Raw genomic sequence first — 69,717 nt, forward strand, 5'->3', positions numbered from 1 at the left:
TTGGTTCACACGCCGTTTGAGCCAGGCCGCTGCAGGCCTAAGCCATCCGCACACGGGCAGGTGTGCGACCAGTCGTCCACACCACGCAAACACGGCGCGACGCGTCACAAGAGCCGGCGGCGCGCCCACCGGGTCGTTCCGCACCCATCGCAGTTCTCTGCCCTCTGCCTGGACGCGCAGGCCCAGCAGCCGGGCCCCGCTGGTCGCCCGCTCCGGAGGCTTACAGTCTAGCCCAAACTCCGCGAAGTGGGCCACCACACGCTCTGCACTGAGCACATCTTCATTTACGAGATCATCCACGTATGGAAGGACAGCACGCTGTACGTCCTGGTTCGGGTCATGCTCCAGCGCGGACCGCACAACGGCCTTCATCACCAGACGGGCGATGTTCAGGCCGAAACCCAAGCGCGTCAAACAAAACCGCTGGCCCCGAATCATCACAGTCTAGAACGGCCAGAGCCGCTCATCTACATGCACCTGCAGGTACGCACGCTTGAGATCTACCACCGCCACGTTTGCACCGTGGCGGCGCCATCTCCGGAGCTGATCAGCACACACGTCAGTGTCGGCTGTGTGGGCCGTCACAAAACCGTTGAGCTCGCGGTAGTCCATCGCCGGGCGTACCTTGGATTTGTTGCACTGCTGCACGGCCTTCAGCGGTACCAGCCCCCTCGCCGTCCCATGGCGACCCTCATCATACGGCACCAGCCAACCCTGTGCGAGCCACGCGTCCAACTCGGCATCATACTCGCGATGAGCGGCTGGCGGCACAGCATACTGGGCGACAGTGTTCGTCAAACACTCCAGTCCCACGCCGTCCGACCATTTCCAAGCAACAGTCCACCTCCACCCCGCCGCGTCGAAGCACACGCTGAAATCCGGGGCATCCACACTCAGTGACACACGACACGCGACCCCACAAAAGCGAACCTCAGACGGGGACAGTACGGTACACCCCCCAGCGCCGAGACGCCTGCCACCCCGAGGACCATGTCCACCCCCAGCGGCCGCTTCCCCACCACCACCGTCTCGAGCGAGGCGCGACGGTCCGTCGGCACCTCCACAACCACACTGCCGACCCCGCAGCACCTCAGCTAACTTCCACTGATGGTAGTCACTCGCACCTGCCGCGGCGTCCACCGCGCGCAGAAGGGAGCGTAGATGATGTTTTCTGTGCTGCCGGTGTCAATCAGGGCGTTGCACTCCCGGTCATCCACCGGCTCCGTTTCCCGGTCGCAGCTGGCACCTCGCCGCGATGTGATTGAGCCCTCCGCAAGCCCAGCAGCGCAGGTGACGCAGGGCGCGTGGCGGTTGACTGTGCGGCGACACACGGCGCTGGCCGGGGGATGACGCCGCGGCCATCGCGGCACTCCTGCCGCCGAGACCCGTTCATCACTGAGAACGGCACGAGCACGAGCCAGGACGGTGGTCAGGTCCAATCTTTCAGCCTTTGAGCCGGCGCAGATGGTCTGGCGGACGGCGGACGGCAGCCCCGAGACGAACGTGCAGGCCAGCGTGCGATTCGGCGGTCCAACAAACAGGGCCGCCAGCCGCCGGAGGTCGGCCAGAAACACGTGAGCCGCCCCACCCGGCATCAGTCGTCGAATGCCGAATACCTCGTAGGCGGCGTACTGATCAAGGGCAAACGCGAGGTATAGTGCGCCCCGCACAGCCTCCAGGGAGCAGCGGTCGGTTACCGGCAACTGCGACGAGACGTGGAACGCGCCGCCGGCGAGGCGCAGAGGTGTGACCGACTCGGCGGCCACCCCCTTCAGCTGGCACAGCAGCTCCGCACGCGTCATCCAGCTCACGACATCACCGGTCCCGTCGTACTCGGGGATGAGGCGAGCATCAAATGTAGGTGCTGCGGCTGCCGGCTGGTGAGTGGCGGCAGCCGGCGTCGGAGCAAAAGTAGTCGCTTGTTGACTAAATGTCGGCGCCACCCTGCTGGTCATCACGGGCACTTGCACAGACGGGTCCGGAACACCCGTCACCATAATGCCGAAACAGCTTGTATTTGAATTACGAGTCGAATACTAAATGCTACGGCATAGTAAGACGGTACAATCAAACGTTACAGAATCGACAGGACTAGGCAGCCGACCCTCGTCCGCATCCCTCCGCGCCACGCAGCCGGCCGCCTCCGCCGCCGTCAACGCTGGCAACAATCCATCTCGTGCTGAGCAGCTCGTGCGGCTCTCGTTCCTCTACGCGCCGGGCGCCTCCGTCCCACGCGGCCGTTCAATACAGGGCCCTAAATTCAAACACTAAGATCCAATATATATGGCCCCGAACAATCCAATGTGGCCGAAGCGGCGAACAGATGGGATCCCCGACAGGTGCGTAGGGCCCTCCATTCAGATAGGAAGTACTGGAGGGCCCCTGGATATCCGAGTGTGCCCGATCAGGTTAGCAGATGGGGCCCCGGCAAGAGCGTACGGCCTTCCGTTTACTAATTTGAAATACTCATGACACGGTGTAGAGGGCCCCAAGTAATCGCATGCGCTAGATCAGGTTAGCAGGTAGGGCCCCCGAAAAGAGTGGTGGTCCCTCCATTTAAAAAGGAAGCGCCCAAAACCAGATGTAGAGGTCCCCCACGATCGAATGGACCCGAGCACCTTATCAGAAGGGGCCCGGGCAGGAGCGTAAGGCCCTCCATTCAAATAAGAAGTACCCAAAACCGGGTGCGGAGGGCCCCGAAAGACGGAGTGTACCCCAGCAGGTTACCAAATGAACTCGATAGGAGCAGGTGGCCCTAAATCCAAACACCAGGAAACAATGTGCAGGGCCCCGAGCAATCCAGTATGGCCGAAGAGGCGAACAGAGGGGGGCCCCGACAAGTGCGTAGGGCCCATTCCAACAGCACGTGCCCAAGGCCCAATGTGTAGGGCCCCGAACGATCGAATGTGCCCGAGCAGGTTATCAGATAGGCCTCCCCACAAGAGCGTAGAGCCCCCCATTCAGAAAAGAAGTACCCAAGACCCAGTGTGGAGGGTCCCCGGACAACTGAGTGTGCCCAAGCAGACCATCAGATGGGCCCCCAACAAGTGTAAGACCCTAAGCAAGTGACAGAGAACTGTAAACGCCCTAGATCAATGTAGGCGCCCATGAGCATATCGCAAGTGTGTCGGTAGGTTAACCGAGACCCACGTAAACGGTCCCTAAGCAACCGAGAATACCCCGGCAGTTTAAGATGTGGGGCCCCGGCTATAGCCCCAGAGCCTTTCTGGCGAATGGAAAGAATCCGTGGAAGGGCCGTGATTGGCAAGAGTGCCCCGACACACTCACAGGAAGGGCCGTAACAACAGCGCAGGGCCCTCCGAGCAAATGCAAAGAAATGAAGGGCAGCGTGGAATGCTTCTTAACCATTGAAATGATCCTGCAATTGGGCATATAGGTCCTCAGAAACAGCATGAGGTCCCTAGATAGTGTAATAGGGCTTAAAATATCCAGTTCACAGCTTTTCCAATCATTAAATGATATTATGGACTTCTCATTGACCCTTCACTTTTGCTTACAACTTTTTGGTCGCCTGGAAGTCCAGAAGTACTCAGTTTTGTTGCGTTTTGCGTTAAAAAAAAACTCCACCTGTTCGGCCGGCTATGGCCCCCTCGAAGCCAATGAGCCCCTTCGGAGTCCAAGAGGGGGCATGTCCCCGTGCCCCCCCCCCCTTCTGGATCCGCCCCTGGTGCGAATGAGCGTGACGGATAAAGTTCGTTTCACAAAAGTGCGTACGCAAAAGTTCGCAGGCATTGACCGGGTAGTGATAAGTCGGTGACGATGACCTTCGTATGCGCTTAAGATCAAGAAGGCCTTTATACGAGCGCAAATGTTCGGTCAGGGATAAGGCTTGTACGACAAAAGCACGTACGTAAAAGTTTGCATGCTAATGTTTGATATAAGCGGACAAGGTTCGTTGGCAAGTGATCGTCGCAGATAAAGGCAGTTGTACACGAAATGTATTCACTTTAGGACTTTGCAGCAAACATCAGACAAAAAATAAGGCCACTTTTAACTATAAGTATATCTTGAAGAGGAAAAGCTGCTGCAATGTAATTTCTTTGTTCAGTAAACAAGCTCCTCAATACGTCCTTTTCTATTACGTCATCGTACGCTGCACAACATTGATTGAGAGTCAACTGACGGCTGTTGTATCTGCAAATCGTGCTCCCGAGGACCGGATATGATTGAATAGACAATTAGATTTTTATTGCCTTGATTGCCGCATGATCAATGGAATGGCAGGATTTGGATGACTTTATTATGGCGTCATGGATGCCTAGGTGACCTTGAAATAGTGTCGCCGAAAAATATGCACACCTTCGCGGGCGTGTAGCTCAGAAGCTGGAGGAATTTATATCTTAAAATTTCCAGGACTGTGAACATCACCGGATGATCCTCAAGATGACTTTTTCAGTTTGAAACCCGATACATATGTGGAACACTCCCAATAATAAAATTGCATATGCAAAAATCTATGCCAGTGTCTATTGAAAGAGCTCAAAGTTCGCAAGCGGATGTTCATTAAAGAGAAAGTTTGAAAAAGTACGTACACAAAATTTCATGAGCAGATAAGCCAGCGTACGTTCCAATGTCCTCACTCTTCTGTTCTTGGTGCGGCGTTTCGGCTGAATCGTCGCGGCGGGTAATCACCTCCCGCCAACCGGGAGCGGGAATGGGGACAGGGAGGGGCGGTGCACAGCAAAGATCACATGGCAGGTCAAAAATCAGAACTAGCGTAGCTCTTCATGCCGTGAAATTAAACGCCCTCCGACGACCCGCAAGCGGACCCGAATCAATGGGTGTAATGCAAAATGACTGGTATGGAACGGAACGGATGTCTAAAAATACCTCAAGAACATGCCCACTGCAGATAAGCTGTCATGATTGTTGCGCCCCCTACCCTTTCTGCACCCTGACGACGCCTCAGTCAACACCGCCGAGCGCGCCACTGACGTTAGCTGACGACGCCGGCGGTATTCAGCCGTGGCTGTGGAATACGGCGGGTAGACAGGCGAGTGACGCCTGGTTAGCTGACGACGCCGGCGGTATTCAGCCGTGCCTGTGGAATACGGCGGGTAGACAGGCGAGTGACGCCTAGTTAGCTGACGACGCCGGCGGTACTCAGCCGCGCCTGTGGAATACGGCGGGTAGACAGGCGAGTGACGCCTGGTTAGCTGACGACGCCGGCGGCATTCAGCCGCGCCTGTGGAATACAGCGGGTAGACAGGCGAGTGACGCCTGGTATATGGTCAATTATCAACACTAACCTGCGGTCCTGAGAGAAATATGCCCCGCCGTACCTGCCTTGATGCAACTTCTTTGATTATGACATCGTTTATACCCGACCCAACATTGCCCGAGGCTATAAATTTTACACAGCTCGCCGAATGGAGTACGGATATTGCAGTCCATTTCTACACCTTATATCGTCCTACGGCGGCCAAGCTTTTAAACGATGTTTGATGAGCAGTAAGGTGAATAATTGTTACCCGGGTGGTCGACCTGTCCTGCGACACTGCACGGTTGTCCTTCATGCGTTCATTCCAAGCGCTGGTCTTGACCCTACCCCTCTTCTCAATATTTTTTTTCTGGCCTGGCCACAAATGTGAACCTTTAAGCTTTTCATCTTTGGCTAGCGACCAGCGGTCAGCCAGCAGGAATTTTCGTTTTAGGGATCGAACATGTCAGTTTTGTTTGTACCGGAGTCTGTGGGAGGGATACAGGCCGCGGGCCCTCCGGCCCCGGGCGGCGCCGATCGCTCTTGATTGTCAGATGTCCGGCTACAGTCTGCGATGCCCTCCCACCACTCGCGGCGGGTGCTGCTTTTCTTGGTAGTCTTTTATTAGACGTTCCATGTAGTCGGAGGATAGCTTCATGTCTCGTTTTGTGGTGTCCTCTGTGACAAGAACGCTGCGGAAGTGAATACTTCCAGGCACCCCAAAGCAGTGATTTTGTAGGCCATCCCGATGCCTAGGCTCTGGAAAATGGCCCATGATGCAGACCCTACACAGCGTGTTCCAGCTTCATAGTGCGTCTCCTGCCGGCCCCAAGATTGGCACCAAACCCTTTGCAGTTGCGGTGCACCTCCATCCTGAGCCTAGCAAATGCCTTCCGCCGAGCGTGTTGTTGTTTTGCCTTTCGGTCACCTCGCCGCTTACGAATGCCACGAGAGCGAGCCCATGGCAGAATAAGCAATGGTGACGGCTATAGACCTTCATAGCCACCTCGGTTTCTTTCAGGTCAATATGGCGGAGTATGCTCAGATCCCTGTTACGCCTGATGTCTTTTGGCGCCGCATCTTAGACCACAGTGTAGGTGGCCACTCCCTAACGTGGAAAAGGCTTACATACACTGCATGTTGCCTCAGGTTCTCACATCTCGGGAAGGATGATGCCCAGGGTGACAATCGGTGAACCAAACGACATTTTGATGGCGTAAATCATGGTCTGTTCACCATGCTTTAAGGCCAGCGTCTGACTTGGAGATGACTTGCGTCCCCATCCCGCAAACGGGTCTCCTGGCCCATTCTGTCGACATGGAGTGCGGCCTATGGGCCGTGTTTGAGTCCACGTCGGGAGACTGCTGGTTGTTAGAAGGCGACAGGATGGGAACGGACGTCAAGGACTATGAGAAAATGCCCACTGAATACGCGACGTTCCGGTCAGGTGTTTAAAATGTTCCGACTGACGTGCCCGAAGGAAGTAGCAAGCAAGGCAGTTTTCGAAAACAGTGCGACAGGTAGCGTGAATGGCATGGTTTCCGAAAACCAAAGCCATTTGGGTGTTTGCGACTTGAAGTCTAGACCTAAAAATCAGCTCACCACATCACAATATCGCAGCAACTTGCTTATCCCCTTGGCGATATCGGGCGGCCGGTTTGTGAACCACACTTCGCAACGACCGGCCAAGTGATCTTAACTGATACCCCACGAAGTATTGGCGGCATAACCCCGTCTCCCACCCCACCTCCTTCGACGACAAAACCTCCTCTCAGAAAACAATTTGTGTGCAACCGCGCAAGCCCACTCGCATTTCACGATCCCACAAGTTGGCTTACTGACCTTCCCTACGCCTACCAAAGCCAAACATTACAGCGTTCTCTACGCCGGCCGTGCCGCCACAGCTCGGCCTCAAACCGCCCGGGCACCTGAGAATATCAGGGACACAGGTCCGGTCGACCGCCGCCACATGTTCTCACGCGACAGGACGAACAGGCCAGCTCCAGACCGCCAGGACACCGGTCTCCCAGCATCGTGTCACCGCAGAAGCCATCCATCCCTTTGTGGTTAGCAGGCGGCCGCCCAGAAGCCATGACGGCACGTCCGGCCGAAGTGGTGTGCTTTACAACCAGCGGTGCGGTCGGCCGCTCGAGGCGCGCCGGCCCGTCGCGCGGTCCCCGAGCCTGGCCGGGCGCCGGCGCTGTCAGAGCAGCCACCAGCCACCCTGCTGAGGACGCCCTGCGCGCCACACACACTCCGCAAACAGAGGAGATGCACAACAGTGTATTGACCCACAGAAACACCAGGATCTGATTAAATGCCTTTCCGAGAAAAAGGAAAATGCCGCGACAGAAGAAGTGAGCCTCTCGAACGCCCATGGCTCGAAGTCGTCGCCTCTCCCCACCCATCCATTCATCTGCCAGTGATTTCACTCATGCCTTCACAGAAAATTGGGATAAATATTTCCAGCGTATTAAAAATAAAACAGCTTTAGGCCTAACGGAGCGACCGTTGACATTACTAAACCACTGGTGGCGCCATCACTGCTGACGAGCTGTTGTCGAAGCTCAACATAGCGCATGGCCACTAGATGTCATCGATGTCGATGTCATCGTGCTCCTCGGCCTGCGGCGCCGCCGTGGAGGCGGCCGGCGGCGGAGCCTTCTTCTCCTCCTTAATCTCACGCGCGCGGTCGTCGTAGGTGATCTGGAAAGCGAAGAACAGCATTCAGCCCAACATGGATCATTGGACATGCAAATCACGCTTCACGAGATCACACAACTAATGTGAACACATCACGGTTTTGCGACAGGATAAGGAGTGAAAACACGTGACATGCAGCAACGGCATGCGCTGTCTTGTTGCAGCTTCCTGCCATGCAGGTGGTCCGTACCTCGACGTCGTCGTCCTCCTCGGTATCGGAGTCGGACTCCTCCTCCGCCTCGCGCAGCCAGTTGATGAACTTCTCGGCCTTGGCGTGGATCTCCTCGCTGACTTCTTTGCTGACATACTTCTTGCTGGGCTTCTTACCCCATTCCAGCAGCACCTCCTCGTCCAGGATGTCCAGGTCGTAGAGCTTCTGTAGGACGAAAGCGAGTGGCGTCGGCGGGTCCGAACGGCCGAGAGGAGTCACAGCCCTGGGACTGAGATGATCAGCAGGTCCACAAGGCCGATAATTGGCGCCAGAGCCGGGCCGCGGAGAGCGGACACGGCAAGACTAAGCGCAGATCAGAGACCAAGAGGCAAAGAGCAGCCGGACTCGCTGCGGAACCGGAGCCATCGACGGACGGAGGCCGGGCAAGGCGAGGCGAGGCAGGGCGCGACGAGGCGAGGGGAGGGGAGGGCGAGGCGAGGCGAGGCGAGGCGAGGAGAGCCGGGACCGAGCAAGCGGCGCCGGTACATCCGCTCCGGCCGAGGGCGCACACCTGGGCGGCGCAGACAAGGGCCGCCGTCCGGCCGGCTCCCACAGACAGGGCTTCACGGCGCCGACAGATGACGCCATAGCTATAACACGGCGCGGCCGTGGAGCAGCCCATCACGCCTCGCAGCCCCCAGGCCAACAGGCTCGAGACCAGCCACCGACCGAACAAAGGGGTACGCCGGACCGATGACGCAGAGCTGTCGGCGTCCCGCGTCGGCTGGGTATCCTCTCACAAGTGTCTCTGGCTGTTGCAGCCTCACACGTTGAGACAGGGGCGGCAGGATGGGGCGGCGCTCGTACCTTCAGGATGTGCGGCACCTTGGGCATCAGCTGGTCCTTGTAGAGGTTGATGACCTGCTCCAGACCGCCGACCAGGTACTTCTGCGCCCGTTTGTTGTCGTGCGTGAATCTGGAACGGGCGTACACGCGTCGTTACCGGCTGGCCCCAACCAAACCCGCCAGAAGCCACCAACCACAGCCAAACATCGCTTCCATGATTGCGGGAGCCAGCCCAGGAGTCCCTTTGGGAGCAGCGTACCATTGGCAGCCTACCGCCAGTCACGCGCCGGCCCCAGACATACCAAGGCTCCGCCCTGGCTGGTCTGGACAACAGTTGGTGGACCGCCTGGGCAGTAAGACGTGGTGTAACGCAAATGTGCGGAGGTTACTTGATCAGGATGCGGTGTCACGTGTGTGGTGTTTACTTGATCCGCGCGGTGCCATGTGTGTGGTGTTCACTTGACCAGGGCGCAGTCACGTGCCTGGTGGCTACTTAATCAGTACACGGCGTCACGTGTGGTGGTTACCTTATTGCCGCGCGGTGCCCTGTGTCTGGTGGCTACCTGATCAGGGCGCTGTGTCATGTGTATGGTGGTTGCTTGACACAGGAGCGCGGTTTAGCATGGTCAAATGGGCACCATGGAGCCATGTCAGCCATGGGTGGTTACCCGAGCATCAGACACAGCGTGGCCTGGGTGCAATGCCTCCCTGAGTGGCAGCATCAGACGTCAGCTGACGGTGTTACTCACCTGAGCAGCAGGACGCGGTGCTGGCCGATCTGGCTGACGATTGTGTCGTTGAAGAGCAGCTCAGAGAGCACGAGCGGCGCCTTGTCCTTGACGTCCAGACGCTCGGCCTCGGCCAGCAGGCTCTTCTCCTGGCCAGACAGCTTGCCGGCGTCGCGCCGCTGCAGCATGTACCGGTAGAAGATCTCCAGACGCTCCTGCCGCAGACAACAGGATCGATCAGGCGGCCAGCTGGTGGCGACCGACTGGCCAGCTGGCAGGACGCCGCCGTACCACGGCCAGCGCTGCCATCTGGTGACTGTCATCGCGCAAATGGTGGAAAGGTAGGTGTGCTGTTGGACAGGTGGATCAACCAAGTTGTAATGCATTGGGTACATTTTGCTTTAGGTTTTCGCAAAATAAAGCCAATGCACGTGTAAAACCCTGTGCTAAATATAAAACATAGCATACAATACAATTCGACCTAAAATAAAATTTGGGTACATGAGGTGTGAGGTTATACTTTCCACATGCTTCCACCGAATTTCCAGTTATAAGCACACCATCGCGATATCCAGAGACACATAACAATAATTTGAGTGAGGCACCCATGCACCAAAAAACGAGCGTAAATCAAACAGCAAACGAGGTACATCCCATGGACTTTCCGAACGACGTACGACGGGTCGGATCAACAGCTGCCATGGCACTGCGCTGGTCAGTGCTCAGCATAGGTCCAACAGCCGACCGGCGAGGCGGCCAGCTCTACCATGACACACACCGACAGCGATCACTAGTGAATGCGGGTGTTGGTGCGCGCGCGGCGGGCGTACCTTCTCGGCCTTCTCCAGGTCGTCGTTGATGGTGAGCCCCTTGACGCCGTCGGTGAGCTCAGCCTGGCGCCGCTGCACCGCCTCCTCCGACACGTCCACCGACCAGTCATCCAGCTCCGGCTGGCGGCACAGGCAGGCGGCGCCACGTAACCCCCCGTCGCCGCGGCAGTGCTGGCGCGCACATCCGACCTCATCACACCGGTGCACAGGGGTGCCAGCAGGCCGGCGGTCATGCACCGCTAACACGGGCGAGCCAGTACGCCCCGCTGCGCCGTCCACGTGTCCCAGGGAGCGTGTAACTTAGATGTGAACGCGTCAGAGCACTGCTGCCGGGCACTACAGCCAGAGCTGCCTGGGAGTCCACCGCCAACGAGCCCCCACCTTGGCAGCCGGCGCGTCGGTGGACCACCCCTCCAGCTGTTCGTCGCCGTCCTCAGAGTGATCGCTGCCCTTCTCGTCGCCGTTCGACTTGCCCTTCTTCCCCTTCTTGGCCTGCAACAGCCGGCACGGTGCACTGGCGGCTCAGCCTGGCACGGCACGCCGCCTCGGGTGACGGGGCTCACCGACGGGCGGCTTCCCTCGCGCCACCAATGGCGGCTCAGCCTGGCACGGCCCGGGTGACGGGGCCCACCGACGGGCGGCTTCCCTCGCGGCACCAATGGCGCTCCCCCCACGGCCTCCAGCGGCAGTGAGCCTGGCACCACACGCTCTGGTGATTGTCCTGTGTATGCATCAGGGAGGCAGGTGGCTCTGCTTCTTGCAGGCGCCCTTAGGCGATGGCCATCGGACACACAGAGCGTGGCGGCGACACACGTCAAGCCAGCCGCACAACGGGGAAAACGAATGAATTAAAATCTAGGAATGCATTCGCACCATCAGCAGTATGTCGACGCCGTAGGCTTAACCAACGACTGTATATGCCACGCGATAACACTCGATGTTTGGTGGCTTTACGAGCACATCAGCTTCTGAGGTCATTTCGCGCTCCGTGATTTACCCTTAACAAAATAGCCACCGGAGATAAGACTGGATGCGTATGCACTCACTCCCCCCCCCCCCCCCCCCCCATCTACCGACATAGCGTATCACAATTTAACGTCCCAGCCCGACCCCAGCCGCAGCAGTGCCGCTGTAGCTGGTCGCACGTACGGCGCGTTTGGTGAGTGATTTGCCCGACTGGGTGGGGTCGGCATCGGGCGGGTTCTTCAGGATGAAGGTGGTCAGCTTATGGCGCATGTCCAGCATACCCTGGTAGCCGCAGGCCTTGCAGCTCTGGCCGATCACACCCTTCTTCTCGCGAACCTGGCGGCAGCGACGCCGGCACACCGGTCAGCGGGTGGTTCACACGGAGACGGGCGGTCTGCCATCCCGGCCCATCGCCTCCCAGTCAACAGCACACGGCAGACGGGCGGTCTGCGATCCCGGCCCATCGCCTCCCAGTCAACAGCACACGGAGACGGGCGGTCTGTGATCCGGCCCATCGCCTCCGAGTCAACAGCACACGGAGACGGGCGGTCTGCGATCCCGGCCCATCGCCTCCGAGTCAACAGCACACGGAGACGAGCGGCCTGCGATCCCGGCCCATCGCCTACCAGTCAACAGCACGCAGAGACGGGCGGTACGCGATTCCAGCCCCAACAGCGACACCCAGCCGGCGTCACATGGAACCACGGAGCTGTATACAGTTCGGGCCGGTCTGATGTATCGCGCCCCAGCCCGTGTCCCGACGGGCTGAGAGACGTCTGCTCGGCGCGTGACCTGGACCAACCCCCCTTACCCTGCCGCTCCGTCAGACGCCCACCACTGCCCCGGACAATGACGGCGGCGGCGCGGGCCTGCTGCACCACACTAGGCGCCGTCACTCGGCCACGCAGCGGACGCCTCCTACCGCGCTGCACCCGCTTCGAACAGGCTGCACCACCGGCCTCCACCACCCGGTCGACCAGCCGCAGTGCATTGCCACGCACCATACAGGGCGGGCTGTCGATGACAATCCGATGCCCGAGCTTGAAACGATCTGGGCGTATGAGTGCCGCTAAACATTTCATCTTGTAACTGCCTTCAAATGACCGTATCTTTTACGACTGACCTCCCTCCACCCGACAATTCAATGACTGACCTCCAACTAGCCCTGGTTACGCACCTGCAGCACTGTCTCTGGGTTATCGCAGCCGGGGCACAGCACGAACTTGCGGATGAAGCCATCCAGCATGTCCTGCAGCTTGGAGGCGTCGTGGGCGCCGTTGACGATGTAGCGGTCGTTCTTGCCGTCCATCAGAGTCTGGGCACCCAGCTCGCAGCCGAAGTACTTGCAGGGGTCTGCCGGGCGCACGTGGTCAATGGCCGTCCCAAGGCACGGCTCGGGGACCAGTGTACGTCCAGCCCACCCACTCAGCACCTGACTGTGGCGGCACAGATCAAACCAATCATTAGCGCCGATTATAATTGCTGTGCCATACGTCTTGTACTGCTTGGCACTATGCATCAGATGCTCAGTTAATGGAGACCTTAGTGATCCCATGACCCGGAATAAGTGTTTTCCACCCGCATTCGCAAGTCCGTGTCCATCAGATCCAGCCATGGTGGACAGCAGCAGTGACTTAACGGCTCTCCGGCCCGCAACATGGCACGACATACAGCTGAAGCACCGACACCAGTGACCAAACGGGCGCGACGCGAACACTACGCCGTCGATCATGAGCCAGCTGGTCGACGGTACTCACAAGAGGGAGGGCGGCACAGCGCCTTGGCCACCTCCGTCATATTGACCACCACCGTCTTGATGCCGTTGCCCTTGCCCTCGACTTTGGCCAGGAGGCGCGGCATCTTGTAGCGGTAGAAGACGTCAGTGACACTGGTGTTGACGTTAAGCGCCATGGCGAGGCGGCGTCGGGTGCGGCGGGCGCTGGGAGGAGACGGCGGTCGTGCGTCCCGAGCGGGGCAGGTCGAGCGGGCCGAGTCCGAGTCACGAAATGGTGAGTGCCGGCCGGCGGCCGAGTCGAGCTATCTGCTCTGGGATCTGACTGTTCCTGCCGCAAGACACACGCAAGCCACGTCAGTTGGGATCTGACTGCTCCTGCCGCAAGACACACGCAAGCCACGTCAGTTGGGATCTGACTGCTCCTGCCGCAAGACACACGCAAGCCACGTCAGTTGGGATCTGACTGCTCCTGCCGCAAGACACACGCAAGCCGCGTCAGTTGGGATCTGACTGCTCCTGCCGCAAGACACACGCAAGCCACGTCAGTTGGGATCTGACTGTTCCTGCCGCAAGACATGCCGCAAGACACACGCAAGCCACGTCAGTTGGGATCTGACTGTTCCTGCCGCAAGACACACGCAAGCTGCGTCAGTTGGGATCTGACTGCTCCTGCCGCAAGACACACGCAAGCCACGTCAGTTGGGATCTGACTGCTCCTGCCGCAAGACAACACGCAAGCCGCGTCAGTTGGGATCTGACTGCTCCTGCCGCAAGACACACGCAAGCCACGTCAGTTGGGATCTGACTGTTCCTGCCGCAAGACACACGCAAGCTGCGTCAGTTGGGATCTGACTGCTCCTGCCGCAAGACACACGCAAGCCGCGTCAGTGCAGATCCACACACGTCTGACAACCAGGACGCTTCAAACACCACGCCAGCAAAGAAACGATGCCACTGTAGGACAAACTATAGCTCGAGACCATGTATATATCTGAATCGTACGCTATGAGCAAAACATGGGCTTAACAAGCGAACGTGTGTGGAGCCCAACACGCGTGTGAGAGCACGGCGGTACGACGTACCGCTGGTTGGTTCTGCTGGGGAGACAACAGTCTGGTGACATACACCTAGCTGAGGTGTGCCCGACCGGGTCGGCAGGATGAACAGATAACAGTCCCTGGAACTTCCGTTGACCTGAAACAAGGCCAGCGCGCGTCAAACATAGGCAGCCAACGTTCGTTCGGACACCACAGGCAGCACCACAAGCCCGACTGGGGTACACGAGCCACAGTTATCGATCTAGCATATCAACCAAATTTGTTAGCAATGAAGCCGCGTTTTCGCTCGAATTTATTGGGAGGAACGTCGACGCAGGTAACCCGTTCCAAGAACTAAATCCTCATTCATACCAGGAAAATGGTGCAAAAATTTGTTTTTCGGAGATCTATTTTGATGCAAAAATGCTAACTGATGTTTATTCGCTGCTAAACATAAACTTACTCAATGTTCGGTAGCTAAATTTGCTAAACATGTGCATTAATGGCACATTTTGCAACATACGAAGTCAGCCAGAGAATATTTCTTTGAGCACGGGTGGCCCGCCATACGGCCGACGTTGGCGCCACTGCCGATGTCCGAGTCCCGTCATGAGTGCGGGCTCGGTACACCGCATTCTAGCGAGCCTCTTCAGCCGCCGAGCATGTCGACCTTGAGTCCTCCACCGCACACAGCCGCGGTGGCGAGACGCTGTCAGTCCCGACAGATATTACCCCGGCTCACATCGGGGCTGCACACGGATGCGCTCATGGCTGAGAACTGATGCGACTCGACGCTGCCCACCACTCAGCCCCAATCGCATGGGACTGCCGCCCACAGTTCAACTCCATATAGTTGGCACATTATGTATCGAGGCCGGGTCACCTGGTCGCTACCAAATCATGCACATCGATGGCGACGCGTCTATGTCGGGCAACCGACCAAAGGTCGCTGAAGTTAAAAACAACATTCTAACCACTCCTCCGCCAGTTACGTATAAAAGTGGGGTAAAACGTACACCCTAAGTCCACGCATCCTTCCTGTTTGTGCGTGCATATATTATTGAGGGCCGCATGTCATGCGGTATTGATATATTGAACGTTGTCTGTGACCCCCAGTTTGGTTCACGTGGCACCCACCAGACGAAAGGAACGGACCGCCTTCCCGCGCTAGACGAACGCAACGCCCTTAGCAGCGGCACCGACTCATCGGCGCCGGCTCGCGCCAGCCGCAAGCTCCGGCAACAACACCAGGAGACGGGGGTGGCGGCCGCGCCCCAGACGGCACGAGACAGCAGTGGCAGCCCCCCCCCCTCAACATCATATGAGCGCTGATTTTAGAAACGAGGGCAGTGGCGTCATGACAGCCCACCTGAAACTCGCCGAGCCATCCAAGCGCGTCACCAGATAAGCGTCGCCGTCTAGCGTCGCCGCCGTGAGTGCCCCCAGCCCATGCCGCACTCAAAACACCGCGCTTCCACGGCGGAGCGACCTTCAGGACGGCGACCTTCCCGATGGCGGTCCGGTGTCTGGTGCCGGCCCACATCGCGTGTGATGTCGGCCAACGGTCGGTCGAACAATACACGCCCGGCGCCTGTAATTGGCTGCTCGACGAGCCAGCTCCTGCTCAGCACGCGACTCATTCGACACGGGAAAACATCCGCTCATCGCCTGCTGATAACGCAGCCGTGACTCTGGGAAGAATGGGACGCACGGTGACGTATCCTGCATGCATCAGTAGCCGAATGGCAGGAGCCACGGGCGGCAGGGTGGGCGGCGCGCCCCGATGCGGCGCCGCGGCCCTGCTAACCCGACACTGGGCGCCCGGGCGGCCGACACCGCCCCGGTTAGGGCTCCGGCTGTCGCCGTGTGGCGGACGTCTGATCGGACACGTGTTACATGCCGGCACCCAGACCTGGTGCGGTCTCGTCTGCGGCCGCCGCCCCGGCTGTCGCCGTGTGGCGGATGTCTGATCGGACATGTGTCACATGCCGGCACCCAGACCTGGTGCGGTCTCGTCTGCGGCCGCCGCCCCTAGCCCGACAGCCGGCGGCGGCGGCCGCGGTGGCAGTGACGGGCCACGGTCGGCCGGCGCCGCGGCCGCCCAATCGACGGAACCCGACAATGACCGGCTAAAAATGGCACCGCCGGCGCGCCTTGCAGACGGCAGACGTGCCGCTGACCCGGCCGATGGGCCGCCGCCACCACCCAGCCGCCCAGCGACCGCAAGACCTTCGACGAGCCCCACCGTGCCGACCGACCGCACCACGCGCGCTGGAAGCATGGTCACCCCACAGCCCCGGCCACAGCTGACAACACTGCAATGGGACTGCCGTGGCCGAATCCGCAGTGTGAACGCTCGGCGCAGAGCCACGTCACGCATTTCATGCGCGCTCCATGCGAGCAATCTCCGGCACGGAAAGCGGTGCCGAGACGACGATGGGCGGCTGACAATTGCTGCTGAGCCCTACCTATGCCATACCCGTACACCCCAAGGACTCGGGCTGTACACCCTCGGTGGCTTCCACGTGACTTCTTCAAGAAATCATCTTTCGACGGCACCAGTGAGGGTGCAAAATGACCGCGGCCGTTGAGGCGCTCCAGGACGCGCTCCATACCGAGCGCACCAGTGCCCGTTCGGCCGGCTTTCTGTTGGCCAGATTCTCGTCCAGAGCAGCCTGGCCGTCCCAGGCCGGCCGGGGCGATATTACGGAAGCTGGACGCCACGGCCAGCTTGCGGCGTGTGTCGGGTCCGGGAGTAAACCGACGGCGGCCGGCAATAACCGGCCATCGATTGGCGGCCCAAGCCCGCTCACAGGCCGGCCGGCGCCGCGGCCGGCCTGTGACGCAGCGGCGGCCGGCAGGGTACCGACACAGACCGAGGCACCAGCTGACCGGCGGCCGGCAGGGTACCGATACAGGCCAAAGCACCAGCTGACCGGCAGGGTACTGACACAGGCCGAAGCACCAGCTGACCGGCAGGGTACCGACACAGGCCGAAGCACCAGCTGACCGGCAGGGTACTGGCCCAGACCGAGGCACCAGCTGACCGGCAGGGAACCGGCATAAACCCAGGCACCAGCTGACCGGCAGGGCACCGGCCCAGACCGAGGCACCAGCTGACCGGCAGGGTACCGGCCCACACCGAGGCACCAGCTGACCGGCAGGGTACCGACACAGGCCGAAGCACCAGCTGACCGGCAGGGTACCGGCCCAGACCGAGGCACCAGCTGACCGGCAGGGTACCGGCCAGACCGAGCACCAGCTGACGGCAGGGCCGGCCCAACCGAGGCACCAGCTGACCGGCAGGGTACCGGCCCAACCGAGCACACCAGCTGACCGGCAGGGCACCGGCCCAGACCGAGGCACCAGCTGACCGGCAGGGTACCGGCCCACACCGAGGCACCAGCTGACCGGCAGGGTACCGGCCCACACCGAGGCACCAGCTGACCGGCAGGGTACCGGCCCAGACCGAGGCACCAGCTGATCGGCAGGGTACCGGCCCAGACCGAAGCACCAGCTGACCGGCAGGGTGCCGGCCCAGACCGAGGCACCAGCTGACCGGCGGCCGGCAGGGTACCGGCCCACACCGAGGCACCAGCTGACCGGCGGCCGGCAGGGTACCGGCCCAGACCGAGGCACCAGCTGACCGGCGGCCGGCAGGGTACCGGCCCACACCGAGGCACCAGCTGACCGGCGGCCGGCAGGGTACCGGCCCACACCGAGGCACCAGCTGACCGGCGGCCGGCAGGGTACCGGCCCACACCGAGGCACCAGCTGTCAGGCGGCCGGCAGGGTACCGGCCCAGACCGAGGCACCAGCTGTCCGGCGGCCGGCAGGGTACCGGCCCACACCGAGGCACCAGCTGACCGGCGGCCGGCAGGGTACCGGCCCACACCGAGGCACCAGCTGTCCGGCGGCCGGCAGGGTACCGGCCCACACCGAGGCACCAGCTGACCGGCGGCCGGCAGGGTACCGGCCCACACCGAGGCACCAGCTGACCGGCGGCCGGCAGGGTACCGGCCCAGACCGAGGCACCAGCTGTCCGGAGGCCAGCAGGGTACCGGCCCACACCGAGGCACCAGCTGTCCGGAGGCCAGCAGGGTACCGACACCGACCAATACACCACCTGGTGCCGCTCCCAGGAACCACCCAGTCTCAAGGTCAGAATTTGGGGTAGTTTTCGAAGTTTTGAGGCATTGGGAAACTTGTTCCCCAAAAGTCGAACTGGATAAGATGTCCGCAATAACAAACCCCCGAAGATGTGCTTCCGGGAGAACTATTTCGGGGTCACTCGAGCATCCATGACGCCACGGTAACGTCAATCGAATTCTGTTTTTCTATTTGTCATGCGGTGATCAAGGATAAGAAAAAAAATCGCCATGCCATTCATATCTGGCGTTCGTGAGCACGATTTTCAGATAAAACGGCCGTCAGTTCGACATCAATCAACGTTGTGCAATGTATGATGGGCTAACCAAACAATGACGTATTGGGGAATATATTAACCAAACGGAGAACTTGCGTTATCTACAGCAGTTTTTCCCCTTAAAAGCATACCAACAGTTTCAAGTGTGCTTACTTCATCATATCTGTTGCTTGCTTCAATATCTTCAAAGCTGCAACATTGCCTTTGACGAATAGGCTGTGCATGAGTTGAAAATGATGGAGCCCTTATGGATCGGTACCCTGTAGCACTGCCATGGTTTGCTGTTATGATTGTAGTTGGTGTATGCTTTGGTAATACGATTCAGGTTTGTTCTCAAGGCAATATTTGACGAAGTTTCTCACGAACCGCTGATATAATTCTGTTCTCGTATAAGGGGAATGGTACACATTTGAAGAGTCCTCGATTGCGTCATGGAACATTGGAATGCCATTGGGGTGCAGCCAAACTGGCGCGCGAAATTGCCACCCCAGCGCTCACTCCCATACCTTCCCGCCAGTGGTGGCAGGCAGGTATTGGTAAATATAGGTATATATGGAAGTACCGCTATTGAAAGTGTTTGCCGAGCCAAAGCCGTGAGTTTAAGGTGTTTGCTTCCTTTCATATTATTGGTCATGGCAATGCTCGAGCGATTCCATTACACATAGTATTTCCGTAAGAAGTAGGAGTCCAAGTCCAACTTGTGTCAATGCCATAATTCTTATACTTTATAGCACAAATGTGATTACTGATTGAAGCTTAAACAGCTGACTCAACAATGATTGAGAGCTAGTAGACATCAACTACTTTGGTACAGTGCTCGTGCAATGTAGAGTATGGTAAATATTGAAGGAAATTTAGACGCCCCTTAAAATAATCATGTACGTGATATTTGTTCAAAAGTTGTATTTTTAACCATTTGAACCGAAATATTAAAAAACTGGTCAATATTGTCAATTCATTTAAAAGTACAACCTTCTTACGAATATCCGCACATTATCAGTGTCAGCTCATCCTATCTCCGCCTATAAAATCATTATACGATATCTTCCGCACATGTCATATTTCGAAAAAAATGTTTAATTGGAAATGGTCTTTACGGAGGCCAGATCTCAACAGCACGACGGAAGCAATGGTCTTTACGGAGGCCAGATCTCAACAGCACGACAGAAGCAATGGTCTTTACGGAGGCCAGATCTCAACAGCACGACAGAAGCATTCATTTAGATCTAGAACGCCGTTTGGCATTTCAGGTGGCGGGATTTGAATGATGTTGCTATATTATGCACGCTTAAATGGCTTTGAGTCCGCATAAATTAGTCTACACATCTTCGCGGGCGTGCAGCTCAGGAATTTCAGATTAGAGCTTATGAAGGACAGGGCTATGAACTACACTGAACGCTATCTAAATTGGATATTTCAGTTCAAAATCTCATACAAATATCGAACACTCACGTTATTCAATGCCGTTTTACGACCTGTGTATCGTAAAACCGCACTGTATTTGCGAATGTAGGCATATAGCTACATTAATTTTCAAATGTCGTCATAAACTGCGTATTTAGCTCTCAATCAGCGTCTGTCGCGAAACTGACATTATGACCGTGCCCGGTCGGGCCCGGCCGCTCCGCTCTGGAAGGGAGGCCCCAGTCAAGCCGCGCTCGGCCGCTCCGTTCTGGGACGGGGTCCCCGGTCGGGCCGCACTCGACCGCTCCGCTCTGGGACGGAGGCCCCGAACCGGCCGGGCGCGCCCGCTCCGCTCTGGGACGGAAGCCCCGAGCCGGTTGGGCTCTACCCCTTCGCTCTGGGACGGAGACCCCGGACCGGCCGGGCGCGCCCGCTCCGTTCTGGGACGGAAGCCCCGGGCCGGTCGGGCTCTACCCCTTCGCTCTGGGATGGAGGCCCTGATCGGGCGCGCTTTGCAGACGCTGCCGCACCTTCCGTAGCATCTGCCGAGGAGACAGGGCCAGGCCCGCCGGCTGGCTGGCTGGACGCCAGTGAACTCGTGGCGAGCACGCAGTGTTTATCGCGTCCAGGCCGCTCTTCATAAATAGCCATGCCGATCCGTGTTCCAGCTCGAAACAGTCTTCGACCTGCCGGCCAGGACGCCAAGTCCCTTCAGTGCTCTCATTGCACTTAACTCCCCGCGATCCATCACAACTGATTCCCTTACTCATGGCACAGACCGCAGCTCAGTGGCCATCTGCGAGCCACTCGGACCAGCCAAAACAGAGCCGCCGGCGGCGCGCCTCTCCCGCTCCGCCGTGCCGCCGCGCCAGGCGTCCAGCAGATACGCCGCTCTGGCGAATGGACCTGTTGCGTGGGCGCTGCGCCGAGGTGGTATTGATCGTCGGTGGCGGCGGCGGCTGCCCAGTCGCCATATGGACGCGGCGACGACACGGCGCGCCGCCCACCGCGTTCCAGCCGCCGCTGACGTCACGAGGAAGTGTCGCCTGCACGCGGCCTGAGCAGCCAGCTCGGGTGGGGGCGGCGCGGCCCGAGCCGTCACCGCCTCATGTGCTGCGATTGACAGTGGACGTCCGACCGTCAGCGGCGAGCTGTCGCACCGAGCACGGCCCTGAACCCCAGCCGGCATGGGTCACACGGACCGACAGCAGGCCGACACTACCGAGACCTGCCCCACCATGGGGGGGGGGGCCGAGAATCACTGCAACGGTCGGGCTATCGGAAGGCCAATTGACGTGACAACACGCTGAGGCTCACTGCAGCCACGGCACAGTGCCGCAGAGGACCGGCGAAAACCGCGTGCCCGGGGAGACAGCTGCATCGCCCTTCTTTCCACACGCCGATGGGCTGGCTAGCCCTGGGCATCGCATTGGATACCCACAAACGCTACTGCCGGGCAGACGCTGAAAAGGCCAACTGACTGGACCACGACATGGGGTCAAACGCAGCGAAAGCGTTTCTCGCCAACAAGTGGGGACTCATCTCCGCGCTCGCAAGAAGGTGAGAAGTGGTTCGAGCGGTGCAGCCGGCAGGCCTTAGGCGAGCGACTGGGCAGCCGAGCAGCCAGACGGGCGGAATGTCTGGCGGCGCGCAAGCCGGCGGCACTCACCGCGCGCGGCCGCTGCCACCATCAACCCGAGCGTCGGCGAGGGCGCCGCTCCCGTCCGTGGTCACACCCCGCCGCTGTCGACGGCGCCTCCCGACTGCGGCGTCGGCGTCGGCGGCGCCAGAGGTCGGCCAGCCGGCCGCTCGATACCGACCGGTCCGGGCCGGGCCGTGGGCGCTGTCTGCGCCGCCTCCGCCTCTGCCGCCCCGCCCCATCCCACGCCCAGCCTCCGGCCAGCCGGTCACACGGAATGCTCGGCCCGCGAGGCACCAGCCAGTCTCGTCCCGAGTCCACAGCGGCGCTGACAGCGGCCGATCGGCTCTGGTCGCTACGGAACCGGCGGAGCCCGGCCTGCACTTCCTGACCATTCGTGCCGACACTGCCGGTTCCAAACCTCCGGTCCCTTGTGGTTTCACACAACGGGATACTGCAGACCAGAACATTCATCCAACATGAGGACAATGCCATGGGTATTAGTATATAATGTCGTCGCAGTTTCCTTGCAGTGAGTGTTCCACATTTGTACGAGGGTTCGAACTGAAATAGCCCTCTTGAAGATCATTCGGTGCAGTTCACAACCATGCCGTTCCCTTAAACCTAAGCCCCTTTAATTTCGGGGCTGAATTCCCGCGAAGATAAGCAAAGTATTTCGGGGCGACTATTTCAAGGTCACCTGGGCATCTATTACGCCGCAACGCAATTCACATCGAGCCATTTCATTAGCCATGTGGCAACCAAGTCCAGGAAAGATACAATTGACGAATCGTTTGTATCTGGCATTCGTGAGCACGACTTCCAGACACAATGGCCATCAATTGGCTCTCAATCAATGTTGTGCAAGGTGCAATGGCGTAATCACTGACCTATAGAGGAACCTATTTACTAAATAGAGAAATTGTGTTGACTTGAGCGCTCTTTTCTACTTAAAAGTATGCCAATAGTTATAAGTGAGCTAATTTCTTCAGATCTGATCTTCAGATCTGATGTTCTTGGTTCGACATCCTCAAATGTGGAGCATTCACTTTTATTCATATTCCAAGCCATATTGCATGTTTCACATTTCGTCAGTCGTTGCAGAGGGTCGCCAAGCTCGCAACACGGAACCAGGGTATCATGCGCATCTGAGCGCAAGGGGATTTGGGCATCATAAAAAAGGACAAGCCCGGACAGGTGCCGTCTGCCCAGTACAGCCCCTGCACGGCCTCGCCCGCAACTGGTCGGCTCCCCCCGCTGGCGTAGCGCCGCCGCAGCGTAGCGCCGCCGCAGCCCGCCGCCACCGCGCCGCGCCGCCCGCCCGCGGGAAGCCCCGCGGCGCCGGGCGCCAACCCAAGCCGCCGGCCCACTGCGTCACAGGCGCTCCCCATCCCCTCCCCTCGCGCGCCGCCACCACGGCCGGCCGAACGGGAGCTAACGGGTCACTTCCGACCTTCGCGAAGCATCGAGTGATTTCTGCAAGCCAGGACCTGCCACGAGCTGAGCCCTTTCCAGGCTGCCGACACAGAAGTCATGACACAGTATTGCACGTGTTTCCTAGGAAAGATTTGCAATTCAACTGGCACCTGTTCTGGGAACCATGTCCCAAATATCATCAGTGAGAAAGTGTCAAAGCAGTTGCAAAATAATGGTGGTGTTACACAATCTTTATGTGTAAGCTTTCATGGAACATAAATTAAGAGATATATTTTCATGGCATGAAGCAGGCAGCCAAAGACAGGGTTATTATCACATTGGTAGGAACATCTCACAGCCCGATAAACTTAAGTCTCATAAACTTGAGCGCGATAAACTTTGACAAACTTGGGTCTCACTTGCTTCTATCAATGGTGTCAAAGTGGCTAAATACACCTTGTTCAGTAGCAAAGCATTACACCTGGTGCATGCACTTGCCAGGCAGGCCTCATGTCAGGAATATCAACTACTGTCACAGGTTGGATAAGGTTATTGTTAGGTCTCCTTTTGCTGTATTGCTGTCCATGATTGCATGAGACATTAAAATGAGGCCATGAACATTTAAAAAAAAAACTGCACTGCATTATCTGCTGACCAATAACATATTTCAATGTCAGAATAGAAGGTCCTGTTCTCAAGACCATAAGACCACAAAAGTTACCACCTGCGACACACAACTATCAAACTGGCTGACTTTCACTCAAGTCCATTAGTTCCGGTACCCTGTGTTGATTCTGAGATATGGGTTGCAGAAGCAGTCCTTGATGCAATACATGTGACCACAAACCCTAATTGCACTGCTTTCACCATGCACAGCCAGACATAGCATCACAAAACAGAGCATGAAAAAATGACATAAGCAAACCGCACAGATGCCATGCTAGCACGGGCAAGTACATGACTGTACCAATTAGTGCATGCAAGTTCAACTGTCACTACACAATGTTCTACTGTTCAACCAGCTCTTCCAGACCGTGAAGTACCTGAATGTACTGTTACCTTGGCATAGCTGGGTAGCACTTGCATTTATTGTGTTACTTTGCTGGCAACCAGCCTATTGCATGGAGATACTAAATGCATTTCTAAAATGTTGTTTCACTCACTTTCTTAACATGATTTTGATACCTTTGAACTGCCACCATAACATTTCATTTTGTCCTAAAATATTTTGAACAGGATGTTCACCTTTACACTCTAAGCCTGGGTGTTGCCCATTCTTGTGCCAGATAATCCTGTCTGGTTATGCAGCCTTCACATGTAAACTGACCATAGGTCAGGTTACTAAACAATTATGTAACACTGCACATGCTCCAAGACATGTCATGTCATTGGGGCTTTACGACGCACTCAGCTGCTGAGGCTATATGGCGTCGCCTGCCTCTCACCCTAGCAGGAAGGGCGGGCACCGCGGGGAATCGAACCCCGTACCTCTGGCTTCCCAGATGTGCAGTGGCTATTGCAGATGCTTTAACCACTACACTTCTGGCACCCCATCCTCCAAGACAAAGGCATGCCAAAAAAACAAAACAAAAACAGAGCATGCACACTATTTCTGAGTGTCCTAGGTTTGGCACAAGACTGCAACAACATTTTCCTTCTTATACAAGAACAGCTAGTGTTTGAAAGAAACATGATCCTGTGGTGATAACCAAGTACAAATATTTGCATAGTAACATAAAATGTTGTTACCAAGCATTACAACTTCAACTCAGCTTAATTCAGCCTGTACTAAGCTCAGAACATAAGTGCACCAGGCTCAAAGCACCATGTCACAACAGGTCATCTAAGCTGCTACCTTGGAACATAAATGACTACCACTGCAAATATCTGAGCGCAAACACGCAGCAACCGCAACCTCCGTGTCATGCCCGTGATCACAGCATTACTGCACATCAAGAACCATAAAAATGTATGAGGCCAAGGTAACAAGAATCCAATGAAATATGTTTCTTGCGTATCCAAGCAGTCTTTCACGTTGTTTGTAGATTGGTTGACATGGTGAGGAAATATGATGTTTTTAGGTGGGAATGAAAAGCAAAATGAGAATATGGCAGTTAAACAAAACATCTTAATATGGTACATATATATGCCATGGAACATGGACACCAATGGGACACTGGGTTGAAGGGGACAGGGTGGGGGGTTAGGTTAGGTTAGGTTAGGTTAGGTTAGGTTAGGTTAGGTTAGGTTAGGTTAGGTTAGGTTAGGTTAGGTTAGGTTAGGCTAGGTTAGGTTTTTAGGCTATGTTCTGGACTATTCTGGCCTGCCTGTTTCATAAACATACCAAGATGTGATAAGAAACATTTTTGTTGCATTATTATTGTTACCTTGGCCCCATTCATTTTTTATGGTTCTTGATAAGCAGAAATATTGTATTAGACCATAATGCAGAAAGGGCACTGGGGAGTTGAGGCAGTGGGGTGCATGCGGCACTCAGGATTATATTGAGGTTATTAAAATTTGAAGGTAGGAGCGTGAATCTACCTGTTTTATGATTATTTACAATGCAGTGTGGGAAAAACCTCCGTTTTCTGGTGAATGTCACACCAGGAAATCTTGTACTCCAGGCTCTTGACTGCTAAGAATGACAATTGTTGTACTCCAGACAAACACTGCAGTCGCCCCACAAAGCAGACACCATTGCAAATGTATGAGCCTGAGTATAAGTACCAAGGCAGACAGTTTTGCTGTCTTGATAGCCAGGAGGGTGCATGAACTTTGCTTTCATAAAGTGAGTTGTAACTTTTATTTGATTTCCAGGGACCAAACATATGGAGCACCAAGAAATGGAGACAAGCATCTGCAATCCTGCAGGAGCTGGCCAGTCCAGGGCGTTCATGTCAATGTCCTTCATCATTGTATTACATGGGTCAGATGCACTTGTACAAGCCTATGCAACTCCTGAATGGTGATGACAACTCATGTGAGTTACTTCTGTGGGAATGAAATAAACTGAAATATGAAATGTGCTTGTTTTAAGTACCTACCGCTGCCACATACCTCGCATGCCATTACCTGTGGGGAAAATATATGGCGCACCTGAGTAAGTAAGACCGCATTTTCCACGACAAACACACCTACCGATACCTTTCAAGAAACGGACAAACATATCACGGCTCTGGCTCCCACTACGCGACGAACCCATCGCCTCCAGTACCCGAAACCAGCGGCAGCCCAGCCTCCTGCAACTGGCGAGTGCATTTTCGAGCAGTGAAGGTCCGCGTCGCAAGACACCTACAACAATATTCGTTCGACCAGAAACCACTAGCAGCACCAAAATCACCGCTGGCACATCTTTTTCAACTAGGTCATTCAAAGACTCGCCGAGCAAGAAGTCCAGCATGCCAACTATGCTCTAAACTTACCTCATATTAAGAAAACATGTTAGCGATTTTACCAAAGGACGTGCATCTTGCAAACAGTTTGGTGGGAAAATTCCAAAGGTTGCAGCATTGCACATCCTTTTCAAAGCGCTTGTTTCATTCCTGCTCTTGCCATACCAGCCACCAATCACCATCTAACTTGCAATTAAACTCAAAATCATAGCATTCAAACACACCACATATCGGCACTTTTGAGATAGAATCATGACATTAAACGGCACCCAAATATCACGTTTGTGGGCGGCACTTTTGGTGGTAACGGCTTCTTTTGGGTTCTTAAATGTCATCGGGAATTACGTTCCCAAAATGGGAGTTTGTGGCATGCAGCATTCCAGAACTTATTACTATTGTATAAATGATAGCACGTCAACCACTTTTTTCAGAAATCGGCAAATGCCGGTCTTTGAAGATTCGAGGATATCTTACTTATTTAACAACGGTATCACGTCTCCAGGCTCAACCAGTACCTATACTTGTAAGATAGAGATGGTCCATAACCCGGTGGGAAAAAATCGCAGTACTTGGTTGCCCTTCTCACAATGGGGCCTATGGGGAGACCCGGGGAGAACAAGCCGGAGTACAAGCCGGAGAACAGCAAGTTTTTAGCAAAGTTAGCCAAATTTAATTGAAAAATTTATGTGTTTTGGTATCGCCCAGATACGGGCCCTCCTCAGAGGGTGTTGAAATGGCATGATATGCCTTAGAATGAGAAATATCTATAGATTTGTAGTACAGGTACTGCATTATCTCGGCATTGTCTTGCGCCACCAGAAGATAATATATATTTGTAGGTGGAAAATAGCAACTTTAAATGCATGTCTGTAAAGCTCTATGATTTTTCTACCACAAACTCAACAATTTGTGTTGCCGCAACTGCATAAATGGTTTTTCTTAGACTATTCATCACAGCCTGTCATTTCAGGACCGACCCGTGGCACTTGTACTTGGTTGCCCATTGACGAGTGCTAGAATGCCATCACAATGTCTGTGAATGTGCCAGAACTCCTGTGCATGGTTTAGTTGTTTGTCTTGATGTGGTGGGAGTGAGGAGGGCGGAAGGTGAGTGAAGCTGCTTGGGATTATGTGCATCGTAGCTGTGAGTTTGAGGTATTCAGTGAGGCAAAGTGGAATTGGTTGTCTTCAATTTTCACACAGCATGTATCCACACCTCTCAAGTTACTTGGGATTTAGTTTTGGACCGCTATTAAGTCATTCCAAAAAAGGTAAATAAATACCAGGGGACTGATCTATAAATGTTTACCACTGCAGGCTGGTGCAGAATCACCTTGGTATAACCTGCTCTACCTACAGCATGGTGGGTAGGTATGTAGGTACTAAGGTATCTATATACAACATTAATGCTAGGCTTGGGTTTCCCATGTGGGATCAAATATGAGGCTGGCCTCTTTTCAGCCTGTGGTTATAATTGCTGTAACCTGACAGGTGGCAATGCTGCCATGTTCCTTGCTGTCAGGCATAAGGTCTTGCAGTGACAGTATTAAAATTGTCCCTACATAAGATCATAGGGAACTTGGAGAAGGGGAGAGGGATAACAGGAGGTGCAGGAAGAGAGGAGGAGCAGAAGTGGAGGAGGAGTGGAAGGAGAAAAGTGACAGAAAGAGAAGGTGAGGAGCTGAAAGAGGAGAAGAGCAGAAAGAGAAGGATAGGAAGAGGAACACTTTTGGTATGTTTATATTAATTACGTAAAGGCCAAAAGGACAACATGTTAGTGATGTCACATACATAAGGCTTTCATAAACAGTTGCATCTGCCTAAGACTCATTAAAAAACCAGGGTGTGATGCACAGTGGTCATCCACAATTCAGTTTGTCAGTAAGCAGAGGATGCACCTGATTTATCATTTTGATATTGTGTAAGTTTGCATGTAGATAGGTAATGATAAGTAACTGAGCTTTGTATGATGCACCTGTGAATGCATACATATAAAGTTTTGTTGTTAACCTCTCTAACTGTATTTCTTATTAACATGTACCATTAGTCAATCTTTGCATGTGTAGGTGAGCAAATAGCACTACAGGGATATGGATGGGATCAGTGTGGCGCCCTCACTCACAAGAAGTGCTCTGTTCCACAGAAATGCAAAATTGCATGCTGACACTAATTTTTGCAAGAAAAATATTGGGAGAATGTTGACCCATTAAAGGCAGTATGTGATGGACTTCAAGCGAGGCCCATTGTGCAGACACTCATTCCACATTAGACAGACCTTTGCTTGCAGGCAAGTTTGTACTCCGACCACAAAATTTTTGTACTCCGCCACCAGCAAAAAAAACTAAATTTCCCACCGTTGCAATGTGTTCCGCTTTAAACACGACAAATGATGTGCGATTATTTTTCTAACATTAGGTACCAACGTACACCCACACCTGTTTTTCATTTTGGTACCATATTATGAGGACAGCACATAAGCGGTGAGGAGCCCGAACCACGCAGCGGTGGTCACCTGCATGTAGCGTCCGCGAGATTACCCATCCAACAACCCATGGCTTCCCTACTGAACTCACCTGTGTGATTGAACACAGTCATATAAGGAGGTGAATATCCGCAGGTCTGCGGCAAGATATCACTTGAGGCCTCAATGGTGGATACAATTCTTTGGCTCAGAGGACACGATGGCTCCAGATGGTGCAGCACCCGGATTCTGGAAACAGAATAGCTTTCAGATTTTTCAGGAAGATCCCAATCAAAATGCTTCGATCGCCCGCGGCAGGCAAAACAAAAATTCATTTTTTCTGCTCATACCAATATCGCAACTCCAACTGGATCCTCACGGGGCACTAAAATTGCTCACGTACCAGCCCGCCGCCACCCAACCCAGCGGTATGGCGGAAATGGATTGCGTGAAGAAAGTGATGATGATATTCTTTCCCAAGTCTTTCTGAAATTTATTGCTACTCACAAGCACAGCATAGTTTGATGCAGAGGAAAGAACATTTATCAAAAAATCCTTAGGTTTCTGGCCTTATTGTCTTTTTAAGAAGTAGTTTTAACAAAATTCACTCGATTGAAAAATGAATATATGTCTTAAATGCCGTCAAAGTAAAAAAAAATAATAAAAGTACACAAATAAGCAAAGTACAATGCGAATAAAGTTTTGACCAACACTAGAACTCATCCCAGAAGGCTGATCACTGAATGGTACGGCTTTTTCCTTTCCTGGTGACCCTCACCTCGGGCAGCTAAATTCAGAGGCATGGTTTCGCAAAATGAGTTGGGGCTGAGCGGTAAAAACAGCCCTCTATCACCAGAATAGCTGACCAACGGGTTTCTCTATGGATTTGGTCAGTCTCCTCAAAGTTGGGGTAGGGGACTGATTCCCCCCTCCCGGCTGAATCGGAGTTTGCACCGCGGCATAGTTCCATTCTTTGCAAAACGCGGTCAGCCTTTACAATTTATATGTGATGATAAAGTATAAATCGCCTTATAAGTATATAAGTATATGAGGTATAAATCGCCATACCCGCCCTCCGAATCATGTTTTCATTTCCGGCGTCACGTATCCAGGCGAAAGTGGAACGAATTGAGCCGAGTATGGTATCTTGGATACCAATGGGTGATAGATGACCACGCGGGAAATATGATGAAAGACCGATAAAGAGCTGTCGGCTTCCAACGGGTACCAACGTCAGCTATCACGAGTGGCACACTCGTTGCGTTTTGCCTCCCGCTCTGTTTTACTAATTGAAAAGTCTGCGAATGACTGCTTTTCACTATAAAAGGAGCGCTGCAAACGGCGGACCGAAATGCTCTCCGGGGGACATTTATCATGTTGCCTGAAATCGTGTAAATTTAAAGCTTTGACTCTGGGCGGGGCCACATGGTTCCTGCCCCTTGACTAACGCTCGGTGGAGGGGGGGGGGGGGGGGTCGGATCATAGTCTTAAGCCCCGTACCCCCCACCAGGATCGGCCTGGTTTTTTCAGATCACTCTTGGATATGCCTCTGCAATCTGCAAATCAGAAAATTTGTTTGGTTCCACATGTTATTGACTGTACCACGGGCAGACATCTCGCGTCCAACAGCCGACGTAGTGGCAACGGCAGCAGAAAGCCTCGACCGAATCTATGTATGGTACGCGCAATCACAGAGCCGGAGGGGAGGGGGCATGTCATGGATCCATGCCCTTTGGGCCGAAGGGCCACCAAAATGTTGTGAATGGACACCAAAATCCCTTGGTGAAGGGGCACAAAAATTCTGTGGCGAAGGTGTACCAAAATCCGCATTCCGGGTCCACATAACCTTTGTAAGACGCACCAAAGTTCAGAGGCACGACAAAAAAGGTCTCAAATCTTAATGTTACATTACAAAATGAAGTAAACTTAGCCTCCATAAATGAGGAGGACTTTAATCTGGTGGGCCATTCCGGCAGAAAATATTTTACCGCTAAAAAGTACGAATTGGAAAATACAGCTACCGAAATCTGAGAGCTGACCTTTGTGCGGAGGGGTGGGGGTGGGGGGGGGGGGGAAGAGGCGCCAAGTTCCAGGGGTACCACAATCAAGTGTCGCCCCTCCCTTCACGAACTCTTGAATCCGCTGCTGGGTACGCAGCTGGGACGGCCATTCTCGACGCCAGGACAAAGTAAACGACCGTTCGAGTACATTATTGAGTACATTGCGTTCGATGCAAGGTAATGCGTTTGTGATCTCTAGCCCATCCATATGTACTGTAGTTAAGACTAAATGGTCCCAAAAGTAGCCATGCTAGTTCCATCGCAATCTCAGTAGCCTCCACACCCCCCCCCCCCCCCTCCCGCACACGCACCGCTGCAAGCCCTAGCCACGCTCCTATACATTCCAGACATGCAACGTCTCATTTTGTCTCCGTGCTACACATGGACAGGTTTACGCCGTTCTGTTGAGGTCACGATTCAAAATTTCACTGCCGACAACTAGCCGAAAAACGCCGTCGGCCACACGGACTGTGGCAATGAATGTTGGACTAGCCACTACATTTGCCTTGCAAACATGGTGGGCATGTGACCTTTGAGTGACCTAGTGTTAACACAACACGCCATTCGATCTCTCGTCCTGCCGCGCATGTCTCGTAACGACCAAAGCGCCACGTTGCGCGGAAGGGTGTATTAACAACTTAGTTATCACAGAATTCAAAAAGGCAAGGTCGACGTGAGATCCATGTTTCTTTCGACAACACGCCGGTCGGACTAGATCCGGCCACATGATTAGCACGGCTGGTGGCGAACAGGTGCACATCTGGTGACCCGAATACGCCACTGGCCAATCGTGTACATCGAGTACATCGTGTACGTGTACATCGTGTACATCGAGCATGTTCACGAAGGTGCCGAACTGAACGCTCCAACGTGACGTTGAGTAACAGCGAGTGATCGCACGTCATAACTCCATTCAGTGTCTACCACATCTTGTGCGCCCCACTTCCTTTGCACATCACACCGGTTTGTATCAACAAGACACTTGGAAAGCGTCGCCTTAGCCGGCGCTGTACGGGGCGGGCGTCTGGACGGATGCAGGACGGACGGGCGCACCGAGTCAGGGGCGGCGCCTCCCGACGTCAGCACAGCCACGCCTTCAGCGGCGAGCCGTGCTGCTGCGACAGAGTGGACGGAGAAACGGCCGCCTTCGAAGAGCATCACACAGTCTGGCTGGAGGTGGCCAGCGTACTCGTGGCGACTGGCTCGCCACAGCAGGCGGACGGACTGAGGTGCAGACAAGCGGACGGACGGGCGCAGCAGGACGGCGGGCACACCAGAGTCTCAGTGCCCAATCATTTCGGCGACCAAAGACACCACAAACGACATAATCGCGACAAAAGGATAAACCCCAACGGCCGGTGCGCAGGCGGCGTCACGACACCATTCTCAAGATGACATTGCGACAGCTCCTACATATGTGTCCCGATACGCGGCACGACTAGACGTGGAAGCCGACGTGAAGAAAACAACCGGCAATCACTGGTTACAGCCTCCCAGATATTTCTTCGCAATGGCTCCCCCACATCGACGCGACAGTGCCGAGAGCCACCACATGCACTACACGGCAAGCAAATCGCTGTAGAGGGTCCATGTCGACACCGACTCGGGGGAGGGGAGGGGGGACAGTGCGAGCCGCCGACGCGCTCCTGTCGGCCAGCCTCACACTTCGTAGCCCCACTTGTACTGGTTCAGGCAGGCGTTGAGGTCCGACAGCACCGAGCGTCGGTACCGCCGACACAGCGTGTCCATGTAGGGCAGGTGCTCCCGGGTCAGGAAACCCTGGATCGAACTCAGCTGTGGCAGCAGGAAACAGCCGTCAGCTAGCTCCTGACCCAATTCTGACAGCGGCCAAATGGCCTTCTCAGGTGACAACAGCCCGGCACTGAGACATTTGTTAATCAAATGCAGCTGAAATAACAACAGGCACTGGAATGAATACGCGCATAACGCGAAATAGCGCCGGCTGCGGGTCCCTCCCACCTTTCAGATGTTGAACGGCAAAGCTTAGCTCCGTGTCGGCGGCTGCAGTCATCCTCCGGCTGCAGCACGAGCTTGACGCGGAACAGCACACGCTCCGAGCGGTGACCACGCCAGTCGCGCGCAGCCGCGCCCGTACCTTGAGCACCAGCAGCGGCAGCGGCTGGTCGGCCGCCAGCAGCACGGCCGACTGCACGTGGCGCAGCACGGCCACGGTGAAGTAGAGCATGTAGTCGGGCCCGAGGCACGTGACCAGCGCCACGTAGTGGCACACCTCTTGCCAGGAGAGCACGCCCAGGTAGCACTGCCGCAGCCAACCGGCGCACAGCGAACTCAGCGGTACGCGGCCGATCTGAAGAGCGCGCCACGCCGCGTCAGTCACGAGTACGCTGCACCGTCACACAGTACAGCAGCTGCTCACTGCAGAACAGGTGCAGTAGCAAGTCAGATCCGACAGGCTTAGACGGGTGAGCCGCCTGGCACGGGCATCACCTCACCCTCAAGCGTCATGCCACTCAGGGTAGAGTCGGGACGGAGTGAGCACAGGAAAGAGCTGGAGTGGGCGTCTAACCTGGAGCTGAATAGAGAGTGAGTGTTGGTATGGTGTCTGGTCTGGAGTTGTGGAGGTGTTGGGTGCTGGCGCGGCAGTGCTGGGCAGTGTCTGACCTGAGGTCGGGGAGGTGAGCCTCTGACCTGCAGGGCGGCCTGTACGCCGGGTAGCTCCTGCTCCACCAGGGCACCCATGTGGTGCATCAGGCCGGAGAGCAGTAGTTCGTCCGTGCAGAGGTCGCGGCACCGGCTCACGTGGTTACCCCGCGCCGTCCACACGAAGGCCGAGCCGGCCACGGCGAAGTAGCTGGTGAGGAAGTGACGACTCCTGCCGGTCGGACCGGTCAGGTTGCGGTCAGACGCTGGATCAGGCAAACCGGTGTCAGGTTGGCCGTGATGATCAGGTGATCTCGCAGCTGGCACGTGAATACACCGGGCCACTGAGAGTCGGCATTATGACGTGATCATGACACGGGTGTCTTCACAACGCCGCTGGTGATGATCAGGTGATCTCGCAGCTGGCACGTGAATACACCCGGCCACTAAGAGTCTGCATTATGACGTGATCATGACACGGGTGTCTTCACAACGCCGCTGCTGCCCTAATTTCACTAATAGCCGCTTGGTACCACCGCCGTCTACAGGCGTCCGGTCACGTCCAAGCCGAGCGAGGGAGCCGGACAGTGCAATGGCTGACGACCGCCGGCCGGCATGCCCGGCTGGATATGTTCTGCCCGCTGCCCGGCCACGGTACCTGTCCAGGTTGCCTCCGTAGATGAGGAAGATGACGGCGGCGAACCAATGGACGCCGGTCTCGCTGCTGACCTCGCCGCACAGTCGGCGGGCGTGGCGGAACAGGGAGAGCAGAGCCTCGCAAGCCTGGGCGGAGGCGGTCACCAGCCGCCGACCGCTGCCGTACCTGCGGTGTGACACACGCGGCTCACCAAACCTAGGCGGAGATGGTCACCAACCGCCGACCGCTGCCGTACCTGCGGTGTGACACACGCGGCTCACCAAACCTAGGCGGAGATGGTCACCAACCACCGACCGCTGCCGTACCGTGGTGTGACACACGCGGGCCACCACACCTGGACAGGACAGATCACCAGCCGCCGACCGCTGCCGTACCTGCGGTGTGACACACGCGGCTCACCAAACCTAGGCGGAGATGGTCACCAACCACCGACCGCTGCCGTACCGTGGTGTAACACACGCGGGCCACCACACCTGGACAGGACAGATCACCAGCCGCCGACCGCTGCCGTACCGCGGTGTGACACACGCAGGCCACCACACCTGGACAGGACAGATCACCAGCCGCCGACCGCTGCCGTACCGTGGTGTGACACACGCGGCTCACCAAACCTAGGCGGAGATGGTCACCAACCACCGACCGCTGCCGTACCGCGGTGTGACACACGCGGGTCACCACACCTGGACAGGACAGATCACCAGCCGCCGACCGCTGCCGTACCGCGGTGTGACACACGCAGGCCACCACACCTGGACAGGACAGATCACCAGCCGCCGACCGCTGCCGTACCGTGGTGTGACACACGCGGGCCACCACACCTGGACAGGACAGATCACCAGCCGCCGACCGCTGCCGTACCGCAGTGTGACACACGAGGTGCGACACACAGCCAACCGCTCACGCACCCAGGGGACGCACGCGAGTCAGAAACGTGCGAATCTCGTTGGAGACCGACTGCTTGATACTGAGGAGACTGTTGTACAGCAACATCACACGCCAGCGGCGGGCTGACGGCACGCAGCGAGCCGCACACCGTCCGCCCCGGGCCATCCTGGTGTCCGCTGGAACCTGAACGCCACTGCCCATGCTTTGACGCCGCTCAATCGTCGGCGAGCAGTTGCTGTGGTCACAGTCATTTTCTGCAGTACTAGTTCGGCTCGGGTTAGGTCAAACCAGGTCCGGTCACCCATCCGCTCACTACGGCGTCAGATCGGATCAGATTTCTCCCGCCATTCGCTCCGGCACAGGTCATACGCTTTCAGCATCACAAGGTCAAGGCATCTACTTACCCCAGGACTATGTGAGATCACGTCAGGTCAGGTCAGCCTGGATACTCACTGCAGCAGCAGGTCGGCGGCGGCGGCGTCCGTGGCGAACGTCAGGTCGTCATCGGTGAGCTGAGAGGCGGCCGGCTGGACACAACGCTCAGGAAGCGCCAGCGTCGCCGCGCCGACCGGCGGCTCCAGCTCCAGCAGCTGCTCCAGCAGCTCCGTCAGCTGGCTTTCCTGCGGCCGGCAGGCACACGTGTTGGCTGCGAGCCGACTGCGCAGCTGGCGGCGCCGCTCGACCGGCATCCGGCTGTCAGGCCAGTTCCGCACCACACCCGTCACACCGACACCACCACCAACTCCGCCGCCGTGGCAGAACACTGGCAAGCATTCCCTTAGCAAGCAGCGGTTCCACACTCTGGCCGCCAGCCCTCGATTTCGTCTCTTCTCGTAAAGTGTCCAGGTAACGCATGCCCTCCTGAGGTCTCCGCGCCTCCAGATGGCCAGTCAGCACACTGAACTGTGCGCTGACGAGCAGCAGAGACCGTCCTGATCGGCCAGCACTCCGGGAAGAGCGGGGCACAGCGGGGCGGGGCGAATGTACCTTCACAGTCTGGTTGGCGGTGGCCGTGAGCGTGGCCTTGAGCGCCTTGCGGCAGGCGCCCAGCCAGGCGGCGTCGTGCAGGCTGTGTCGCGACTCGGCCAGGAAGCGGGAGAGCTCGTGAGGCCGCCGGGGAGCGGCCAGCACGCGCCTGCCGTCACGAGCGCCGGTCGCGCCCGACCTGGGCTTCACGCCCTGCCGGCGAAAAGGCGGTGAGTGCACCCGGGCACGTGCAACAGCCCGCCGCCCGACGCTGTGACGCTGTCTGACCGGTGTCCGGCCCAAGTCCACCAGCAGAGAACTGGTTTATCTCAGACCGATGTTTAACACGCTGTAAAGGGAGATGAGCCTCGAAGATTACGAGCTAGCCAGTGGGCGCATTCGTCGATCGCCGACAAGAGGTACAAAATACGAATGCTGCCGTGGCCAAATAACCCAGGGTGCATTAAAAGACGCGCCAGTGGTCAGCTCACCTCGGGTCCCAGGTACTGGTACATCAGTGTGTCGGTGGTTGGCTCACCTCGGGTCCCACGTACTGGTAGATCAGTGTGTCGGTGGTTGGCTCACCTCGGGTCCCACGTACTGGTAGATCAGTGTGTCGGTGGTTGGCTCACCTCGGGTCCCAGGTACTGGTACATCAGTGTGTCGGTGGTCGGCTCACCTCGGGTCCCAGGTACTGGTAGATCAGTGTGTCGGTGGTCGGCTCACCTCGGGTCCCAGGTACTGGTAGATCAGTGTGTCGGTGGTCGGCTCACCTCGGGTCCCAGGCACTGGTAGATCAGTGTGTCGGTGGTTGGCTCACCTCGGGTCCCAGGTACTGGTAGATCAGTGTGTCGGTGGTCGGCTCACCTCGGGTCCCAGGTACTGGTACATCAGTGTGTCGGTGGTTGGCTCACCTCGGGTCCCAGGTACTGGTAGATCAGTGTGTCGGTGGTCGGCTCACCTCGGGTCCCAGGTACTGGTAGATCAGTGTGTCGGTGGTTGGCTCACCTCGGGTCCCAGGTACTGGTACATCAGTGTGTCGGTGGTTGGCTCACCTCGGGTCCCAGGTACTGGTAGATCAGTGTGTCGGTGGTTGGCTCACCTCGGGTCCCAGGTACTGGTACATCAGTGTGTCGGTGGTTGGCTCACCTCGGGTCCCAGGTACTGGTAATCAGTGTGTCGGTGGTCGGCTCACCTCGGGTCCCAGGTACTGGTACATCAGTGTGTCGGTGGTTGGCTCACCTCGGGTCCCAGGTACTGGTAGATCAGTGTGTCGGTGGTCGGCTCACCTCGGGTCCCAGGTACTGGTACATCAGTGTGTCGGTGGTAGGCTCACCTCGGGTCCCAGGTACTGGTACATCAGTGTGTCGGTGGTTGGCTCACCTCGGGTCCCAGGTACTGGTAGATCAGTGTGTCGGTGGTTGGCTCACCTCGGGTCCCAGGTACTGGTACATCAGTGTGTCGGTGGTTGGCTCACCTCGGGTCCCAGGTACTGGTAGATCAGTGTGTCGGTGGTTGGCTCACCTCGGGTCCCAGGTACTGGTACATCAGTGTGTCGGTGGTTGGCTCACCTCGGGTCCCAGGTACTGGTAGATCAGTGTGTCGGTGGTCGGCTCACCTCGGGTCCCAGGTACTGGTACATCAGTGTGTGTCGGTGGTGGCTCACCTCGGGTCCCAGGTACTGGTAGATCAGTGTGTCGGTGGTGGCTCACCTCGGGTCCCAGGTACTGGTACATCAGTGTGTCGGTGGTCGGCTCACCTCGGGTCCCAGGTACTGGTAGATCAGTGTGTCGGTGGTCGGCTCACCTCGGGTCCCAGGTACTGGTACATCAGTGTGTCGGTGGTCGGCTCACCTCGGGTCCCAGGTACTGGTAGATCAGTGTGTCGGTGGTCGGCTCACCTCGGGTCCCAGGTACTGGTACATCAGTGTGTCGGTGGTCGGCTCACCTCGGGTCCCAGGTACTGGTAGATCAGTGTGTCGGTGGTTGGCTCACCTCGGGTCCCAGGTACTGGTACATCAGTGTGTCGGTGGTCGGCTCACCTCGGGTCCCAGGTACTGGTAGATCAGTGTGTCGGTGGTCTCACCTCGGGTCCCAGGTACTGGTAGATCAGTGTGTCGGTGGTCGGCTCACCTCGGGTCCCAGGTACTGGTAGATCAGTGTGTCGGTGGTCGGCTCACCTCGGGTCCCAGGTACTGGTATCAGTGTGTTGGCGGTCGGCTCACCTCGGGTCCCAGGTACTGGTAGATCAGTGTGTCGGTGGTCGGCTCACCTCGGGTCCCAGGTACTGGTAGATCAGTGTGTCGGTGGTTGGCTCACCTCGGGTCCCAGGTACTGGTGGATCAGTGTGTCGGTGGTCGGCTCACCTCGGGTCCCAGGTACTGGTAGATCAGTGCGTTGGCGGTCGGCTCACCTCGGGTCCCAGGTACTGTAAGATCAGTGTGTCGGTGGTCGGCTCACCTCGGGTCCCAGGTACTGGTAGATCAGTGTGTCGGTGGTAGGCTCACCTCGGACCCGGTACTGGTAGATCAGTGTGTTGGTGGTCGGCTCACCTCGGGTCCCAGGTACTGGTAGATCAGTGGTCGGTGGTCGGCTCACCTCGGGTCCCAGGTTGGTAGATCAGTGTGTCGGTGGTCGGCTCACCTCGGGCCCAGGTACTGGTAATCAGTGTGTCGGTGGTAGGCTCACCTCGGGACCCAGGTACTGGTAGATCAGTGTGTCGGTGGTCGGCTCACCTCGGGTCCCAGGTACTGGTAGATCAGTGTGTCGGTGGTCGGCTCACCTCGGGTCCCAGGTACTGGTAGATCAGTGTGTCGGTGGTTGGCTCACCTCGGGCCCCAGGTACTGGTACATCAGTGTGTCGGTGGTAGGCTCACCTCGGGTCCCAGGGTACTGGTAGATCAGTGTGTCGGTGGTCGGCTCACCTCGGGTCCCAGTTACTGGTAGATCAGTGTGTCGTGGTCGCGCTCACCTCGGGTCCCAGGTACTGATAGATCAGTGTGTCGGTGTCGGCTCACCTCGGGTCCCAGGTACTGGTACATCAGTGTGTCGGTGGTCGGCTCACCTCGGGCCCCAAGTAGTGGTAGATCAGTGTGCCGGTGGGAGTGTCGAGCGTGGCCAGCAGGGCGCGCGCGTGTTGCCGAAACACGTGCGCCTCATCTATGACGTCCAGCGGGTTGGCCTCCTCGTCAGCAGGCAGCTCCTAATGCAGAGTGTCAGGTGGATATCTACATAAAACCAACCTTGCAAGACGTCACACGTCCTCGCCATACGGGCGGGAAGCTGTCCAGCACCAGCCCTGCACCAGCGGCCGGTGCGAGCCCCGCTATCGTTGGCTGGAACTGCGAACTGCAGGGCGTATCTGCTGATAGAAAGCCGCAGCAGACGATTCCAGAGGTGAAATTTATTCCAACACACTGTAGAATGTTGCGATTTAAGCACTTGCACTCTTTCATTTCAAACAATGACAAGCTGGTGTAACAGAAACGGCAAACTGCTGATCAAGTTCACCCTTTTAATTTACATATCAAGTATGTTCCGATTTTCCGGCTTTTGCTGGATGGATGCTGGACTGGATGATTCAATGCATCAAAGCTTGAGTGACAGACAACAAATCCTGAACAGACACAAATGGGCGCTGGATTGGAGCGTTGCGATCTTTCAGCGTCACGGATGCCACGGTTTTAAACATACATTAAACCTGATCACTGATGCAACAGTCATAACCGCCCCCCCCCCCCCCGTTCCCCGCAACCAAGTAGCCGTGCAGCCATAGCCGTCTCTCTGTATGCGGTCCTCTGGCTGGTGAGGTAGTACCCCGACACAGCATTGCGAGGCTGGCCTCCCAGAAGGACCAGCGCTGCTGAATAATGTAGTTGTCCATAGCGGCTGAGCTGCAGTGCGGGCTCGGTAGTCCGTTCAGACAGGACAGCATCACGGGCGTGGCTAACCTTGACAGGATAGCAAGGTCCCCTCCCCCCCCCCCCCCCATAGGACCGGATAGCTGTGCAGGATGGATATCGCTCTTGAGAGGACCGCGGGCATAGCGTCATCTGACAGGACTACAGAGCAGGGCGGGGTTGTCCCTGCCGAGAGGACAGTAGCGGAGCACACTTATCCCTGCTGAGAGAACGGCAGAGGAGCAGGATTGTCCTTGCCGAGAGAATGGCAGGGGAGTGGAGTTGTCCTGGCCAAGAGAACGGCAGCGGAGCAGGGCTGTTCTTGCCGAGAGAACGGCAGCGAAGCGAGGTTGTTCTTGCTGAGAGAACGGCAGCGAAGCGGAGTTGTTGCTGCCGAGAGGACAGCAGCGGAACAAAGTTGTCCCTGCCGAGAGGACGGCGGCGGAGCGGAGTTGTCTCTGCCAAGAGAACGGCAGCGGAGCGGGACTGTTCGTGCCGAGAGAACGGCAGCGGAGCGGGGTTGTCCCGGCCGAGAGAACGGCAGCGGAGCGGGGCTGTTCTTGCCGAGAGCGGCAGTGGAGCGGGGCTGTTCTTGCCGAGAGAACGGCAGCGGAGCAGGGTTGTCCCGGCCGAGAGAACGGCAGCGGAGCGGGGTTGTCCCGGCTGAGAGAGCGGCAGCGGAGCGAGGCTGTTCTTGCCCAGAGAACGGTGGCAGAGCGGGGTTGTTTGTACCGAGAGAATGGCGTCGGAGCGGTCGTTGCTCACCTGGCCCTTGGTGAGTGAGATAAAGAGCGTGCGGCCATCCAGGTGGGTGCAGCAAACCAGCGCCAGCAGGCAGACCCAGGCGGGAGGGCACGGTCCGGCCACCACAGTCGTCAGCTCGAGCGGCAGCGGCGGCCGCGGCCCACACCGCGTCAGCATCCATGCACCTGCACCACCAGGGCCATCACGCCACCGACACACGCTTCACGCCATCTGTAATACCGATCTTGGCAGCAATGGAGACGTGCGTGCACTTCAGACGGTCACATTCAGATGAGTTCTCAGAAAAGCTCACAGTTTCACGTTTACCACTTTAAGATGCGCCCGGGTGGCCCGTTGAATACAATGTCGCTCAGCTGCGAGGGGGGATCAATTGGACCCTCAGATCTACAAAAGCCAGAGAGCTAGAGACGCCAAATTTCCCAGATATATAGGTCTGTATGTGACTTCATTTGTACCAAATTTTGAGGTGCCTAGGTCATGACCTTCGGGACAAATAACGTCAAACAAGCTCAAACTCAAGATAAATGTCCGAAGTTCCTTTAGATCCCCGTATACAACGACCTTTAACTTGGATTCCCCTACTGAGCATAACGGCATACTTTTCCAATTACAGGTGTCAGTGACCGTACTTGACCTTCAAAGGGCTAAGGTGACAAAAAAACAGTGAGATTGCTTTGATTTTTCAATTGCAATAAGCGTTAAGGATTACGCTAGGCGACATATTCCTAAAATAAAAGATTGGTCGCGGTTTGTCTAGATCAGCGACCCCTTCTTACCTTTAAGATCAAATAACAAATTTGTTGACCTCCCTGTGATCAAGTTATTCGAAGTGGGCGGCAAAAACTACCTCACAAGACAAGGTTTCCAGTAAAAAAGCAATTTGGTTTTCATTCTGACCTGAACCTTCATACCTCATTCAATCGATGACATTAGTCGTAATCCTGGTTCAATTGTCCAGTTGTCAAAGAAACCGCTTGAAAATGCATGGTTTCGTCTGACACTCCGTTGTCGCATCAGACTGAACGACTCACTAAGAATTACACCATCGCTGACTGACATGCCATATGTAAGTAGCCCTTCAAAGGTAAATGCAACTTTTCATGCCAAGATTAGCCTTTTAATTGGTCACAGGTGTGCGAAGTTTGGTGCAGCCGAGCCGCAGAGTTCGCGAGTTATTTTGGAAAAGCCTTCGGGGGTCAAATTGACCACCCACCCGAGTACGCGGTCGACGACTTCCCACCACACGCATCGTGGCGTAATGGTTAATAGGGGCGGGATTAAACCCGCCGTAGAATTAATCATTCACTGCGAGGCGAATTATATGATATTCAGGTACTTACTACTTGTTCCGCTTAATCGTTTAAAACCAAATTTGATGCCCCGCTCAATTTAGTCATCTTGCAATGCCCAAAAAATATTTGCCTTATCGAAGGCTCCCGTACCCTATTCGTTCTAATCGGGTGCCATAACTTTAAAGGCTGTGCTCTTCGCTGTTCAATAACGCATCAAGCTTCCATTAGCAACTGCAAACAAATTGGCATATAAAAGCATGATAAGTGGATTTTACTGGTTCGGGATACCCAAATACAATACAATTCCCTCCATTTTAAACAGCTCGCGGTCAATTTACGGTCTCCCAGCTCGTTACAGCAGTGACGTGTCCACACTTCAGAACCGACACCAAGTTTCGGTGTAGGCAGTGCTCAGCGGCAGCCCCGCGCCAGTGACTGACCCCAGTAGGAGGCGGCCCAGCAGGTAAGCAGGTGAGCGTGCTGCAGGTGCGGCAGTTCGCCCTCCTCCTGCAGGAAGCCGAGCTCGGCCGACTGGAGAGCGGCGGCGGCGGCCGACAGCAGCCGCTGCCCCCAGGCCTGCTGCGGCAGCAGGGCGGCGCAGCGACGCAGGCACAGCAGGCCCTCCAGCGGCGGCCGTGCGCCCGCCTCGGCCGCCACGCCCAGCTGCTTCAGCGTCGGCGACAGCAGCTGCTCCCTGCCGGTCGGCCGGCGGGGTGTCACCAGGCGGGCAGCGGAGCGTCCGACCCAGCGCCACGCGCGCGTCAGGCCGCTGGCCACCCGCACACAACAGTCTCACCGAGTCGCAACGTTGGGCCATACCACTCGAGGACGTAGCACAGCATGCAGTTTGTGGGGCACAGAGATAAATGGTTCCCCGACAAACCCATCTCAGTGGTTGCGTAACGAGCCCCGCACTGACGTGCTCTTCAGTCTGGCTAGCGGATCACCAATGTCTGGCTGGCGAACCCTCCCCAGTGACTGGAGTGGTGAGTGCCTGAGTGGCAAACCCATCTGAGGAGATGGCCAGCAGCCAGTATCCGAGTAGCAAACCCTCCAGAGTGGCTGGTGAGTATCTAGTCTCCCTGAGGCGGCGGCGGGTGCCGCTGGACTGGAGCCGTCGCTCACCTGACAAGCACGCACAGGGCGCGCGGGTAGCGCGCCAGCTCGCCGCAGAACGGCAGCACGTGCTCGCTCAGGTCGGTCAGCAGGCGGCTCGAGTGCTCGAGGTTCGGATCGAGCACGTGCAACCGCTCGTTGAGCGTCTGCAGCAGGTTGGACATGACCACCGTCTGCAGGCCCAGGTGGGAGCGGCACAGGTTGGTGAGCAAGGCGGCGAAGGCCGAGGCCGTGTCGCGGCAGGCCGGCTCGGCACGAAGTGCGCGCGGCGCCGCCTGGCAGATAGCGCGCGCCAGCGTGCCGGCCGAGCCGCGGTGCGTGCTGCCCTGCCGGCGGCCGGCCGCCAGGTGCCGCTGGCCGGCGGCGCTGGCCGTCAGCGCCAGCAACAGGCGCAGCACCGGCGGCCGGCGGCGCGGCGGCGACCCGGCCAGCGCCCGCTGCAGCTGCTCGGCCAGCGCAGCCAGCAGCACCGGCTCACCGCACGCCTCTTGCAGGCCGGGCGCGTGCCGCAGGCTGGTCGCCAGCGCCGCCAGCGCCAGCTGGCCGCCGGCCGAGCACGCCTGCTCCAGCAGCAGCTGCAGCAGCTCCGTCAGCGAGGTGCCAGCACTGTCCGGCCTCGCCGCGATCGGGAACAGGCCGCGGCACGAGTGGTACTGCGCCACGCACACCAACACGTGCACAGCGTGTGAATAGCACGCCTCGGACACGGCCTCCGCCACCAGCAGGCCGCCAGGCCGAGAGCGAGGCGGTGGCCGCTCGCGAGCCGCTGCCGTCGACCGGCCGTGCAGTAGCACGGTGGACAGCATCAGCTGCAAAAGCTGCGGCGACTTGCGCAGCACGGCCGCCATCTTCTGGCGGCTCCATTCGGCGTGCATCCAGTACCGGAACCAGGCGGCCGCCGGGTCCAGCAGGCAGAGCAGCGCCACCGGCAGCGTGTACAGGTCGGAGAGGGTCGTGACGCCGCCGCGCGGCACACCCAGCGTCAGCAGGTCCACCGTGTTCTCCACCATCTCCTCCACGTGCCGCTCTGGGAAGCGGAGCCAGGCGCGCGGCACGTACCGCTGCCGACACCGGCGGTGGACGGTCAGCATGCGCAGCTGTGCTCCCGGCTCAAACTGCGCCCACATACACGAAAACACCCGCATAGCTCCAATACTGAAATATGTCTAATATTCAAAGTTTACGCCTTTACGACAAAACCACATTAAGTTAGATTCCTCCAGCACTGCTCAATGAATAGTCATTTCCTTCAACCGTAACAGAAAGCAAGCGCAACTATTCGCAGCGCTATGGTCAAGCGTTTGCAAGCGTTGACGCGAAGTGCGACCCACACCTGGTACTGGTTGACCATGGCGAGGATCTGGAGGGCACGCTTGGTCTCCGTCAGGCCCACGTTCAGGCCGCGCTGGGAGGCGCCGCCCCGTCGGCGCCGGTCCACGTAGATGGTGCACACGGCCTCCAGCAAGCTGAGGTATGCCTCCTTGATGAAGAAGTGTGACTCGCACACCAGCAGACGGGAGTGCACCTGAACAACGGGGCAAGTCTCACTCCATGCCGCGAGCTACAGCCGCACACAATGACGACGGAAATGATGATGCAGCTATAGCTAAAAACAACGGAAACAGCACATAAAGGAAACACAGGTGCAATGATATTCTATAAATGTACCGGCATGAGCATCAAATTCCTCAAAGACAGTCAAAATCAGATGTCTCCCTGATACTTCAGGACCCCTTGGTCGGATCGGAACGATTCAAATAAAAATTGACAGCCCTCGTCCATTTCACTCAGATATCAAAACGTGGAATTTTTTCACGATACTAATGACATTAAAGGTCACGCAAAATATCACCTCCAGGCACGGATATAAAATTATGCCCGCAATTTGGAGGGCATTACTTCCTCATTCATGCGTTCCTGGAAAAACAACTGTGTGCCGGTACTGGTATTAGGGGCCGCCCATATACATATTACCTTAGGCATGGAGCGGGAGGGTTCGACATAGCGCAACTGAAGCGTAACACGCCGAAGGGCTGAGATGGCCTGTATAACGTTACGCTCAGGTGTGGCTGCAAATAACGCTTGGGTCTTTTTCATTATTTTAGAACCTTAGGCCTGGGTGCCGTTCATTTCTGCTCAATACAATGCATTCGTCTTTGTTTCGTACATCCCTCAACTGGGGGCCAAACGGACATCACCCGGCCGGGACAAAAAGCTTAATACTGCATTGCCAAAGAGAGAAGCTTTGGACCCAGCGAAGCCAGTACCGACCGATGGGGAGGCACGGGGGTTGAAAATGCCAAAATTGCAAATGTAATTCATGGTTGGCCACTTAAAAAAAGTTGAGGCAGCAACACAGGCATACCGCAGAGCCCTTCTTCACTGCCTCCATCCCTCCGTCCACTCGGAGGAAGGGAGGGAGCAGCTACCTGTTCTGGCGGGGTGAGCCGCCCACGCGCACCGCACCGGTCACCTGATGGGCGCGGCTGGCGACGGCGTCGGAGGTGTCCAACAGCGCGTCCTGCACGGCCGGCCGCAGCTGCGCCCACGCATCGGCGCTGACCGAGCCGCTAGCCAGCGCCGTCAGCAGCAGTGCCAGTGACTCTGCGCGCGTCTGCTCGTCCTGCTCGGGCCCCAGCGCCGCTCCCAACCCGTCCACATCAGCCGGGGAGAACACCAGAGATGGGTTGAGGCTGCCATACAGTGAAGAGCCGACTGAGCGGTTGAGCGCTTCCACGGGCACCTCTCTCACAGCTGCTGGTTCTGACAGCACGTCACGCAGCTCATCAGCATTCTCCAGCATGTCCTGTGCTGCTGCCTCTGTTACCTGCCAGTTAGGGAAGGACAGGTCAGGAGGACTGTGCATTGAGCTGCATCTGGCTACATCTCAGTAAAAAGCTACCATACACTGAACTGGGGCTGGCTTAACTACTATGGGTGTCAGACAGCATGAGGAAAGCCAGAAAAAACATGAGTTACCACATACTTCCCACTATCTGCTGTAGCCCCACACAACCACCATCAGTAAGGATGTTAATTGGGTTTGAGGCTCACCTGGGTCAGCCGTGAGCGTAACTGTTGTACATCTGGTGTTGCAGTCAGCTTAGCCAGAGCCTGTCCACCCAATTGTTCACAAACAGAGTGGCTAGTGGTGCCAGACATGGGCAGCACCTCCACAGCACGCTTGATTAGGCCACCCAGTTGTGCCTCAGCCACTGCCTGCAGGGCTGTGAGCACACCGCAGCCCTCTGAAATCAGGTCGAGCTCTTCCAGATACACAAGGAGTTCTCCAGCACTGCGATCCGCACCAACGGATGCCAGCAGAGGACCAAGCTGACGCAGCATCTCCTGGGTGTGCTGGGTCACTGTATCTGTTGTCCACTGTGCTGCCATGATGTTGATGTTAGCTCTCTCCAATAAAGCAGCCTTTGTTACAGCTTATCCAGCTGGAAATTTGCTGCCGGGGTTGACGTATGACGAGCAAAGGCAGATTAATGTTTAAGTTCTCATGGCTGGGCTGCAGGCCTTATGCATTAGGCGGTTTCATCTCCCTGACATGATGCAGGACTGAGGACGCATCACTCAAGCCCTTAACCCATGAGCACAATAACGCTTTCCAAAGAGGCATTGGATATAACCGATATAAGTCACATTCCTGTTGAAAACCCCCAACCACGCGACACCCCCTTGCAGCAACCCGCGGGGCGCAGGAACAGGACTAGTGTGATTAGAGGAGCGAAATCCGCGCGAGGTATGTTTCGTTTCTAGGGAAGAAGGTGGAAAATCTAGATATCGCTAGATGTCTCCGGACATTTCACATCGCCTCCGAAAATTCCCCATAGATGTAGCTCATTTCGCGTTGAAGTTGAGCGAATTGAGAACAAAACGTGAATTTTGTCTGATGATTTAGTACCTTGCCATGCACTACTTTTGTTGAGAATTATGAGAGAGAGCTTGTGACTAGCACTCTGTTGTTATCCTAAACCTCCAATTTTCCCTGCCGGTAGTGTTCCATCACTCAACAACTATTTCACCAGACATTTCTAGCGGCGCTGAATATAGGGAGTTATGAATTCTGGCATCCTATTCGTCAGCTATATGTGTTCCTGTTTCGTCAGAAGTGACGCATTTTAGCGTGCGGTTGATATTGGGTGTGGTGGGGATGGTGTAGGGTAAGAGCAAAGGAGGGCATATGGGTGTTAAAGCATGTTATAAAATTACGGCGATTGAAATATGTGGGGTCGTGGGGCTGGTGTACCGCTACGCAAGCTGGTCAAACTGGGCTTGCTCGGTTTGTATGGCCACTGTGCACCATGGTGGTCCTGCATTACCATGCATTTTTCCTCTAAAGTGGTGTATTATGTGTTGTCGCATGCTATCAATTTCTTAGGCTGCATGGAAATGAGGCAGGGAGTGGCAAAACACACTTAGATACTGGGTGCAAATTGGTGGTGTAGGCAGAGAAACCAGAACATGGTATTCTGTGTTTGCAACATGTTAAAGTGGGGAGTCATGATGAAAAAAAATCCATGTCTCATGTGGATTCATGAATTGGTCTGAATAACCCTGATATGCCTCATAATTTTTTTATGTTGTTTAAAGAAGTGATGCATCATTAGGTCAACAGCTGGTGTTGATGGACCTGGTATTTGGCATCATACATGTGTAGGAAACATGGCTGCCACTGTAAAATTTGTAATATCTGGTTTTAAGGGTTTAAAGCCTGAATACTTTTTTAAAAGTACTATAAAAAGCTGAAAGAGATAAATAAGTAAGGAACATAGATTCAAGTAACATAATAAGAATAATATTTTGCAAATAATCAGCAAGCCAAACTTAAGAAACATGCATCTGTATCAAAAGAGAAGCAGTGTTAGTTTTTTATATTTTATGTCATGCTTCACAGTTCTTCAAAAACATGTTGTCTGCCAGTTTAATTCAGGTCTGTCAATCACACTCTGTTGTCCTTTTGGACGTGTCTCGTTGTCATGCTGTGCTGCTTGGATTTGGCAAGATTTGCTCAAAACCGGAAACATGTTCTGATCTTGGTATTGCTGTTCCCTTTTATGTTATGTCATTGATGTGATCTACTAAAGTCTAGCAGACTGATGTTTCTGTGAGCAATTAGCCTTGTTGCTAGGGAGTCTTGTTGCAGAATTTGGAACATGTTATCTTAAAAGTGAATTTTATGATGTTTGTCTACCATAATGCATCAGGGGCATCACAATGGTGCCAAAATGCTTGAAGCATTCACAGCCACAACCAGTAAGGATGTAGGATCAATGGTAGCTGCAGTTATTTTTCATCTAGATGTCCCCTGTGAGGTGGCTGATGGCCAGGCTGCAAAATTTGCACGCTGCCCCAAACATTCGCTGCACTGAGAACATTGTCATGTTGCAAAAGTAATTGCAGGCAAGAGTATTCTAAAACATTTCTCATGCAAAACTAATTTGAAAATTTAGTACAACTTTGGCAGGCCTGAGTTTGGTGCACATGAGTGTAAGGTTCAGCAAGCTCACTGCATAGGCATCCAGTGCAGTGGGTGGATTTTTTGTAGACTGGTCTGATGGTTCACTTGCAGTGGATTTCATGACACTTCTCTGGGCTGTTTTTTTATTGTTAGATTTGTATTTGCAGGTACATATTGAACAAGATCACTGCTGTTGCTGCTTGTGTGCAAGGAGGAAGAGGGCTGTGAACATCCCCAGCAAATAATCAGCAACAGGAACTGCTCATCATCAACATGGCTGCCCCTATTTACAATCCAGTAAGTCTGACTGACAGTTAGGATAAAGCTGGTGGACGGATGTCATGAGATCGGCAAATGCCATGATGCCTCATGAAGCTTTGCCAGGTTTTTATGACAGTGTGCAGATCACTCATGATCAAGTGGCTTGTCAGGCATAGTTTGTCATACAGTGTAACTGCTAAAGCTGAAAGCATGCTGACCAGACTGCTGCCATGTGGTTCATTGCAATGATACCACAACTGACAGCCTGAGTTGGTCAGTAGTCTGTGTGCCTTTCTTGCTGTCTGGTGGTGTCTTGTGACTGGTGTATTGGCAGTGGTCTATGTGTGCCTCCAGTGCTGTGTGACAGTGTCCTGTGACTGACTGCAGTTTCCAGAGACTGGTGCACAGACAGTGGTCTGTGCATGCCTTTGGTGTTGTCTGGCAGTGTCCTGTGATTGGCATGCAGACAGTGATTTGTGGGCCTTCAGTGCTGTCTGGCAGTATCTGGTAACTAGCACACCACCAGTGGTCTGTGCCCCCAGTGCTGCCTTGCTGTGTCTGGTGACGAGAGCGCCGACAGTGATACCTGATAACCCTTGCAGGGCATCCCCTACTGTGAGATGATTCCGGGCGGGCCGCTCCTGCCTGGCCGCATGATCCGAATCCAGGCATCTTCCTACCCGAATGCCTCCAGGTAGGGAAGGAACGGGAGTGGCGGCCGGCGCCGGGCCCGTCCTCTCTCTGGACACGGCGGCGGTGCGGCCGCTCGCCGCCGGGCTTCTGTGATCATTGACAGCAGCAGGCTTTGGCTTACTGTTCCCAGAAATGACTTCAAGCTAGGTTCAATTGATATGGTCGGTTTTTTGCAGGAATGTAAACATTGCTTTGTTTTTTTTCAGTTTTCCAGTTTCCTGTACAGCATGTGTCAATGCAATGGTTACAATAATGTACCCAACGCGAAGTCTTGGCTTTCAAACAGAGCATGGTGGAACTGGACCATTTTGAAGTTATGTGAACTAACACATCTTGATGCAGAAATAAAGCATCAGCACGTCGACATTCTGAAGTCCCCGCAATGCGTGCAAAACTGATGTGATTGATAAGCATCAGTTGATGATTTGCCAGGAGAGACATGGGTTTGTGAAATGTACCATGAAATGTGGTTTGTGATTTTTATCACTGATTTCTGTTTCCGGCTTTTATTTTCAAAGGTCAGAATGTAAGTGGGATGCAATGTTTGCCATGCATTGATACATAATGGTTGGATTTTTAGGTGAATATGATAACTTATGTGGGTCAAAAGCTAAGTTTGTCCAAGCCAAGCAACTAAGCTTACAGAGCAACAGTTGAATGGGTTTTGAATGTCACAGTGCCCTTGATCTGAAGTAGTCATCAATTTTTTCCCCTGCTGGCATTAACTTAATTTTTGTGACACTCAGACAAGTGACCTGAAAATTATTGCGTGAAGGTGTGAATAAAACCGGCAGATAAGTGTTCTTTATTCTTCTATTTTCGTTTTCTACTCTTAAGAACAATGTCACGTTTTTTATGGACCCGGTAGGTGGTCTGGGCTGTTGCTGGGGAGTTCCGTCGGTGGATGCGCATTCCACACGTCACTGCAATCAGACACCATCGCGGCACATCTCACTCATCATCTCTTCAATGCGTAGCGCCAACTGCTCACCTATCAGTCACCGTCATTATCTCCACAGTGCGTAGTGTGAACTGCTCACCGTCAACTTCACCAAGCGCGTGTACTTGGGCAGGTTCGCAGTAAACCTGCAGGTGGGGCCGAACGTGAACCCCCGAGACGACATCGCGATGCACGTGAACGTGCGCTATGACGAAAACTGCGTCGTGCGCAACTCGCTGATCTACCAGAGCTGGGGCGACGAGGAGCGGCACCCCAACTTCATGCCCCTGCAGCGGGGCGCCAGCTTTGAGATTCTGATCTTGTGCGAGCCGTCCGAGTACAAGGTCAGTCGCCGCTGTGGGCGCCGCCAGCCGGACAGCGCCGACTCGTCCCGGCGGTCTGGCACAGCGTGCACCGGCCGCCGTCCCCAGCAGGGGTGTTGACGGGTGTGGGCGATCAGATGACGGACCAGCTCGCTTGTCCGGGTGTTTTACTGGGCCCAGTCCTGTCTCTGGCTGCTGGCTGGTGGCCAAAGCGCACCAGTAGCTCGGTTGTTGTGGCCGTGCTGGCCATGGGCTTCCACTTCCACAGACAGTGGTCCGGAGCGACCGTCTCTGCGCCGAACAGAGGTGGATGTACTGTTCGCCGTATCTGCGTGTACCCGCCCCATGCGACATCTTGGCTGCCTCCAGAGTGTAATTTGCGAAGGCTGGACTGCCTGTGTCCCAAGCAGCACTGTATGGTCAACAGTCAATCGCCGTATACAGACGAACGGCTGGCATAAACCTGTTTGGTTAGCCGTAGCCAGGGCAGTGAACAGAACGTGCATGGTCTTTGATGCAGCACGGTCGAATGTGCAGTCAGGGCGTGATCGTACGTGTACACCTGGGAGTGTCGACTGGTCGTCACCGCGCGCCGCCGTCTCCGTCCGACAGGTGGCCATTAACGGGCAGCACTTCTGCGAGTTCCGGCACCGGATGGCGCCGCAGAACGCCACCTTCTTCTCCATCGACGGCGACATTAACGTCACCATGCTGGCATTCGAGGGCGGATCGCCGCCCGGCGCCCCCGGCTACATGCCGGCCGCCGCCGCTGCGTACGGTGCGACCCAGTCCAGTCCGTACGGCGCGCCGCCGTCGCCCTACGGCGCGCAGCCGTCGCCCTACGGCGCACCGCCCGGCGGCTACGGCGCGGCGCCGTCGCCCTACGGCGCGGCGCCGTCGCCCTACGGCCCGCCGCCCGGCGGCTATGGCCCGCAAGGCGGCTACGGGCCGCCGCCGCCGCCCTACAGCTCGACAAATCCCTACCCGCATGTAAGCTATTAGCGGGCCTGGGCCTGGGCGGACTGACCACCCCGGCGGGGGTGGTCGGCGCGGGGCCGACTCTGGCGGCAGTGGTCAGGGAGCAGCGGCCCGGCAGACCGCCGCCATGTCGACTCGGATGATTGGGTCATATGCATCACTGTTGCATTGGGGCAGCTTGTTATCGAACACGATCCGTACGTTGTTGTGTAGCATGTTTGTTGTCGTTGGCTGTTGTTATCTTCCTTTGCTGTCTGATTTACTCCAGGTCGTTGCTTGTCGTGGTGTGTTTCCTGCTGACGCATGTCGTACACGGGCCAGTCTTGGTGCTTTCGGTTCTCTTGTATTCGCATCTGTGCCTGCATTAGTTTGCACTACCTCAGCTCCCTTCTCTTACCCTTTCTTACCATAAAACGGAAGAATTTATGCTGATGACCGCTTTGGGAGGTCCTTGCATAGACTCGCCCACTCACATCTCGTTTTAGCACCACTGGGTGTATAATGCTGGGTCCAAGACACCATGCAGCCATTTGCTTCGTTGATGGGTTTCGCCAATCTGTAGTCGACTACGTAACGAAGCTATCCCGCCTTGCGTGTGGGAGCTGATTCAGATACTTTGCTGACGCAAAACAGCGTCATATATGGAAGTAAATAAGTGCAAAAGGGCGATTTAGGCTGTCATATTTTATTTTGCGCGTTTTTTCGAAGCACGCCGGTAGAGCGCCCGGTATGGATGCATTTCAGGGTTGGCCCCGGTTGGCAGTCGACCTTTATAGACCGCCGCTGGGGGCGCCGCAATGGGTCAGTATAAGTTAGGCGTGCATTTTTCACACGGCTTAACGAGCAAGCTACTTATCTGGAGTTCGAAGAAAAAGCGTGCATAAGGAGGAAAAACTAATGTCGCGGATCAACTGACCGGAACATATGCTTCCCCCCCTCCTCCAAACTGGGTTACGAAGGGCCGCATACGCGAGGAGGTGAACGCCACGCCAATTCTTGACCCGGCACGCGCGGCATGTCACATGTGTCCATTTGTCGAACACCACTTGTCTGGAGCTGACGTCTGTTAATACTTCCCAGAGTCGCGGCGCATTGTCAATGATGCGCAGAGACGTGAAGTAATCTGAGCCATCTCATCGATGGCCTGTCACCAGCGCACTCGGTAAAGGCGTGGCGATTGAGAGCCCGACCTATCGACTTTCCTTGTGACCCGGTTGTTAATGATACTCTAGCCTTTTTTATGTGGAGAGGGGGGTATTGTAATAAAAACTGCAGCCAGCTGTCGTACGCTGGCCGATTTCAACTCCTTGGCAGCTCAGTACGATTTACAAGCTTGCAGCTGGGAGCAAGGCACTTTCAGAACAAGTTGTTCCAAAAGCAATGGGATCATTTAATGTTGTACTCTAATTGGTCATGAGTTAGAAAGTCGGGGTCATTTACGTGTTGAAGTTTCTAAGAAAGCTTCGGCGATGCATCGTGGATAACGAACAACAAAAAACGGATGCCCCCAGTTTTGCGCCAGCGGACCCATGGCCCGCCCGTTCGGCTTGGATTTTGGTATCAATTCTGCTTTAACCTTTGCTGAGTGACTGCGGGCGGCGCGTGCAGCCGGTTCCCCATCCTCACCTCCGGGCTTGCACGGACGGGAAGTCTGCTGACACCTCCGTGGCAACAGATCTCCCATCCCCCCTCCCCCCGGCCCCTGCATGTGCATGGCTGGCGCGTGGCGCGCGCCTGGTCCCCGGGTGGTGGGTGACTAGCTGTCTGGCGGTGGCGGCGGCTCGCTGGCGCGGCGCGGCGCGGCGCGGCGCGGCGTGGCGCTGTCTGACGCGTGTGGCGGCCGGTGGACGGGCAGGGCGGCGGCGGCGGCGGACTGCTGGGCAAGGCGAGCGGCGCCGCGGCCGGCCTGCTCGGCGGCGTCGGGCTCGGCAAGGCCGCCTCCATGATCCCCGGACAGAAGGTAACGCGACCGCGCGCCCAACCTCAGCTGCCCGCGCAGCCAACAGATGGCACTGGCGTCGGGCAGCGCGCCACTGAACGCGATCACAGGGACACGGCGACCCCAGATTCACACCCGCACGAACTGAATAAACTCTTCTCAAGACGGGGGCGGTAGCCACCGAGCCGAATATGCGTGGCGTGTTGCCCATTTGGGGACGGCTGCTTCTCGAACGATGTAGGTCATCCGCGGATGTTCTGGTCTAGCCACCGTGGCACACCTTCCCACGAACATTCGGTCCGCAGATGTTGTGGTTTGGCCGCGGTGGCACGCCTTCCCACGAACATTCGGTCCGCAGATGTGGTTTAGCCGCCGTGGCACGCCTTCCCACGAACATTCGGCGCACGCAGGTACGGGGTGGGCTTCACGTAAGTACACGGATAATGAGATTCACACCACCATATGCGACACCACCATATACCACCGTCAGCATATGCGGTCCCATCCAAAGCACATACAGAGCGCCGCGCGCTTCCTGGTGATTAGATGCACACATCAGCGGCGTGTCCGTCTGATCTATGGATGGTTGGGACGATGTTTTGAAGTGTTCTCATGGTTTATCGTGCTGGGCATTTGTGATGTATGTATCTGTTTCATAGCAAAATGGCGTTCCTCCTGGCATGAGCCTATACGTTATTTCAACCACCCGTCGATAGGCCATTTGACGCGAAACGAATAATTATCGTTATGAGAGATTCACAACTGCGCATACTCTACATAGACCTAGAGATAAGGTAAGACATAGACCTAGAGGTATTGCCCGCTGGTATTGTTTGTTGGGTTACGTTCTGGTCGGCGGTGGCACGATGGCGGTGTTGTGGTCGGTCGGGGGGTCCCCGCTGCCTGTGCGTGGGCGTCGTCCTCGACGTGGCGCCTTCGGCCTTGGGTGGGGTGGCAGGCCGGCCTGACTGCGGCGCCGGTGTTGCAGCCCCACGGAGCCGGTGGCTACCCTGCGGGATATCAGGCCGGAGGGTACAGCGCGCCCGCCTACGCAAGCGTGAGTGCTCACATTAAGACAGGGCTGCACTGCTGGCGATTCAGATGTGCGGCGTTAGGGTCCCCTCCCCGCCTACGCAAGCGTGAGTGCTCACATTAAGACAGGGCTGCACTGCTGGCGATTCAGATGTGCGGCGTTAGGGTCCCCTCCCCGCGGTGCTCGCCTGCCAGGCTGAGGCGCCATAAAGCCTCAGCAGGTAGCTGAACGCGACGTGAAGCTCCAATGATAATGTCGGCACTGGCCGTGGCGGGCGCATACTTGCCAGCTCGTTCCACCCGGAGGCCGCAGGTACGAAGTGCTTCACTACACCCATCAAACCGAAAACCAGCAGTCTAGTAACTTTAGTGCTCGACAATCTGAACAACGGTTCACGGAAGCCACCAAGCTATAAATTTCAGCATTTTGGACATGATCATGGGTTTGGCATCCATTGCGCCGAACAATCTTGTCCACCTTTGGTGTGGCGCGAGCGCGCGTGCGCGACACAGGAGCGAGTGTAGTGGGTCTGGGCATGTGCAGAACAGGCACACAGTGTCTTGCGCATTCAAAAGTGGGCCAGTGGTGTCGCCTGTCGTGCCGCGCCTGTAATGTCACGCAGGGACCTGGCATGGCCAGCGGTTGGATTGCAGGGGCAGGCTAGTGCAGGTAATGCGCCCGAATCGGGATGGTGAACAGCACAGACTCGGGCACACACGAGCTTCAAGTAGGGGGTGCTGCGAAGCAGCTGGTCGCGAACTGCTTGCTCACTGCTTGTCCGCTCTATGCTGGTGGCACATGTTGCTCGTCTTGTTTTCTCTGTGTCGTCCATCTGTTGAACCATGATGTAACAAGCGAAAGACCGTCTTCGTTATGGATCCTGGCAAATTCGTCTGGTTTGATCAGATGGGTATCACTCCCGTCCGGTTTCCCCCATTTTACTTGACGTCCTGCCTTTTCAGTACGGCAAGCCCCACAAGAAGGACAAGAAGTCGAAATTGGCTAAATACGGCGTGCCGCTGGCGGCCGGCCTGGGCGGTGCGTACGTGCTGAACAAGGCGACGCACGGCATCGGCCACGGATTCGGCCATGCCTTCGGACACGGCTCCGGCAGCTCCAGCTCGTCCAGCAGCGAGGAGGAGTGACGCGCGTCGGTTGTCGGCGGGTACAGCGGGACAGGACGGGACGGGACGGGGTGCCGCACCGGAGGCGCGTCGGCGGCGAGCGGCGCCGTAGCCAGCGTGACACAGACTGCTCGTGGATCACCGCGCCGCTGCGCCGCTGTGAGGAGAGGAACGTGTCCTTAACCTCCGCATCGGGTCTGTGAGTCTGTTTCGTTGTGCATCTTTGACTGACATGCGGACGGATCATTTTGCATGTGGTCGCAGATGCGGGTTTGTCACTGTCATGAAAGATGAACGGATGTGTTACGGAATGTGTAACAAAATTAGGCAGTTGTGGGGTATGTGTATGGAAAATTTATTACGAAACAACAACTGCTACCAAGTATGGGTATAGACAATATTATGCTGTAGGTAAGGTCATGGTAGCCGTGGATGACAAGTGAGTAGGTAGGTTTGCGGAGTGCGTCAGGGGAAGTCTGTATTTGTGTGTCCCGTTTACCGGAAAGCATTGAGGAAGGCGGTGAAGGCTAGGTCGGATGTTGATCGGCCACGTTCAGATAATCACGGTCGAGGATAGACTTGCTGTTTGGTGTGTTCAGCGACTTGTAACCCCCTCACATCTCGCTTAGTGTCGCCGGATGGCGTGGCCGTTGAGCCACGGTGCTGTAATTGTATTGATCCAATTTTACTGTATCGTCTAGCCTTTGGACCGACCACGCGGGATGGAAGTAGTCGTGTATCCTCAGTCTAGAGGCTCCCGACAGACTTGTTACAATATATCGTGTATGGACTGTTGGCGGTTGCTTCTGTGGTGGGATGCCATGGCAGCTGTTGTCTACGACCCGTTCTTGACGAGGCTGGCAGGATAACACGGTAACTACCTCGGCATTTGAATGAGGATAAGCATCAATTCCGTCTCTTTTTCATTCGATTGGGCAAATGCTACAAGCCGCGGACGTTGCCTCAAGGTGGGGCCGACGGCGGCCGATATCCCAACCAAACGGAGCGCACTTTAAACAACGTCACGCCTGTGAGGGCTGTTCCGAAAAAACGAGATATTGATGTCATCGTCGCTTTAACCCAACGGTGGAGCCCGATCACGTGGGCCCTGCGGTAAGATGCGTTTGGTGCATTCTGAGGAGGTAGACGGTGGCTGCAGTGTGTTGCGCTCGGTGCCGCGCGGAGGCATAACGCTGGTGGAACACCGCGGCGGCAACACCAAAGCATGCGTCAGGCTACTATCACGAGCCTATGCGTTGTACTTGTTCTGGTAGGTTACTACTCGTGCACGGCGGGTGCGGATTTAATGCACAGTGAGACGAGAGATATGATAATAAATTTGAGGAGGAAAGAGTTAAAATGTCATCAACGGAATTCGAAAACCTTGGAACCTTTAGTAAAACTTAAGAATGGGTTTATAAGTATAACACAACGCGAGGGAGACCATTACGACCATCGGGGACACATGCAGTTACACTGCGCACAACAGTACTGCTCACGGGCCGCCGTCAGCAATGCGTGGGCACGGGATGATTTGAACAAGAACAGTCATGTCGGCCGATGGTCGTTTTACAATGCCGCCCAAGTGCTCCCACAATAACATGAGCGCATCGGCGCACTCTCCGCGTGCCAGTAGAGCTAGTTTAAATCTGACGCCGTAACTTTGCAGATCGCTACCGCTGCCGGCCCGCCAGCATTGACGATGCTTTCTTCGGGAGAAGACCGGATAAAATGGAAACCTGAATCCGACAGACGGGTCGCACTGGCAGCTGACAGCCCTATACCAGCGCTGGTGAATGCGGACAGCCGCACTACCAGCTGACAGCCCTACACCAGCGCTGGTGAATGCGTACAGTCGCACTGGCAGCTGACAGCCCTACACCAGCGCTGGTGAATGGCTGGTGACAGTCGCACTGGCAGCTGACAGCCCTACACCAGCGCTGGTGAATGGCTGGTGACAGTCGCACTCCCCCGCCGCCAATATAAACATTTTTTTTCCGGTCGCCGCATTCTGGCCATGAGGCTGCGGAAAGACCAGTCGCAGTTTGGTGACGAGGCGTGATTTAACCAGAACTGGTGACGTCAGCCCACGAACGATCCGCATTTCCGCCCGATGGTGCTCCCGCGACGGCATCGCATTCGCATGGATGCACTCTCCACGCACGGGTGAAAGTATTTACGGCATCGCATTCGTATGGATGCACTCTCCACGCACGGGTGAAAGTATTTACGGCATCGCATTCGTATGGATGCACTCTCCACGCACGGGTGAAAGTATTTACGGCATCGCATTCGCATGGTTGCACCCTCCACGCACGGGTGAAAGTATTTACGGCATCGCATTCGCATGGTTGCACCCTCCACGCACGGGTGAAAGTATTTTGAATAGAATGTTGTATCTTTGAAATGCCGCCGCATTGGCAATCGGCAGATATGATGTAGGGGGTCGACTGAATAAAAACAGATTCCCTAATCGGGGGAGTGTGTTGTTCTAGTAAATGATGGACTGATGCCAGCGTCACTGAATACACGGTCACAGCCCTCGCTCGTGATTATAAGTAACTTCTCCCACGCGCATCCTGGCCACCACGATACCGGCAGACTAGAAGCAGTGCCAATGCGCCGTCCAGTGGTGATATGAGCAAAACAGCCATGTCGGTCGATGAACCACTTACCTTACCGACCTACAGCCGCACCCGCTGTGCTCGATTTGCTGCATGCCTCATGAGTAGCCAGTACACTACACTCGTCCCTGTCCGATTAAAGTATTCATCTGATTCGGTCGACCAAACGACAGCGTCTCACTCAATGACTGCAGGCTGGCCGCAGCATTTCCAGAGTTACGGGGTCTCATTTGAAATACTTTCAGTTCTGCGCAGGGGGTGCATCCACGTGCACACGTCTTTGTTGAAGCACTATCGGCCGGCAATGTAAATCACTCATTGGCCGACATGACCTTTGTTGTTTAAATCGCCCCATGACTGAGCATTGCTACTTACGGCTTGCTAATTGCGGCACCCCTTGAGTGAGGGACTGCTAGTCCCTCACTTCATCCTAGCGGGGTGGACGCAGCGGTGATTTCCAAACCGGGAATGCAAATCGCTGAGTGGATCGAGCGGACATTTGTATCCAAACCCCCTCTGGCGGCGCCCTGCTAACCGGGGAAAAATTAGAATCGCGCGCAAAGAGTGGGGCCGTATGCATTCAATAGCGCTGGTATATGACTATCAACTACCAGGGCAACATACTTATCCGATGGAGTTATCTTTTTTATTCGGTTGACGCACCGAGATCTCACTCGGTGCTGGTGGAGCGGCCACAGCGTCGATTTCCAAAGCTACGACGCCCAATTTAAAGTCCTTTTAGTCATCTGGTCTCAGTGACGGCCATGTGCACACGAGACCAATGCGAGAACACTTTTGGCTGGCAGCGCAATCCGCCCCTGGGGCATGACCTTTTTCGTTAAAATCGCGACTTTACGGCGATCTATTACCTGTGGCCGGCCTGCCCGTAGCGTAATGTTAAGAATACAGCGTCCCGAAAAAAATACTTATAATAGTGCGCGAAGAGTGCGTCGATGGGCATTCGATACCGCTGGTATAAAGCCACCAGCTGACAGTGCATCTCGATTGCTCGGCTAAGGAATCCATTTCACTCAATCGCCCCCCCCCCCCCCCGACCGTTTCTCACGCAATGCTATTGTGCCGCCCGTAGCGGCTATTGGCAAACCTATGCGTCCAATTTGAAGTATTTTGGTGGTGCACAGCGGGTACCACCATGCGCACACCTTATCACTGTGGACTTGTCACTGGAGCAACCAACATTCCCACCTTCAGCTGGGCATGTTAACTACTCTTCAGACATGACCTTTTTGTTCAAATTACCCCTAGACGGCACATTCCTAACTTGGTCGGCCTACCCGTACAGGTCGGTCGCCGCGGCCGGCGAAAATCACTTGCGACCGTGCGCGAAGCGTGCGAATGTGCCAAGTCGAAAGCACTGCTGGAGGGCCATGGGTTCCCATGACAACACACTTGTCGGATTGAGATATTCGTGTTATTAAGCCAACAACCGAAGGCGTGCCATTCAGTGTGACGGGATGGCCACAGCAGTGATTTCGAAAGGCTATCATAGCACGGGGAGGCTCGTCTCGCCGTCTCGTCGTCGTAGCTCGTCTAATCTAAGTTACTCTTAGTCTCGCGGAGCGGATGAGACCATGTGCACACGATGTCACTGTGGTAGCAATGTTGGCCGGCATTATAAGACGCACATCGGCCGACATGACCTTTTTCGTCGAAATCGCCCATTTACGGTGCGTTGCTAGCTGCAGCCGGCCCACCCGCATCGTGATGGCCAACATACAGAGGCCGGGAAAATACTTATAACCGCACGCGATGAGTGCAACTGTTGCATTCGACAGCGCTGGCTTCAGGCTATTAGTTACCGGTACAACGCACTCGTCTTATGAGAGAAGCCGTTTTATTCACTGGGGCCTGGAGCAGTATTCGGTCGACCTCGGGACACATCTAACTGATCCCTGACTGCACGGCCGCCACAGAGATTTGGAAAGTTATGTTGCCCAATCTAAAGCAATATTAGTGGTACGCGGCGGGCACAACCATGTGCACACGATAACGTTGTGGAAGCAATATCGGTTGGCAATGTAAATCGCTCATCGGCTGGCACGATCTTTTTTGTTCAATCACCTCCTTACTGATCATTGCGAATTGCAGCCGGCCTCCCCGTGCCATGATAGTCCAAATACGGTAACCCGGAAAGGCTATTATCAGGCCACGAAGAGTGTGACTGTGTAAATTTGATATTGCGCGCACCTTAGTGTCATCCGCACAATTCTTTTACACGACTAGGGATTGTAAGAATGTGTATGGATCCTTTCATGACTGGAATAGCTATACCCTGTTGTGCACACAGCAGAGGCGCAGGATAGCCGTTCAGATGATCGCAGTACTTCCCCTTCGCACGTGAGATCCCAGTCCGGCGACCGTGCGTACATGAGCCGGGGCGTCCCCGTCGGCCGCGCCGCGAGCGTCGCGCGACACACCATTTCAGAGGCAGTCTTGACAAGTCGTGGTCTGTTTCTCCGCGGTTCTCATAGTGCCTTGGACATGTCCGTCATTAATTTTCACGGCAGTTGTTAGTAAACAGTATTTGTCGAAGGAGGTTTTAGGCGGCACGTCTTGTTGATTGTGCACATTTGCATTACATGCACCCTGCAGGCATGGTTGGGTTTATGGTCACTTTGAGTGATTGTTCACCCATCTCATTTATCAGATAATGGCTAAAGTTTCCGACTGTAGCGTGTGGTGTCTGCACTGTCGGACCAACAAGGGAATTGTGAGCTGGAGAGAAACCTATGTCGCGATGACAATGTATCTTCAGTCTCCTCCACGCTGGAGTCATCTGAGAAGGTGAGCGTCCAGGGGCTTATTTACATCATTATCTACTTTCAGCACTTGGTCGTTGACAGTGGTGGATCTTTTGCTAATGACGCAACATCGCGACGCTTATTGAGGAAGGGATTCCGCGCCAACATTGACAGCACCAAACATTTTGTCAGCGATTCACCTGCAGCGCTGTGAGCAGCATTCATGAGGCAGTAACTTTATGGGTGCAGAAATGAATGTCTCTGAAGATAAAATTGTCAACTTACCATGCAACAGCAAAGCAGCGAAATTTATATTGCTTCGATTACCAGTAGCCTTTTTGTTATTTCTCGGCCGCCGACTATTTCAAAATCACTTTTTCCAATCAACCTATGTGCAGTCAACGACCTTGTCATACTTGAACAAAAAAGGCCATGAAAAATGCCCCGATCGGCCAGCGCCATATAATGCCTCACGCCTAGTCGATCCCTCGCTCTCGGCCGTGGTTGGCATCGAGCGCGGCGTCGGCTGGCGGAGACGGACCGCGCGTGGGCCAGGTCAGGTGTCCGCGGACGAGAACGCAGGCGCGGCGCCGCGCAGCTCGTGACGGAGGTGGCGCAGCACCGGTAGCGCTTCAGGAGACCTACGTCCAGGAAACCTATGCTCCCCGGGCCTACGCCCAGGGGGCCTACGTTCACTGGACCTAGGCTCGCGTGGCTTACACCCAGGAGACCTATGCCCACTGGATCTACGCCCAGGAGACCTACGCTCACGAGACCTATGCTCACGAGACCTATGCCCACGAGGCCTACGCCCAGGAGGCATACGTCTACTGGACCTACGCTCACGAGAAATACAGCCAGGAGGCCTACGCTCACTATACCCACGCCTAGGAGACCTACGCCCAGGAAACCTATGCTCACGAGAACTAGGCCCAGGAGACCTACACTCACTGGGCCTATGCGCTTGAGGCCTACGATGACAGCATTCCCAAATTATCGAGTCACTGTTGGCTGGTCGGCTGCCACCTGTCGTGGGGAGGTAAACGAATACTGACTATTAAAGGCGCGATATAGCGATGCCTGCTGCTCCATGGCTCTGCGTCGCATCCCACCACAGGTACGAAAAAAGTGTGTGTATAGAGTATAGAGTGCGAGTATGGCTCACTATGCTGAGAACGCGATGGAAGACTAAATATATATTCGGCGCATGGCGCCTAAACCAAGTAGCCGCTAAAGGGTCTGTGGACTGGCGATGCGGCTTTGTCGCAGACCAGACCAGGCCAGAGGCCTCAGCGGGGTGTCTGCTGAACTGCCATTGGTGACGGATGATCTGAACAGTTCTTGGCGTATCTCTGCCAATTTGCCCGAAGACTGCGGAAACCTGTCCTTCCTTCCGGGAACGGTCCTTTCATTCTGAGCGTGTGGGGAGGAGGCAAGGGGAGGGAGCGAGCAGCCGGGGTGGTAATACCCGGCTGCTTGGTCTTGCCTGAGACGTTAGCAGTTTAAGTCAGTGGCGGATCCAGGATTGCTTCTAATGGGTGACCACACAACACTGTGGGCCTCTGAGGAGTTTTGTGGCCTCCCCAAGACAAAAATATCCGATTGCGGCAATTAAATTCTCAGATTCTTCTTTCCTATATTGTATGGGAAAACTGAGTGCGCCTTTGCGCAGCCCTCGCCAACGAAGGGTGGTGCGTATGTGCACGCATAGAGCGTATTAAAATTCTTTCGATCATGGTGGACCCTGAAAGTGAAATTATTTTGGAGAAGACATGACAATATGCCCGTAGCCAAGGCCAGCATGGGAGGCCACACAGTTGAAAAAGGATCCTATGACGGCGAAAAGCCCCTCCCAACACTGCAGGATATTGTTCAGTTATCAATGAAGGGCACCGCTTTCTTTGTTATATGGTTTTTACCGCCTAGAACTGGAACAGAAGTCAAAAGTCACCGCGAGATCATTCAATCACGAGAGGAGACGCGAGATACACGAGATCACACGAGATGCAACCATTCGGGCCCCTCTTCGAGCTTCCTCTAACAAAGCCAGTGACGAAATCAGGGCCACTTGCCGATGCATGGCCCCCTATTAGACACTGTGGGTCCCTGAACGACACGGGGCCCCGATCATTGCTTCAAGGACCTTGCCCTTGAAACAAAGAGGAATGCAAATCGTGGGCCCCATTCTGCCCCTGCTTGGGAAAAGGGACCCTGGGGTTCCGACCAACACAGAGCCGAGTGTTCGGTGTTGGTGGTCCCTGGCCGACATAGAAGCCCGCACAGTCTCAGCGGTTCTCGGTCGGTGCAAAAGACCCTCTGACTGATATTTCACGTCACGGCCCTATGGACTGGGACCCTTTATGAGACCTATATCCAGCTTTTTGAGTCCTTACACCCTTTAATCTGGCTTTTGATCGTCAGTTTTGGTGGGCCCCGGGCCTCTCTTCGGGCCTTATTGAACACTGCCCTTGATCGCCCCTTGCCAACACCGGGCCACCCGTTTGGCCCTGTGAATCCCTGACAGATACAGAAGCCTCGACCAGTGTAAATCGCTGGCGCCCGTTTTGTCGGTGCTCAGGTGGGCCTTCAGGCTCATACCGACGCGAACCAGACTGTGCAGTACAGGTGATGTCGGACCGACATATACACCCTCATTGAATTAAGAGTCCCCGATCGGCGCAAGGGGCTCTGTGGCTGGCATTGGAATGTCCGGCCATGCCAGCCGGGACTCCTGAATAGGACCATCACCCGGCCTTTCGGGCCCTTCGAGCTCTTAAATCGGGCCTCTAATCGTCGGGCCCGATTTGGGGGGGGGGGGGGGGGCGGCGTGCCCCTATACCCACTGTCCGCGCCATTGTATGACAACGTGAGTTAAATTTGGCAGCTTAATGTCAAAGTGGAGCTCGATAATTCATCCTGAGGGTGGTTCCGGCTAGACGACTAGCTGATGGCTAAACTGATGGCTAATGACGAACGCAGGGTTTTGGTTTGGACTTTGATGAGTGAGTGTAAATGATGGGATAGTGCAAACTACACCATCCTCCAAATGTGCTGAGAATGTGATGCTCAAAAATGGCGATTGCCACAAATTTATTGACCATGGGAAGTGAAATCTGGGACGTCTAAAGCGCGTAAAATTATCTTGGGCAGTAGTGCGTAGAAATTCATCGCGACATATGCAGCTGGTGCTATCTACGACGAGGTGCTATCAGCTTTTGTTTACCCTCTCCACGGTAGGTGGTGACGGGCCCGCCAACAGTGACTCGATAATGTGGGCATCATGTCGTCGTACGCCTCCTGGGCGTAGGTCCAGTAAGCGTAGGTTTCGTGAGTGTAGGTCCAGCGAGCATAGGCCTCGTGAATGTAGGTCCAACAAGCGTAGGTCTTCTAAGCAAAGGTCCGGCACGCGTAGGTTTTGTGAACGTAGTTCCAGCGAGCGTAGGCCTCGTGAGCGTAGGTCCAACAAGCGTAGGTCTTTTGAGCGTTGGTCCAGCAAGCGTAGGCCTCGTGAGCGCGTTGGTCCAGCAGGTGTACGTCTTTTGAGCGTAGTTCCAGCGAGCGTAGGCCTCGTGAGCGTGGGTCCGGTAAGCATAGGTCTGCTGGGGGGTAGGTCTTCTGGGTTGTCCCCGCAGCACCGTTGAGTGCCGCTCATCCAGCGGAGGGGCCGACGGAGGGCGGGCGCTGTGTGGTCCTGACTCCTGTCTGAGGCGGCTCCAGCACGGATCATGCTGCTGCTACATGCTTCGCTGCCGGACGCCTGGACGTGCGGTCCGGACGACGTACTCTAAGGAGGGCTATCAACTGCTAAATGGATTCTGGTATGTGGTATGCGAGCTTTTTTTATAAATTTGATCCGAACCCTTTTGAATGGATGGATTTCTGGGATCAGCGCTCACGCTAAGCAGTGCTTGTTGCGTGAGCTCTGACCCCCACCATCCGATCGCGCAATCACAGGCAACGGCAGAATTTAGTGGCGAAAGCTTAACGTGCCGCAATGCTCGGCACGGTCCGTCCTGCCCTCTGACGTCAACTGACCTTTAGCGCGACCGCTGCCACCGGCCGCAGGCCATACCCGTCAAGGGCAAATAGCGAGCGCCCTAAAGCGACTCGAACCCACCCAGCCACGGGTGGGTGGATCGGAAGGCAGGCGCCCTAACCAACTGAGCCACCGGAGCTTCGTGCGCGATTCAGTGCAGATATGCTTTAGGGTTAGAAGGTGCGCACCTAGTCAAAAGGCTATCAAAGCTACGTGAGGACTGTGTTCATCCGCGTGGCAAGCTCTGCACGTCACTGACTTTCTGATTGCAAACGCCATCGGCATCATACCAATCTCACACTTGCGCTATTAAGGGCAGGCGACGCCTTAGTAAAGCAGCACATAGTGACGAGCGTCATCACTGCTGGTCACCATGACACCATCACCGACCGATCTGAAGCAGCACATAGTGACGAGCGTCATCACTGCTGGTCACCATGACACCATCACCGACCGATCTGAAGCAGCACATAGTGACGAGCGTCATCACTGCTGGTCACCATGACACCATCACCGACCGATCTGAAGCAGCTCATAGTGACGAGCGTCATCACTACTGGTCGCCATGACACCATCACCGACCGATCTGAAGCAGCACATAGTGACGAGCGTCATCACTGCTGGTCACCATGTCGCCGCCACCGACCGATCGCACACTGATTGACACAAATACACAAAACAAGCACACCAATCTGAGAAGACCACCACTACTAGTCAGCGCACCGGTACACCGTCTAATGACACCGTGGCCTTATCGGAAGGTCTCCTTCACCACTTCGACGGCGGACGGGTCAGCCAGCTCCTCGCAGAGGTACTCGATGCAGTGGAAGTTAGAGCCCCACTCGCTGTGCTGCACGTTGTCCTTGTCGTAACACTTCAGCTGTATCGTCAGGCGCAGGTCGCCGGCATCCTTCAGCTGTGAAGCGCCGCGGCCAGCACGGCCAGGTCAGCACGGCGCGGCGTGGCATGCCGGCGAGATCCGGTGACGGACAGCCGGGCGGCCGTTCGAGGAGCGCCTTTCCGTCACGCCCGCAGCTCACGCATCGCGTGGAACTTGCCGAGAGTATTCCACTCGTGCATGGGGTGCGCACTCAGTCAGATTAGCTTTCGAGCATAGCATGATTACAGAAGACGGCCGGTGACGCATATGCTGATATCGTAGCATGCGCGAGCCCTTTATAACCCAAGCGGAACCAGTACCACTCGGGAAGGGAACTACTTGTTCTCGTTATCTCCATTGATGGGGTTCTCCATAGTTTGGGTCCCTAAAAGAGACTGGATGAGTGAGTATATATATATATATATATATATATATATATATATATATATATATATACATGTCTATATACATGAGGCCAAACGATTCTGAAATTTAACAGCGTGGAAGAAACATGGCAATCAGATACAGAACACTGTCACCCTAATAAAACAGATTATGTTAGACAGAAGTAATAGTCATATTCCTCGGAGGGAAAAACCAGGGGAATGGGGAAATGGATGCGTTGATATTTAGGCAACATGCTTTTATCGAAACAGATGGCAAAAGTGCATCAAAATTGCCTATAATGGGCAATTTTGAATTCGCTTCAGCTATTTGTTTCGATAAAGGCATGTCGCCGAAATATCAACGCAGCTATTTCTCCATTCTCCTGGTTTTTCTCCGAGGAACAAGGCTATTACTAATGTCTCATCTATGTGAATAATGCTCCTCGCTAATGCACTGAGCAACTTGTAAAAATTGTGTAACTCACTTTGTTGCCTTTGATTCTTACATCTGAGTCAGCCCATCCTTGATTTAAACAACATGCTGGACTTAAATTGATTACACCAATCCGCCATAAGGTAAAGGACCAAACCAGTCAAATGTTCAGTGCAGTCATTACGCCTAAGTGCAATCAGAGCTGTCCCGGATTCCAGTCCACTCTGCGCGCCAGAGTCCATCAGACTCCACCCACAATGACGCACAAGCCTGTTTACTGCGTTACGACCACGGGGCTGTGTCTCGAAGAGCGTACGCGTAATTAACGACTAGATATTGGACTACTCTGCACTCTTCAAAGAACGAACGTTATTAGTCACTCAAATACATAAGTCCCCTGGCATGGCCTCACAAAGAATGTTAACGGCGCTAACTACTCGAATGTCGTAACTGACAAATATTGACTTCCAATCGTCATAGGGTCCGTATCGTCCCTGAACGGCACCTCCATAAAACAAAGCCGGGAAAACCACAGGAATGCATTCATGGGTTAAACAGTTTCGCAGGGAACTTCAGCGCGGTTAATGTTGGTCTGCTGAATCAAACGACAGCACTCTCCTCTCTGGGCACGCAATGCATATCAAGACATCGCCAAAAAAACAGACGTGACTTGGATTCATCGAACACCATGTTAAAAACGCGGGGGCGGGGGTGCGTTGTATAGATGGACTTATATGGGTAATGGACTTTGTTGACGGCTTTGTCAATCTCTTTCCTTCCCCCCCCCCCCCCTCACCCCGCCCCACCCCCCATCCCCAGACCTCACACATGAGCCAGTGGCGGCTTTTCGCCGGGCATCGACTAACCTAACTTCCGAAGGTTAGCAAAATGACCAAGTCTGACCCTCTCAGTGCTGCTCGGCTTAGTGAACGCCGCTTTATGAGTGAATCAGGTGTTCGTGTAAGCCCCCGGTCGCCTCCAATCATCCTCGTCACGACGACCGTACATTCCCACGACGACAGATGGAACTAGGTGCTGCCCCACCTCCAGCCTGCGGCGCGCGGCGATTTACTGGACGTGCTTTTTAGCGTGCTAGTCATTTGATGCGTCCATGAAGTCGTGTGGCACACATGATTACTTTTTATGTGCCAAACTACATGTGCATGGGGTCATTCTGGGACTCCTCGCTTGTTGCCGCGTGCCGTAGGATGTTACGGGAAATGTGAGATATATACGTCAGCCTCTCTCTTCCCGGACATTTGGGATCGGGCATCACCAAGATTTCCTTTTAGTGTAAATAGATGCGCACGAATGTCATGATGCACCAGTATGGGTACAGCACCAGGATGAACACAGTACCAGTATGGGTATGTACCAGTATGAGTACAGCGCCAGGATGAGCCCGTACCAGTATGAGTATGTACCAGTATGAGAGCAACGTAAGGATGAACATAGTACCAACATCAGTCTGTGCCAGTATGAGAGTTTGTACCACCAGTACCAGCTGTACCAGGATGACTGAAGGTGGTCCGCTGTTTGTGCGGACGTCCGCATTACCGATGTCCGGTGGCGTTGGATAAGTAGAATAGCACGAGAAGGGTCAAACTAGGTCAAGTTCGTGCCAATGTGCTGATCTTTGCAGGTCAAACCAAGCAAAGCCCGGCAACAGCCGAAACTGGTTCATGCGTGGGGTCCAAGGGGGGCTTGAATTTTGAACATTTTGAAAAAAGGTGATCGACCGTGAACATCCACCAATACCGGGTCGCATGGTTATCCCCGTGTGTTTTCAACAAATGTTTTTCGGCAGCATTACAACTCCTTATCCCTTGGGTAGAGAATGGCACCATAGGACACCGCAGACCTGGACCTGGCTGCATGGTAGTTTTCAGCGAAACCGTTTGCAAATGAATACGAATCCGAATGTCAATATATAACTATGCTGTGCCTGCAAACGTTGAAAACTTAGCCCTGTGCTCAAAATGGTTTACAACCTGATCAAACCATATCTTCGAGAGCACCAAGTCCGCTGTCCGGCGAGCTTAAGCATGAAGCGCAGCTGACGCACCTGATACCGCATAGCGGAAGCCGACCGGCTTCGCTCCAGTGCGCGTTGGCCGCTGCCAGTGGCTCTTCAAGGCCCGCCGATAGGCGCGCCCGAACCGCTGCAGCAGGCAGCGTCAGACGGAGCCGCCCCGGCCGGCGCACGGCGCGCCCGAACCGCCGCTATCGCTCGAGCGACGGTGCCAAGAAAGGTTACATGGGTCTTTTATCGGCAGAATCTCGCGCGTTAGTCCGGAGCGATCCCTACCGTGATGAGGACGCACACCTCCCTGCGCTGGCCCTTCTTAGTGGGATCGAAGTCCTGGGTGTGGAAGAAGCTGGAGTAAGCCGAGGCAGTGCTGTCCCGTGTCACTTCGCGCACCTCCAACAGGCCACCGTTGAAGTTCACCGATCTGGAGCGGCGTCCGTCCAGTCACTTCTCTCATTCACTCCCAACGGATTGCCGGCACGCAAACCAACGTCCGTGTCCCAAGTCACCGCAGCATGGTCTTTGCTACGAAATCGAACGCAGTGGTATACAGATTCATAACCAGACGTTCATAGATCGCGTGAAG

General features: G+C 55.4%; 5 protein-coding genes across 7 annotated transcripts in view; 1 reads left to right on the forward strand and 4 right to left on the reverse strand.

Annotated features, from left to right (window-relative positions):
- Positions 1–7,491: 7,491 nt before the first annotated feature.
- eIF5 (eukaryotic translation initiation factor 5) lies at positions 7,492–29,447 on the reverse strand. 2 transcript variants are annotated; one of them, XM_037216076.1, is made up of 12 exons: positions 29,362–29,447; positions 29,071–29,207; positions 14,263–14,374; positions 13,203–13,502; positions 12,623–12,798; positions 11,629–11,781; positions 10,861–10,971; positions 10,480–10,599; positions 9,671–9,864; positions 8,943–9,051; positions 8,115–8,300; positions 7,492–7,927 (listed from the first exon to the last, which is right to left on the reverse strand). In XM_037216076.1, exons 4-12 carry the CDS (start codon positions 13,354–13,356, stop codon positions 7,808–7,810), a joined length of 1,323 nt encoding a protein of 440 aa, XP_037071971.1. In that variant the 5' UTR covers positions 13,357–13,502; positions 14,263–14,374; positions 29,071–29,207; positions 29,362–29,447; the 3' UTR covers positions 7,492–7,807. The 2 variants fall into 2 exon arrangements, with proteins under 2 accessions (XP_037071971.1, XP_037071970.1); XM_037216075.1 differs by having other exon boundaries at positions 13,203–13,508.
- Positions 29,448–31,641: 2,194 nt separating this feature from the next.
- Positions 31,642–35,739, reverse strand: LOC119093588 (protein broad-minded). The gene is made up of 5 exons (XM_037216561.1): positions 35,637–35,739; positions 34,299–34,463; positions 33,689–33,872; positions 33,135–33,347; positions 31,642–32,812 (listed from the first exon to the last, which is right to left on the reverse strand). Exons 3-5 carry the CDS (start codon positions 33,746–33,748, stop codon positions 32,678–32,680), a joined length of 408 nt encoding a protein of 135 aa, XP_037072456.1. The 5' UTR covers positions 33,749–33,872; positions 34,299–34,463; positions 35,637–35,739; the 3' UTR covers positions 31,642–32,677.
- A 7,955-nt stretch (positions 35,740–43,694) lies between these two features.
- LOC119094173 (protein broad-minded) lies at positions 43,695–46,915 on the reverse strand. The gene is made up of 5 exons (XM_037217247.1): positions 46,275–46,915; positions 45,694–46,047; positions 44,554–44,745; positions 43,791–44,281; positions 43,695–43,707 (listed from the first exon to the last, which is right to left on the reverse strand). The coding sequence occupies exons 1-5, from the start codon at positions 46,611–46,613 to the stop codon at positions 43,695–43,697; spliced, it is 1,389 nt and encodes a 462-aa protein (XP_037073142.1). The 5' UTR covers positions 46,614–46,915.
- Positions 46,916–47,195: 280 nt separating this feature from the next.
- Positions 47,196–56,777, forward strand: LOC119093190 (galectin-4). Its single transcript, XM_037216104.1, has 7 exons — positions 47,196–47,392; positions 48,858–48,987; positions 49,554–49,645; positions 50,718–50,928; positions 51,520–51,897; positions 54,813–54,881; positions 55,820–56,777. The coding sequence occupies exons 2-7, from the start codon at positions 48,964–48,966 to the stop codon at positions 56,000–56,002; spliced, it is 957 nt and encodes a 318-aa protein (XP_037071999.1). The 5' UTR covers positions 47,196–47,392; positions 48,858–48,963; the 3' UTR covers positions 56,003–56,777.
- Positions 56,778–65,687: 8,910 nt separating this feature from the next.
- LOC119093978 (CB1 cannabinoid receptor-interacting protein 1) overlaps positions 65,688–69,717 on the reverse strand; it is a 20,640-nt gene continuing 16,610 nt past the window's right edge. For both annotated transcript variants that reach the window (XM_037217015.1, XM_037217014.1), the window contains exons 3-4: positions 69,411–69,555; positions 65,688–66,319 (exon numbers count right to left, since the gene is read on the reverse strand). In XM_037217015.1, the coding sequence (XP_037072910.1) occupies positions 66,155–66,319; positions 69,411–69,555 (310 nt within the window). In that variant the 3' untranslated portion in view covers positions 65,688–66,154. The remainder of the gene's footprint in view (positions 66,320–69,410; positions 69,556–69,717) is intronic.

The sequence above is a fragment of the Pollicipes pollicipes genome, unplaced genomic scaffold (assembly GCF_011947565.3).
Source record: "Pollicipes pollicipes isolate AB1234 unplaced genomic scaffold, Ppol_2.1 Scaffold_4002;HRSCAF=4701_pilon_pilon_pilon, whole genome shotgun sequence".
Taxonomy (NCBI): Eukaryota; Metazoa; Arthropoda; class Thecostraca; order Pollicipedomorpha; family Pollicipedidae; genus Pollicipes; species Pollicipes pollicipes.

Bases quoted from the DNA above. Each gene is read 5' to 3' on its own strand.
- eIF5 (XM_037216076.1), bottom strand. From the start codon at position 13,356: ATGGCGCTTAACGTCAACACCAGTGTCACTGACGTCTTCTACCGCTAC. The intron at 11,782-12,622 runs GTGCGTAACCAG...CGCTGCCGCCAG, and splicing joins ACCCAGAGACAGTGCTGCAG to GTTCGCGAGAAGAAGGGTGT. The intron at 7,928-8,114 runs GTACGGACCACC...TTCGCTTTCCAG, and splicing joins AGGAGGACGACGACGTCGAG to ATCACCTACGACGACCGCGC.
- LOC119093588 (XM_037216561.1), bottom strand. From the start codon at position 33,748: ATGCACCACATGGGTGCCCTGGTGGAGCAGGAGCTACCCGGCGTACAG. The intron at 33,348-33,688 runs GTCAGAGGCTCA...CGCGCTCTTCAG, and splicing joins GCGTACAGGCCGCCCTGCAG to ATCGGCCGCGTACCGCTGAG. The intron at 32,813-33,134 runs GTACGGGCGCGG...CTGCTGCCACAG, and splicing joins TGCCGCTGCTGGTGCTCAAG to CTGAGTTCGATCCAGGGTTT.
- LOC119094173 (XM_037217247.1), bottom strand. From the start codon at position 46,613: ATGGCAGCACAGTGGACAACAGATACAGTGACCCAGCACACCCAGGAG. The intron at 46,048-46,274 runs GTGAGCCTCAAA...CCTAACTGGCAG, and splicing joins TACGCTCACGGCTGACCCAG to GTAACAGAGGCAGCAGCACA. The intron at 44,746-45,693 runs GTGACCGGTGCG...CCCGTTGTTCAG, and splicing joins TCGCCAGCCGCGCCCATCAG to GTGCACTCCCGTCTGCTGGT.
- LOC119093190 (XM_037216104.1), top strand. From the start codon at position 48,964: ATGGCTGCCCCTATTTACAATCCA. The intron at 49,646-50,717 runs GTAGGGAAGGAA...GTACTTGGGCAG, and splicing joins TCCTACCCGAATGCCTCCAG to GTTCGCAGTAAACCTGCAGG. The intron at 50,929-51,519 runs GTCAGTCGCCGC...TCCGTCCGACAG, and splicing joins GCGAGCCGTCCGAGTACAAG to GTGGCCATTAACGGGCAGCA.